Here is a 72,089-nt window from a genome sequence, read left to right on the forward strand (position 1 = left end):
CCCCCAGATCTTCTCCTCGCCCTCCAAGCAATGTCGTCATCGTCCTCCCACAAGATCGCCGCGGCAGCCTCACCGTGAAGGAGGCATGGGTGCTGTACCACGCGGGATATCCCGTCCCGCGGACATGCGCCTGCCAAACAGCGACCGTTGGAAGATGGCAGTGAACGGCATTGGCGTCCCGCCGCCGCCGACGCCGGGCACGGAGCGCTGGAAGGATGCCATTAGGGCACGGCGGGCTGAACTCGACGCCGAGGACCTGACCGATCCGACCTGGGCGGCCAAGAACAACGACGACTGGTGGGGCACGTACTTCAATGCCTAGTACGACATGGAGATGCGCAGCACCACCGGCCTCATCGGCAGGCCGAACAGCTGGAACAGGGACGGGCGCGCCCTGTTCTGGGGCATTCCTAGGCGCACCCTGGAGAGCGTCATCCACGGCATCCGCAACGGCGCTCCAAGGTTGGAGGCACCGTCCTCACCGCCACCGTCTCCCGCAGCGCAATGGCAGCCGAGGAGGACCACGTACTCGTCCTCCTCGACCTCTTCTTCCTCAGGACCGGCCAGATCGATGTCGTCCTCCTCGTACCGCTCGGCGCCCTACACCGTCCCCAATGACGTGAAGGAGGAGCCAGCGACGCCCGTCAATCCGAGGCGCGGCGGCGCCCTCCTCATCCAGAAGCCGGAGGTGAAGGAGGAGCCGAAGGAAGCGTCGAAGACGGCGCAGCGAGGAGCTGCAGCGGCGACAGGCTCACGCGAATGAGCGGAAGGGCAGGGCGTGGCAACCGGCTCGCGCAGAATAGCGGCAACAGCTGGCTCGCGCAGATGTACGGCTGTGTAGAAAGGGATGCAACTCACAACGTATTGATTGGGTGCATATGGCGTTACATATATAGGCCACGTCCTCGACTATACAAGGAAGGAGACGGGCCCAATAATAAATACAAAGATATGTATCGCTATACATAACTACGAGAAGATACACATCCGGATATGCAAGGATATGTATCTCAACACCCCCCGCGATCGAAGCGTCGCCGGTCGAACGCATAGGCTGGGCCGGAAGTCCTCAAATGATGCCGTAGGAAGGCCCTTGGTCATGATATCCGCAAATTGTTGGGAGGTGGGCACATGAAGCACTCGAATGTGTCCAAGGGCCACCTGTTCCCGAACAAAGTGGATGTCCAGCTCAATATGCTTGGTGCGGCGATGGTGGACTGGGTTGGCAGAGAGGTAGACGGCAGAGACATTGTCGCAATAGACCACGGTGGCTTTGGCAACAGGACATGAGAGCTCAACGAGGAGTTCCCGCAGCCAAGAGACCTCGGCAACCGCGTTAGCAACAGCCCGGTACTCCGCTTCGGCGCTGGAGCGAGACACCGTGGGTTGTCGCTTAGACGACCAGGAGATGAGCGAAGGTCCGAAGTAGACGCGAGTAGCCGGACGTGGAGCGACGCGTGTCGGGGCAGCCTGCCCAATCGGCGTCCGAGTAGGCGACGATGTCTGTGGCGGTGGAGGCATGGAGGGAGAGGCCGAAGTCCATGGTGCCATGAATGTAGCGGAGGATCCGCTTGACCGCAGCCCAATGAGGATCCCGCGGAGCATGCATGTGAAGGCACACCTGCTGGACAGCGTACTGCAGCTCGGGGCGGGTCAAGGTGAGGTACTGCAGGGCACCGACGATGGAGCGATAAAATGACGCGTATGTGGCCAGCGAACCATCCGTGGCGGAGAGCTTGGACTTCGTGTCGACAGGCGTGGCCGCGGGTTTGCAATTAAGCATACCGGCGCGGTCCAGGAGCTCGTGGGCGTACTTGCGCTGATGAAGGAAGAAGCCGTCGAACGACCTCGATGCCGAGGAAGTAGTGCAGGAGCCCCAAGTCCTTGAGGGCAAACTCAGCGCGAAGATGCTCAGTGATCTGTCGCAGGAGGTCCGTCGAGCTAGCCGTCAAGATGATGTCGTCGACGTAGAGCAGCAGGTACGCGGTGGTGGTGCCATTGTTGTACACAAACAGCGAGGCATCGGAGCGGCTGGAGCGGAAGCCGAGTTGGTGAAGAAACGGCTGCGATGCGCCGGTACCGGGCGCGTGGGGCCTGCTTGAGCCCGTATAACGAGCGCGAGAGCAGGCACACATGGTCGGGGTGGGCGGCCGTCGATGAAACCCGTGGGCTGCTAGCGAGAAGACCTGCTCCTCGAGATGGCCGTGAAGGAAGGCGTTGGAGACGTCCATCTGGTGCACGGGCCACGCACGGGAGACCGCGAGCTGAAGGACGGTGCGGATCGTCCCGGGCTTGACAACCGGGGCGAAGGTGCCGGTGAAGTCGACGCCGGCACGCTGGCGAAAGCCGCGAACCACCCACCGCGCCTTGTGACGGTCGAGAGTACCGTCCGGATGGAACTTGTGCTTGAAGACCCACTTCCCGGTGATGATGTTGGCGTGAGGGGGCCGGGGAACAAGCGTCCATGTCTGGTTCCGCTGCAGGGCGTCGAACTCGTCCCCGCATGGCCGCAAGCCACTTGCGGGTCGCAGGAGCAGCCCGGCGCGAGGCGGGCAGGGGCGATGGCGTGGATGGTGAAGGCGCGGAAGTCGACGCGGTGCAAACGTACTCGTCCGAGGGGTACCGCGTGCTCGGGACGCGAATCCCTGCACGGGCGCGCGTGAGGGCCCCCGTGGCCGGCGGCGGAGGAGGTGGAGCCGGAGGCGAGGCGTCGCCTGGCGAAGACGGCGCGACGCCCGAGCTGAGGCTCGAGGGCGACGCAAGCGGCGTCGAGGCAGATGAACCCGACGAAGGGGCGTCGCCCGGCGAAGACGGCGCGGCGCCCGAGCTGAGGCTCGAGGGCGACGCAGGCGGCGTCGAGGCGGGCATCGACGCAGGTGTCGACGCGGGTGTCGGCATGGGGTCACCCGAGACATGGCTCGAGGGTGACCTAGATGGTGGTGAGGCAGTGCCAGAGCCAGAGCTGAAGGGCGCGGCGGAGAACGACGAGGCAGTGCCCGAGTCCGAGCTCGAGGGCACTGCAGCCGGCGGACCTGCAGGGGGCCGACGCCGGGGACCATCAGTAGTCGAAGGAGGAGTGGCGACCACCTGTCTCTGTGCAAAAGGAAAGCAATGCTCATCAAAGTACACGTGCCGTGAGGTGATGACACGGTGAGAAATCGGATCATAGCAGCGGTAGCCTTTGGTGTTAGGCGGGTAACCGAGGAAAACACACGGGACGGAATGAGGGGCGAGTTTATGAGGAGTGGTGGCGGCGATACTAGGATAACAACGACAACCGAAAATCCGAAGACCGTCGTAGGATGGAGGGGAACCGTAAAGGAGGTGATGAGGTGCATAGTTCCAGCGGGGACGACACGGACGAAGGTTGACAAGGAGGGTGGCGGTGGCTAAGGCGTTAGGCCAAAAGGTGGGGGGAACATGGCTGTGGAATAGGAGTGTGCGGATGCAGTCGTTGAGGGTGCGGAGGATACGCTCGGCGCGGCCGTTTTGTTGGGACGTGTATGGACAGGTTAGACGGAAAATAGTGCCGTGAGAGGAGAGTAGGGTGCGGACGGCGACATTGTCAAACTCTTTTCCGTTGTCAGTTTGTAGGGCGTGGATGGTGCAACCGAACTGGGTGGAAACATAGGCGTAGAAGGCTGTGAGAGTGGTGGCGACATCGGACTTTTTACGGAGGGGAAACGTCCACACAAAATGAGAAAAATCATCAAGAATAACTAGGTAATAAAGAAGACCAGAATTACTCGGGATTGGAGAGGTCCATACATCACTATGAATTAACTCAAAAGGAAAAGACGCAACGGTGGAAGACTGATTAAAAGGAAGACGGACGTGTTTACCAAGACGACATGCTTCGCAACTATGTGAAGATTGTTTAGTAGATGAAAACGAAAAACCCCTCATTATTTGGTGAAGCGTGTTGGCATTGGGATGTCCAAGACGAGCATGCCAAAGATCAACGCCTGCGGAGAGAGCAAGAGGTGCGGCGCCAGGGGTGGAAGGCGACATCACCAGATACAAATCGTCGGGGCTCTCACATCGATGGAGGACCATCCGGGTGCGGGCGTCCTTAACAGAAAACCCAAACGCGTCAAATTCAACAGTCACAGTGTTGTCACGAGAAAGAGTTTTAACAGAGACTAAATTCTGAATAAGCTGGGGAGACACAAGGACATTATTAAGAGACAGTGGTTTAGAAGTAGAGGGAAAATTAGCAGAACCAATGTGAGAAATAGGAAGACCGGCGTCGTTACCGACAATGATGCGAGACTCGGTGGAAGTGGGAAAAGAATGGAAAAGGTTATCCGGGTGAGCGGCCATGTGAGACGAGGCGCCCGTGTCCATAAACCAGTTGCCGCCACCGGCGTAAGAGCCAGGTGCGGGCGCGGCGTGGTAGGCCGGGGCGTAGGACGGCGGCGTGGCGGTGAAGGCCGAGGCGTAGGGCGTTGTCGCGGTGAAGTGCGCCTGGTGAGTCGGCGGGCGCGGCACCGGCATGCTGTAGGCGTAGATGACCCCCGTCCATGGGTTGTAGGCGAAGGGGTTGCTGCCGTTGGAGACCGACGACATGACGACGCGCGCGCAGGGGACGGCGACGGCGCGGGGTTGGGGAGGGAGGCGCGGCGGCGGCTGCAGGTGCGGCGGCGGCGCGGCGTGAGGAGGAGCACACACAGCGGCGGCACAAGGGCGGCGGCGCTAGGGTTGGATGGTGGGGCGGCGCGCGCGGGGAGAGAGGGGCGCGGCGGCTAGGTTAGGAACGGTAGGTGTCTGATACCATGTAGAAAGGGATGTAACTCACAACGTATTGATTGGGTGCATACCCTGGCCACGTCCTCGACTATACAAGGAAGGAGACGGGTTCAATAATAAATACAAAGATATGTATCGCTATACATAAATACAGAAGATACACATCCGGATATGCAAGGATATGTATCTCAACAGGCTGCAACGACGGCAGCCGGTGACGGGTCGGCAGCCGGTGCAGCCGGATGAATTCAGCGGAAACGCGTGTGAAGAGAGATGACAGGAGGAGGACGACCCATGAAGTTGAACCGGCTGATGTAACCCATGCAGTTGAACCGGCTGATGACAAGAAGACTTTTCCTTGTGTATTGTATGTTGGGGCTGCATCTGGCAGCTCCCTTTCTTCTACCTCTTAACTCTCACAATTTGTATTATCTCTCTCTCACGCAAGAGCACACACGCACACACTCAGCCAAGGAGGAAGATGCAACTTTGCCATGAAACTTCCTTGGTGATCAGAATGGCTACATTGTGTTGCTGGTGACTCACGGCTGCCATTTCACTTCTGTTTATTCCTCATATATATACGATGAGTACATAGTCTGATGTAGTGGCTCACACACACAGCTAAAGCGCCACATTCGCCACTAATCTCATGCACACCACCACTCTGGCCACTAACTCAACTAACCTAAACACGCACGCACTAAGCCTAACAGCTGACCTGATCAGCTCCTAGAATCACTTCAGGAACCAGGCATGCAGCTAACAATCAATGGACGTGGACAACAGCTTCTCGCCATCGTCGGCATGTCACCAGTGCGCCGCCTCGCATGGCCGCAACAGCATCTCGCCTTGCATCTCTGCTGGAACCGAGCCACATTACATGCATAACTACTATATTATTTGGGAACAAACATCTTTTTTGTAAGAATTTTGAGCCCCATTTGTGAGTTACTGTTGTGCTGACACGTATGGCTATTGTTGTGGTTAGTTCCCGCTGTCTTTTCCCGTGTGCAGTTCTGGTGCGGCGTAGCTGTTTTGGTGGTAGACAAAAGTTTGATTTCTTGCCAACGCGTGGCTCTTTGGGTGGTTCGGTGGTGTGGCTATATCTTTAGCTCCCGTGGCAGTGGCACCGCTTTGACTTAGCTTTTTTTTGCTACAGCTGTGTGGTATTTCTCTAAGAGTTCTCTTCGTCTTTCTCTCCTGAGATTTCTGGATTTCTCCCGCACATCATTCCCCTTCTCCAAACCTTCAGGCAATCTCGACCGGTGACGCCCTGCTCCAGCTCGTCCTTGCCCCTAGCCACCACTAGCAATCTCTCGGCGGGGGGTTGGCGGTTGCATCCGGTGGGCTTGTGCGGCGGAGTCCGGCGGGCTGGCGGCGGGGAGTCGGCGGATCGTGGTGGGGATCGTGGTGCACCCAAGAACGGAGAAGGAGCAGCTCCGCGGCGCAGGATGCAGCGGTGGAAGTGTCCGTGGAGCGGAGGGGATGGCTAGGGTGGAAGTGTCCGTGGAGCGGAGCGGAGAAGTATCCGCACGTCTGCCCCGCCGAGACGCTCCTCCTGCGTTTAGCAGCGGCGGTTTATGGGCGCGTGGTGGTGCCGCCTCAAGGGCACGAGTGGGCTCGAGCAGATGCGACGGGGGTTCACGGCGCGTGATGGCGGCGTACGCGACATCGGCGTGTAGGAAGGTGAATCCATCTACCTTATCTCATCTTGCCTCTCTCTCAAACGACTCATGGTGGCGTGGTGTGACTACAAGCCCGAGTTGCTGGTCGCGGCGGTAACGACTAGGGAGCTGGCGACCGTGGAGTCGGCGGCAAAGGATGCAGAGCACTACAACGGTGCCTATAGGGGACGCGGCATCGGTGGCTTTAGGGAGCGCAGGGATTGCTGTTTGAGGACTTGCCTCCTCTGATCCTCTCTTTTTCCTGTGCAACTGAACAACTTCAGGTTCACACGAAATTCACGATATCACCTTTCCTGAGTTTGATTTTCATCCCTTGCATTTTTTATGAAGTGTTCATAGTTCACAATCATGCACCGATCGAGCCACAATTTTTTTATGAGCCACTTGGTTCTGTTTTGATTAGAATGTGTAATTGGGCAGTTTTGTGGTCTGCTTGAGATTTACATGAACCATATCGTCTCCACTGAGAGATTCGCCAAGGAAATAACACCCAGTTATTTCTTATGCAGGATCAAGAGCAGAACGATGGAACGATCTCTTTTGAAAGATGTATCCCACATGTCTTAATTTGTGCGGCTGGCTAGGATATGGGAATTCAGGAGCACTGATGCTTGCGCATTATGTGAGCTTGATTTTGTTGTGGTCAATCCATCAGGTAAACAATGTATTGCTGTCATATAAATTGTCACTTTCAGTTTCACCACATTACAGGACAAGTGATATAAAAAGAACCCTGCAAGTAGCTAGCCTATTTCTCCGTTATGATCCTACAAGTGGCTATCCTATTTATCCATTACGATCAGCTCATAGTGCCACAATCAGGTTCTATCTATTTTTCCCCGTAGGCAACATGGTTTGCTGGCAAGAGGAATTGGCTCTAATAATTGTTAGTTATATCTTTCACTCATGCTGTTTTCCTTACTTCCCTAATATTCAGTTCGTGTATCACCTTTCGGCTTCTTCATTTCGAGTTGTTCAGCACACATTTGTCTGGTTCAACTACAAACTACGTGTTTGAATCATTCTACAAAACCTGTGAAGAAAATGCATGGAATTTTAGCTTCCATATGGCTTTTCTCTTCCTTTTGTTTGATTAGTTCAACCTTTTGGTATAGCTATGAATATGAACAGAAATGTCTAGCATTTTGATCCATATATGGCACTCCCTTCCGGCTGTCTGAGTGGTAGATTTTCTCCCACTAAACAACGTGTGAACTTTTTCTTGGAACCAAGATGCATTTTGTTATGCTGCAACAAATTACGGTTACTTTTAGATTAGCCATAATTTCCTGCAAGGAAAATAACCATCCTTTAGGGTTTAGGGTACCAGGGAACCAAGGGGATATGTCAAGAGATCGGCTAAAAGAGGGTCAGCGTATACAAATTGAACATTCAACCAATATGACGGAAAAAGACATGCAGATCAACTGACCACCCGCGCTGAGAATTTGCTTTACCCAAAGAACAATGGTAAAATAAAATTTACCCCAAGCACATTCAAATGTTTGCCTACAATGAATTTCCTTTTCAGTGCGACAAGAACGCATAGATCCGAGCACTGGTTAGAAACTGCATCATTGACTTAAATATACCCTCATGGCCATGTATGGAAAAATAAAAGGTTGTTATCTGGAATTACAGATGTCGTTTGCGGGTGGTTACTGTAAGTATATTAAATACAATCTACTGCAAACTCTGTTATCTACTGTTCTTCGCAAACAAACATCATTTTCCACACCATACGTTTAATCCTTTGTTTACAACAAGCCGGTGAGATTGACAACCTCACTGTTAAGTTGGGGCAAAGTATTGTGATTGTGTTGTGCAGGTTCCACGTTGGCTCCGGAATCCCTGGTGTTGCGCCGCACTACACTCCGTCACCAACAACCTTCACGTGGCCCTTGACTCCTACTGGTTCGATAACCTTGGTTTCTTACTGAGGGAAAACTTGCTGTTGTACGCATCACACCTTACTCTTGGGGTTCCCAACAGACGTGTGTCTCACGCGCCATCACGGACACGGATTTCTCTCTAAAGACGAAGACTCTAAAGTGGGCAAACACTCGACCCAGCGGGAGAACATGCCGGCTCCGGCTCCACGCACCTGCTGACATCTTTCGAAGCACTTTCACGTGTGAACCGAAGTAAGCAAAATGTTTGTCATTCCTATTAATTGGTCAATAGGATCACCTTTACAGAGATGGTTAGAGTTAGCCTACAACCACGACGGTCATACCTACTCATCGACGTGCGGCCTACTACAACCAGGTTTACTCGGCAGTCGCGCGGCCTACTACCGGCCGCCGGCGTGACATGAGGGGCTAGCACCGTCGTCGGAGCGAATGCAGGCTTGGTCAGCCACGCGCCGCTCCCTTCGAAGGCGGTTCTACTCCCGGAAGGAGGCAACGTCTTCCCGGCGCCGTAGTTCGATGGCCTCCGCCAGAGAGGATTCCCAACAGGCTCGCTACGCATCCACCTTGTCCACCGTGATGCGCGCCAGGTCCGCGCGGTAGTGGCCCTATCCCTTGCCGCAGTCGCCACCACTTGCTCCATCGCCGTGATAGCATCTTGCAGCTCGCGGTTCTCCCAGTCGATCCGCGCGTGGTCCGACCCTACCCACGCCACCGCCACCACCACTAGGTTGGAGCGCACGAAAGCCTGCCTCATGGCCATTGCATCGCCGCGAGCTTGCGCCTCCACCGCAAGAACCCGACGGCGATCAGCGTCCTCAGGAAGGCTCTCAGACAACGCGAGCAGCGCCCCCTGATCGGCACGCACAAACACGCCCTCTTTGTCACCATAGGGGAGGAAGTCAACGGCGTGCTCGTCCTCGTCGTCCATATCGTCGATGATGGCGTTCGCCATGGTCGCCGCCTGCCGCGCCGGCGGCCCCTAGAGCTCTGCCACCAGGTGCTCCCTGGCATACGCGGTCGCCGCCGCGAGCTCTGCCATGGCCTTCGCGAGCTGCGCCTGGAGGTCGGCCATGGTCGCCGCCTGCATCGCCGTGGCCTCCACCGCCTCCACCGCCGCCTCTGCCACCTCCGCCTCCGCCGCCGCCGTCTCCGCCTCCAGCTACTTGGCCGCGTACGAGGCGGTCTGCTCCGCGTCGAACGCCTGCGTCGCGTGGACAGATGCGAGGTCAGGATCATCGGGGAAGAAGCACGGGCCATGTGAACAATGCGAGCCCATGTGCGGTCGTGCTCGGCCATGGATGATTTCTACGGTTGTGTCGGGATGTGCCCTCCTCGAACTCCGGCATGCACCATATATAGCCAAGGCAAGGCGGGAAACGCCGACCGCGCGCAATCCGTTTCCCGCGCGTGCGAAGCGGCGGCGAAACAGGGCAATGTATTGGCAGCGCGCGGGAAGCACCACCTTTGCGAGTGGACCGCTAATCGCAGGCGATAGGCCTCGATGGGACATTAACCACCATTACCGACCTTGACGCTGCCAGCCAAAAAAATATGTGTCAGCCCGCTGGAGATATCCCCGACGGAAACGGTCACCATAGCTCCGTACAACCATTTTGTTGTCCGCGGGCCGACGACAACGGATGCGCACGACCGTTTTGGGCGTCCGATATGTGTCGGCCCGTTGGAGATGCCCTTATGCAAGGAAAGAGAGGAGAACATGTTCAAGGCCTCAAACTCATCATATATAATTACGGTCGGTAATATTTCCCTTTCAACTTAGAGATGTCTGAAAATATGAACTGCCCATCTCATCTCAGGCTCCACGCTTTGGCCGATGCTATCCCAATGGAGGAGTGCTGATCACAGAGTGTTGCAGCACTCTCGATGCTGTTAGCCAGCTGTTGACCGTACCTTCAAGGTCAAGTTCAGGGATCAGCAGCATTGATCGAAGGCAGTCAGGGGGCGTCGAAAGAAGGCAGTCGGGAGGCAGCGAGAGAAAGCAGTTGGGAGGCATCGAGAGGGGGAAGTCTGAGAATGGACATTTAACTGACAGCCCTGAGCCACAGGTGACCAGCAATGCCGGAACCGATGCCGCATCAGCTGGGGCTGACACAGAACCACCATCACGTCCCTGTAGCCGCCGCCTCTTGAGAAAAGCCCTAGCCGTCCCTACTCAGCCTCCTCCATAGATCGGTTCCCCCTCCTCCGGCCGGCTTCGCCGGCGTCGGGAGGAGTGGGGAACCCGATCTATGAGTGGAGTTTTCAATAAAAGTAGTCTTTTCAGTAGTCTATGTTAGGTTTTTGGTCGCCGTTTTCTTGTTGGTTTCCCCGCAATGGAGATGGCATCGTCTGCAATAAGTGATCTTCGGCCTTTCGTTCGACGACGAGATCTCCTTCCCGACGTCAATGGTGGTGCTGAAAGATTACAATTATCTAAGTATGGGTGTTCAGATCTTACTTCGCCAGATCGATCTTGGATCTTTTCTCATGGTTGCCGCGAGGAGGATTATCCTCGCAGTTCTTGTCCCGGTTGCTACGTCCTCGACAATGGTGATTCGTATTCTCGGCTCTCCATCAACGTCGACAAGGCAGATCGGTTTTTATTCCACGACATACGGTGTTGGTACTCTTGCCGATGTTGATTGACTACTTTAATGGTTGCGCGCGTGCACGCAGCCTTGGCATTGCGGCTCAAATTAAAATTATGGGAGAACCTTCGTTGGTATTTACAGGTTTATGGTTTGTTATCTATCTTTGGCTGCCTTCAGAAAAGTACAAGATTATGTCTTGGAAGAAGAAAGAGTTTGAAGACCTCGAAGATTTGCTAGTATCTTTTAGACTTTATTTTGTAATCGCTGGAGACAGCTCGTGTATCTCTACCATGTACTATTTGTTATTATGAATATATGTGGTATTGATTGTCAAAAAAAAAAAAAGCCAGCTATAGCCGATAGCCGCGAATTTTTTTGAAGCTATGAAAGACTATAGCGGGCTATGGCCATATAGCGGATTTGCTAAATAATGAAAAAAATTGGATATCATATAGTCATATATATATCAATAATTCACAAATTAATAACATAATAACATCTTCACATAGGAGATACACATAATAGTTCACACATAGTTAAATACATAGTTTTGTCCAAATATTACAACATCATTACGTAGTTTAGGACATAGTTATGCCCACAATTACATAACTAGAGCTTGGTGGCTATTTCGCCAAGCAAATGGGCCGGTCGACTAAAATTTTGGGTCCAAAATTTTGGATCCATTGAGCGGGAAGTTAGCGGCTATGAGGCTAAATTAAGACCAAATAGCCTTAGCCGGGCTATTAGCGGCTATTTCTGTTTTAGCCTCTAAAGCCTCTAGCTATAGCCGCAGGCCTCGCGAAAGGATATAGCCGGGCTATAGGCTATAGCCGGGCTAGCCGGCTATTTTAAACAAAGATCCACCCACAAACACATAGCAGCTTGGAACCTCGTTCATGGAGTCTGTCGAAGTTCTGATTATTTTCGGGCAGAAAGGAGCCGTTGCTGCAAGATTATGCTCATCGATAGTTTGGTTTTTATGTTTGCCCGTGGTTTTACAGTGTACACAAGAATCTCATCTCAGAGTGTTTGGTGTTGATCTGTACAATACACCATTGAAATTTTAGCTGTCCATGTCTAGCCCATACCTAGGTGTTGTAGATGGAAGATTGTTTCAAACCGACGACAATAAATTTATAGTATCAAGCGAGTGCCTTACATTGTTGACCGCACATCAGGTAATTAAGGTCCTTTGGTACGTATCTGCGCCGGCTTGACCGACTTCTTGCCAACCCCTTGGAACAAAGAAATCTTGCAGGGACAATTCATTCTACTGTATGTAAAGGTTTGGGAGAAATATTGGCTTGTTTCTTTGTTGTCTTTATTTTCTTCAAAATAAAAAAAATGCCTGTCAAGTTTTGTAAACCTTTAAGATCATCATGAGGGGAGGAGGTTCAAGAGTGCAAGCAAATGGATCTCATCTCATGGATGGATGAATAAAGAACAGAAGCGGGTAGAGGAGGAAGAAGGGCAATTGCAAGTTGCATGACAAATAAAAAGGAAGAAGATCGGTCTTCGCCTTAAACCTTTCAACAAAACCATCAGCGTGGTGCTTAACTTGAAGATCCAGCTGTTTACTTGCATGTTCTCCTCACATTAATGAATTCTTGTTCTTGACTTACCAGACCACTCACAAAATGTTCATGGGTCAGATGTTCAGAGAGAGAAATATGTTGATTATTTGAAGTCCATTGACACCACACATGACACATTGACACATCATACATGCAATCTATGATGCATTCACCACAAAACCAGACCACGTGCATATACTTTTGTAGTATATCTTGAAGCAAAATAAAACACAAGCACACAACAAGGATGAACACTCGCACAAACTCCACATACACTCATGAATCATGATCACCACTTTATTTTTCTCCCAGACTCCACCACCAAAAGAAGCAAAACACCAAGCTCCGAGGAAACACCGTCATCTTTCTCTTCTTGGCTGAATCAGGCGTACTCGGTAGGGTTGGCAACGAGGTAGGTCTCAACTATCTTCATCAGGGCGAGGTAGCCCCCGATGAGCTCCGCCTGTTCCTCCGCGCTCAGTGCCCCACCACCGTCAAGCCTCTCATACTCCACCTTGAATTTGGCCACGCATGCGCCATCCCCGGCCGCCTCAAACTTCACCTCGGTGACCTGCGACTTGAGCTGGCCGCTCACCTTGCTGCCCTCCAACACCTCATTCCTTAGCACCAGCGCCCTGTCGTCGCGCACCAACACGCGGCTCCTGACCACGCTGCCGCCCGCACCTGGGGCCGCCGCTGCCGCTGCGCCGAGAGTCAGGGTGGTGACGCTGCCGGGGCCACCGTCGCCCTCCACGTCCACGGCGTCGAAGATGCCCGCGCTGGCCTTAACCAAGGCATCGCCGGAGCAGGACACCTTCCACATCCGGTCTGCGGACACCGCCAGGGCACAATCCTCAGTGATCACGCAGCCAGCCACCATATTGTCGGTCCGTCAGTGCACACTAAGTCACTAATCGATGTTGGTAAGTTCTTGCAGACTTGTGATGGCTGATGAGTGTGTGTTTTTCAAAGAAGGGATTATGTACATTTATTTATAGGTGCAAGAGGACTGATGAAACCAAGCCTTAACATGTGAAGCCTGGTCTAACATGTGTGTGTGTGGTTGAACATTCCGGGTTCTAGACTTCTAGCATTTCCGGCGGAAGCTGTTCAATTTTCTCCCATGTGGGCTGAACCAGTGACTTCTTTTGCTGACTGTACTTCTATTCTTTTTTAGCAGTACTGGCTATAGTAAGGGAGCTTCATTCTAGAAGGGTTGAAATTCGCATAAGAGGGGAAAATTCTTCTCAATATATTTTGATGTAGACAAGGGCTGGTCCGCAAATAATTACTTTTACATACTAAAAACAATATACATGTGTTTTTATAGAGCCATACCTAAAATTTATGATAATGATTTAATAAAAAATTAGTAGATATGAAGGTGTCTAATCCGACATGGGACTTCTACGTTTAATCAGCCGATAGAATGAATGGGACTGTTGAAAGGGAGTTCTGTTGCACGAATGCACATACCCGATCAAGTAGGGAGTGATGTTGATTGTTAGACACCTCTAGGGTTTTAGACAAATCTAAACAGTCGGTTGCCCTAATCCTTTCTTGTAACAATTTTTTTAAACATGTCTACATATCAATCAATGACAAACCATCGAGGTGTGCACATTGCGGCCCGTCATATTCTGTTACATGGTATCAGATTGACCTCCGGTCCTTAGCCTCCTCTGCTCCTAAAACCTAGACGCCACCTCCACCATGACTGCCGACGAGCTCCAAAAGGAGGAACACGAGATCCGTGCCCGCGCCGAAGGTCTCGACAAACGAGAGGCCGAGTTCTCCCGCCAAGCCGATGACAAAGGCAATGACACCACCGTCCCTACCCCCACCCCTAGCCCCTCCACCTATGCCACCTCCATCAAGATACATGCACCCATCACCCTAGACCTCAATGCCTCCAACTACACAAACTAGCGCGAGCTCTTCCTCGTTGCCCTTGGCCGGTAAGGCCTCACCTCCCATGTTCTCGCCGATGACGACACATGCCCCTCCGACACTTCACTCACCTCTGATTGGGGCCGCGTCGACTACACGGTTTTCCCTTGGATCTACGGCTCCATCTCCGCTGATCTCCTCGGCATCATCATGCATCCCGGATCCTCGGCGCACACGAGCTGGGATGATAGTGAGAATATCTTTCGCGACAACAAGAAACACCGAGCAATTCAGCTGGAGCCGGAGTTCAAGAACACTCCGCAAGGCGACATGACGATCAACGACTACTGCGCCATGCTAAAGGCCCTTGACGACACACTGGTGAACGTCGATCAATAGATCAGCAACGAAACCCTCATCCTCACCCTCCTCCGCGGCCTCAAAAACTCCTATGCAAAATTTGTTCCGTTTTAGGTGCCCTTCCCGACGTTCCTGCGGACTCTCCCGGCCTTGATCTTGGAAGAGAACCAGAAGAAAATCGATGCCAAGAACGCTGCCTCCAAGGCGCTCTGGGCATGCGACGGTGCCCCTCCCTCTGGCCACGGGGGTGCGTCTGACGATCAAGCCCCCCTCCTGTCTACGGGGTCGACCACAGTTAGCTCTCCATCAACCCTGGCTTCAACACCAACAACAACCACGGTGGTGGCCGTGGCCCCGACGGCGGTTGCGTCAGACGTGGACGTGGTCGCGGCGATAGTCCGTGACAGTTCAATCCATGGACTGGCGCCCCACCTAGGCCAATCTTCAGCAGCAGCCGTAGAACCCTTGCCACCTCGTCCGTGGCTGGCACCTGCATCGGGCCTGCTTTCCCCCGTCGACCTGCGTCTCCCCATGCATATCCGGCCTACGACACCGTCAACCAGGCTCCCACCATGCCACCGTCCACTACTTCAACAACGATGCACTAGTAGAAACAAGGGCTTTGGTTTTTTGCCCCAGATGGCTTTTGCACCGGATTTGGCACGAACCGGTGCTAAAAGGGGTCATTAGCACCGGTTCGTGGGGCGCAGCCGGCCGAGGGACCTTTTGCACCGGTTTGTATTACGAACCGGTGCAAATGAGCTATCTTTTGCACCGGTTCGTAACACAAACCGGTGCAAAAGGTCTCGTCGCCGAGCACGTGTCAGCCGAGGGACCTTTAGCACCGGTTCGTGTTACGAACCGGTGCAAAGATAGCTCATTTGCACCGGTTCGTAACACGAACCGGTGCTAAAGGTCCCCAGCCCTATTTCAGCTCTACCCAGCCAACACACACACCACTCACTTCATTTTTGCTAGGAGAAGGTGTGTGTGTTGAGTGCTAACTTGCTTCTCTTTGGCATGCACATAAGGTGCTCGATGAAATGTCTGAGAGAGTGATGCCACTTGATTTTTACACACAACAAAAATGAGATGAGGTGCCGGAGACACTTAAGCTTTCTCCTCTTTTTTTCCTCCTCGATCAAGGTTAAGCAACAACTTTACCCTTTCATTTGTACGGTGCTAATTTCCACTATTTATAAATATATTATGATGTTTTGTAATAGTTTATTGATAAACTTAATTAATTATTTGATGTAGATGAACCGGCGGCAATGGATGTACGTTGACCGACGTCTACCCGAGTTCAGATCGGGCCTGGAAGAATTTATCCGTGTGGCTCAGGAAAACCCACGGGCGGATGGTTTTATGTGTTGTCCATGTGTTGATTGCCATAACTTGAAGCAATACCCTGAATGGCAAGTCATTCACTCCCACCTGCTTTGGAAAGGTTTCATGCCCAGCTATAATTGTTGGACCAAGCATGGAGAAAGAGGGGTTATGATGGAAGACGACGAAGAAGAAGAAGAGGATGATGATATGTACCCTAACTACGGTGATACTGCAACGGGGCATGATGAAGATGAAGATGCAGGGAGGAGGTGATCAAGATGAAGAGGCATCGGATGAGCCCGTTGATGATGATCTTCGTCGGGCAATCGCCGATGCACACAGAGATGCGAAACGAGAAAACGAGAAGCGAAAGTTAAAGGGCATGTTAGATGATCGCAAAAAGAAGTTATACCCAAATTGCGAAGATGGCAACACAAAGCTCGGTGCCACCACGGAGTTGCCGCAATGGAAGGCGAGAGGCTGGTATATGTGACAAGCCATTTGAGAAGTTACTGAAAATAATGAAGAGGAGGTTTCCAAAGAATAACGAATTGCTCGACAGAGTACGTACGAAGCAAAGAAGGTTCTCTCGCCCTCTAGGATTAGAGGTGCTGAAGATACATGCATGCATTAATGATCTGCATCCTCTACCGCGCTGAGTATGAAAATTTGGAAAAGTGTCCGGTATGCACTGCACTTCGGTATAAGATCAGGCGAGATGACCCTGGTGATGTTGAGGGCGAGCCCCCTAGGAAGAGGGTTCCTGCGAAGGTTATGTGGTATGCTCCTATAATACCACGGTTGAAACGCCTGTTCAGAAATAAAGAGCATGCCGGAGTTGTTGCGATGGCACAAAGAAGACCGTAAGAAAGACGAGATGCTTGAGACACCCCGCTGATGGGTCGCGGTGGAGGACAATCGATAGAGAGTTCCCGGATTTTGCAGATGACGCGAGGAACTTAAGGTTTGGCCTAAGTACGGATGGAATGAATCCTTTTGGGGAGCAGAGCTGCGGTCATTGCACTTGGCCTGTAACTCTATGTATCTATAACCTTCCGCCTTGGTTGTGCATGAAGCGGAAGTTCATTATGATGCCGGTGCTCATCCAAGGCCCAAAGCAACCCGGCAACGACATTGATGTGTACCTACAGCCATTATTTGAAGAACTCTTACAGTTGTGGAGCAAACCAGGTGTACATGCATGGGATGAGTACAAACAGGAGTCATTTAACCTACGAGCGTTGCTTTTCGTGACCATCAATGATTGGCCTGCTCTTAGTAACCTTTCAGGGACAAACAAACAAGGGATACAATGCATGCACGCACTTGTTTAGATGAGACCGAAGGTGCCTATTTGCATAAATGTAAGAAGGTTGTGTACCTGGGGCATCGTCGATTTCTTCCAAAGAGGCACCCCGTCAGAAAGAAAGGCAATCATTTCGGAGGTGAGGCAGATCGCCGGGTGAAGCCTGAACTCCGTACCGGTGATGCTTTACTTGATATGGTCAAGGACATAAAAGTAATCTTTGGAAAGGGTCCTGGCGGTCAATCTGTTCCGAATGACGTCGTTACCGGACACGCACCCATGTGGAAAAAGAAATCTATATTTTGGGATCTACCCTATTGGAAAGTCCTAGAGGTCCGCTCTTCAATCGACGTGATGCACGTGACGAAGAATCTTTGCGTGAACCTGCTAGGCTTCTTAGGCGTGTATGGGAAGACAAAAGATACACCAGAAGCACGGGAGGACCAGTATCGTATGAAAGTCCCAAAAGACAAGCAAGAACAGAATTACAAGGATACGAGGAGTCGCTTAAGTCCTGCCAGCTACGCTCTTACCAAATCATAGAAGGATATCTTTTTTGAAGTCCTTTACAGTATCAAGGTGCCGTCTGGATTCTCATCAAATATAAAGGGAATTATAAATATGGCGGAGAAAAAATTCCAAAACCTGAAGTCGCATGACTGCCACATTATTATGACGCAGTTGCTTCCGGTTGCACTGAGGGGGCTTCTGCCGGAAAATGTTCGAATACCCATTGTAAAGCTATGCGCATTCCTTAATGCGATATCTCAGAAGGTAATCGATCCAGCTAGTCTTCCAAGGTTACAGAAGGATGTGGTGCAATGTCTTGTTAGCTTTGAGTTGGTGTTTCCACCATCTTTCTTCAATATTATGACACATCTCCTGGTTCACCTTGTCGAAGAGATTGCCATCCTCGGTCCTGTCTTTCTACACAATATGTTCCCCTTCGAGAGGTTCATGGGGGTCTTGAAGAAATATGTTCATAACCGTGCTAGGCCAGAAGGAAGCATCTCCAAGGGCTATGGAACGAGAGGAGGTCATCGAGTTCCGTGTTGACTTTATTCCCGACCTTAAGTCGATTGGTGTTCCTCGAATCGCGACATGAGGGGCGACTAAGTGGAAAAGGCACGCTAGGAAGGAAATCAATGATATGTAGGGACGGCATTTCTTTCACTCAAGCACACTACACAGTTCTACAAAGTTCCACCTTGGTGGCCCCGTATATCACCGATCACAAGAATATTGTACGCTCCGAACATCCAGGGCGGTCCGAAGACTCGGATTACGCATAAACATATGCATACATTCGGCGGTTGGCTCCGAGAACATCTCATTAATAACAACGATATTGTAGATCAGTTGTACATGTTGGCCGGGTCACCATCTTCGACTATAGTGACTTTCCAGGTGTACGAGATAAATGCAAATACCTTCTAACGTTCGCCCAAGATAAAAAGAGCACCAACCAAAACAGTGGTGTCCGCATTGATGCAACAAACACTAGCAGTGGGAAAAAGGACATATATTATGGTTACATAGAGGAGATATGGGAACTTGACTATGGACCTTCTTTTAAGGTCCCTTTATTTCGGTGCAAATGGTTCAAGTCTGGATGGAAAAGGAGTAAAGGTAGACCAGCTGTACGGAATGACAACTGTGGATCTCAACAATCTTGGTTACAGAGACGAACCATTCGTCCTAGCCAATGATGTGGCTCAGGTTTTCTATGTGAAGGACATGTCCTCTAGACCGAAGAAAAGAAAAAATAAGGAAACGAGGTCATCCGATGAGCCAAAGCGTCACATAGTTCTTTCAGGGAAAAGAACCATCGTGGGAGTCGAGGACAAGACAGACATGTCAGAAGATTATAATAAGTTTGCTGAAATTCCGCCCTTCACGGTGAACATTGATCCAACCATCGCGTTAAATGCTGAAGATACTCCATGGTTACGGTCGAAGCGATCATAATGTATTAATTATTATCCCGTACCTTGAGCTCATATTGTGAAGCGTTTGTTGTGATATGTATCGGTAACATTGGTCGTTTGAACTAAATGCAATTATCCAAGTTTATTATTTTTCTAGATACACATGTTTGGAAATTATCCTCAGCTACTCGGTTGTTGGGTGTATACTAGCAGCTTCCGAGCGGGACTTGCGGGAAGAGTTACTCGGGCAAAGCTTCCGAAGATGTCTAAGACGGCCGGCCATCTAAGACATCTTCGAGAAGCTTCGCCGGAGAGGCTCTTTCCTTCGAGAATTAAGCTCCCGGCCGGAAGCCCTCTTTACCCTGAGCTACTGGTTGTTGGGTGTATATACTAGCAGCTTCCGAGCGAGACTTGCGGGAAGAGTTACTCGGGCAAAGCTTCCGAAGATGTCTAAGACGGCCGGTCATCTAAGACATCTTCGAGAAGCTTCGCCGGAGAGGCTCTTTCCTTCGAGAATTAATAAGCTCCCGGCCGGAAGCCCTCTTTACCCTGAGCTACTGGTTGTTGGGTGTATATATTAGAAGCTTCCGAGCGGGACTTGCAGAAAGAGTTACTCGGGCGAAGCTTCCGAAGATGTCTAAGACGGCCAACCATCTAAGACATCTTCGAGAAACTTCGCCGGAGAGGCTCTTTCCTTCTTGGTCGTTGCCTCTCAGGCTGCTCTCTCTACTCTCCCCGGAGGGGGCTATATATAGCAATGTGCCTCCAGATAATCCCCGCCAGATGAGGCCACACTAGATAAGGCGAACACCAGATAAGCCTCCCCCAGATTTAGCCCCCCATCTTTAGCACCGGTTCCAGCCAGGAACCGGGATAAAAGGGGTATATAATCTAATCCACCATCTTTAGCACCGGTTCAAGCCAGGAACCGGGATAAAAGGGGAAAAAGATTTAATGCACCATCTGCAACACCGATTCAAGCCAGGAACCGGGATAAAAGGGGTATATAATCTAATCCACCATCTATAGCACCGGTTCAAGCCAGGAACCGGGATAAAAGGGGTATATAATCTAATCCACCATCTACAACACCGATTCAAGCCAGGAACCGGGATAAAAGGGGTATATAATCTAATCCACCATCTTTAGCACCGGTTCAAGCCGAGAACCGGGATACGAGGGTATATAAAATAAAGACAACGACTTTATTGAAATTTAACAAAGATACGTCAACTAAACTTAAACTAAAACAACGACAACAACTTTATTGAAATTTAACATTAACTAAATTTAAACTAAAATAACAACTTCTACTAGTTCTTCCGCGCATCCGCTGCTGCCCTCCTGGCTGCCGCCTCCTGCCGCAGCTCCACCTCACGACGACGCTTATACATCTCCTCACTATCCGGATCCGCCACACGCGGCCGCTTATGCAGCTCCCGGAGACTCTCGCCTCTCAAATGCTTCTATGGTAGCCGCTAGCGCCGCCTCCTCCCACTCCTCTATCTCTCGCAAGCTGCGGGTCCACCTCATCCTCTGCTGCCCTTCTTGCTCGCCGCCTCCGCCGCTGCAGCTCCTCCCACTCCTCTATCTCCGCGAGCTGCGGGTCCACCTCCACCGGCGGCGGGTGCGGCTTTGGGGGCATTGTGCAATGGGCTAGGGTTTGGTGATGAGTGAAATGGGAGAGACGGGGGCGTACTATTTATAAAGGGCGTGTAGGCGGGAAATCTCTGCGCTGCGCGTCGTGGCGGGAAATCTCCGCGCTGCGCGTCGTGGCGGGAAAATATCCCACGCGGCACGTCGTGGCGGGAAAATATCCCGCGCGGCGTCGTGGCGGGAAAATATCCCGCGCTGCGCGTCGTGGCGGGAACATATCCCGCGCGGCGTCGTGGCGGGAACCGCTCGGCGTCGTGGCGGAAACCGCGCAGCGTCGTGGCGAAAACAGCGAAAAAAGGCGGGAAGAAGCAAAAAAGACAGCGAAAAATTTGACCTTTTGCACCGGTTCGTGGCTGGAACCGGTGCAAAAGACTCTTTTGCACCGGTTCCAGCCACGAACCGGTGCAAAAGGCCCCTCCTATTTATTCCCCGCGCGCGCCCCTTCTTCTCCATTCGCGCGAGGAACACAGAATAGGGGAGGTGCTGCCCAAATTTTTGGTGCCGCCGCCGCCGGCCGCCTCTCCTCCGCGCCCGCGCCGCCGCCGACCTCTCCTCCGCGCCCGCGCCGCTTCCTCTCCTCCGCGCTCGCGCCCGCGCCCGCCGGCCTCTCCTCCGCGCGCCCGCGCCACCACGCCCGGCCCGCGCGAGCCCGCGCCGCCCCGCCGGCCCGTGCGCCGCCACCGCCCGTGCCGCCGCCCCGCGGCTGCGCCGCCGCCCTCGCGCTGCGCCGCCGCCCTCGCGCTGCGCCGCCCTCGCGCTGCGCCGCCACCCCCGCCCCCGCGCTGCGCCGCCGCCCTCGCTGCGCCGCTAACCGCCGCCCGCGGCAACAAGCAGGTGGGAGCCCCCGGCCCTTGTCTTTTTTTTGTTTTTTTTTTGTTTTAATTAGTTAGAAAAATTTAGAGTAGTTAGAAAATTTAGAGTTAGTTAGAAAATTTGTAGTTAGAAATTTAGAATTAGTTAGAAAATTTGTAGTTAGAAATTTAGAGTAGTTAGAAAATTTAGAGTTAGTTAGAAAATTTAGAATTAGTTAGAAAATTTGTAGTTAGAAATTTAGAGTAGTTAGAAAATTTAGAGTTAGTTAGAAAATTTAGAATTAGTTAGAAAATTTGTAGTTAGAAATTTAGAGTTAGTTTAGGAAATTAGCAAAAAAATTAGATGGAATATGTCAGTACTATATTAGTATGTGTTAGAAATTTTTTAGCATTAGAATAACTTTTAAGTCATTGCAGAAACTATGGAAAGAGACCTAGAACAAGAATACCTCGTCGAGGAGATTATCCGTGATGATGAAGATATCACCTCTCTTTACCTAAACCAATCCGGCGAGGGAGACGAGCGAACCCGAGGAGACGGCTCCGATGAGGAAGATGAGAAAGACCACCGTGGAGACGACTCCGGTGAGGGAGAAGGTGACGACTGAGAGGGAGAAGCTCACCACGCCGAGGTATATATATTAATTAACCAAGCCTACAGATATGTGCATATACATATATTAACGTTGTTTCTTCTTTTAGACCTCCCAATCAACACACTCTACTGGCAGAACTAAACGAGGCGCGGCCAGAAAGATGGAAGAGCATGAAAGGTGCATCATCACGGAAATCGCTATAGACGGCGAACCGATTTCTCCCAAGGATCACGCAAAAAGTTTGTAAGTCAATGCGGAGTTATTGTTAGGGACACCATCCCGATCACCACTCAAGAATGGAAGAAACCTGCAAAGGCGGACGAAGGAGTTACTTACGTCGATACGAGATCCAAAAATCTGATGTTTAGGAAACTCATGGTAAATTTCACATTTCCGGAGCCGGCTGACTACGATAGTGATAATAAAAGGCCGGACCACGAGGATCCCGAGCTGAATAGCATACAACGAAGAGTCAAGAAGTGGGCTCTTAAGAAGATGGCAACGCAGTTCAACGACTACAAGAAGAAATTGGACAACTCCTTTGTCAAGAAAAAGAAGACTCCAGATTTCAAGGGCCCCTATGAGAAGATAAAAGACCACTTGGGAGGCATTTGTGAAGTACAAGACATCGGAGAGGGAAAAGACAAGGTCGAGACACCAACAAGAAAAATGTTGCTAATAAGATGTACTTCCATACCATGGGGCGAGGAGGCTACAAGGGCTGGCAGACCTAAGTGGGAGAAATGGGAGAATGACCTAATTAAGAACGGGATCCGGCCAAAGGTACGAAAATGGAACCGGCGGTCAAGGGATTGGTTTTACGCGCATGGGGGCACGTTGGACGCACAAGGGTTCTCGCATATATACACAAAGACATCGGGAAAACCCACTTCCCATCGAAGCCTTTAGAAATGCTGCAAAGGAAGTTGAAGAGGGGAAGTTCCGTCCGAAAGAGAGAAGGACCAGCTCACACGCGCCCTTGGGAATCCCGAACACCCGGGACGAACACGAACCATACCAGGTGGCAAGCCGTGGTGTATTGGGTTTCTGCAGAAACGAAGAAATATCCCGATAGAAGCCGTCGAGAGGAAAAAGGATGTGGTTCAAGAACGCGTTGCTAAGCTAGAGGAGCAAGTGAGGATGATAATGTCGAGCTCGGTCCACGGTCACCCAACCTCAACCTAATCCGCGGATAGAAGAAGTTGCATTCGATGCTACCGGCCGGGGATCTCGGCGGAAGAGCAGCGTGGCTTCCACGGAGTTGCACCGGTGATGATGCGGATGTGGATCCGCGAGATGGCTCCTCCCTCCCCTGTGGATCCGCGGATGCCTTCGATCTCTACCCTGTGGACTTTATCACGGAGTCGACACCTTGTGAGCTACATTTCCAAACGATGGGCTACTTAACGCTCAAGGCGGCGATCGGCTATGTCTTACCGCCGGTACCCGATCAAAGATATCACTTCAAGCCGGTTCCACCTGGATACGCTATTGCCGGGGTGGATCAAGTTATGGATGGGTATGGGCCGGCGAGGCTTGACCACCACTGCCGGTGAAGGGGATTTGCTAGAGCTGGGAGAGGCCAAGAACACTACGGTTCTATGGCGAAAGGAATTCATTGTGATTCCGGGTTGGAAGGCGCCAACAAGGTCTCCACCGAGCCAGCATTCTCCACCGATGCAGCCGTCTCCAGTGCGTGAGCCTTCCCCGCCGGCGCGTGAGCCTTCCCCGCCGGCGCGTGAGCCATCTCCGCCGCCGCGTGAGCCTTCCCCGCCGGCGCGTGAGCCATCTCCGCCGCCGCATGAGCCTTCCCCGCCGGCGCGTGAGCCATCTCCGCCGCCGCGTGAGCCTTCTCCGCCGCCCAAGTATAAGAGGAAAATTAGCCGGACCGCTACGACAAAGCTGAGTCGTAACAAATCACCGAGACGCAAACAAGAGCCCCTCCCAAGAGTGCCTAAGGTTGCTCCCAAGAGACCTTATGACTATACAGTTGAGGAAAATGCCAAGATCGTAGCTGAACAGCACAAGCAACAAATGTTGAAACTTAAAAACCCCAGCTTGAGCCGGAGCCAGCTATATCTATGGAAAAGAAGTTGAAACTGCTGAAGAACCTTCATCAACCTGAGCCAAGTCTTTCATCGAACTATGACCGGTCTATTCGCAAGTCAAATGTGTTAGCAAGAGAGCGGTGGGAAAAAAGTAAGGTAGATGGGAAACCGGTTCCCCAGCTTGGAGCCCGGAAAAACTCGTGCCCCCGCTCCAAGTGTATCCCGATGTCCTAGCGTGCCTTGATCCAACGATGGTAAAACTATACAAAGATGAGGCAGATGCGGCCGGTATGAGTATTCCTGAGTACTTAAGCCGCATCGAATTCATGGACACGGACGATGTCCAATTAGCATACCATTACACATACGGGGAAACACTTGTCAGAGCTGCGGAGTTGCCTAATCTATCAACACAGCTGCAAAGACTACATAATTGGTACTTGGATGCATGTAAGGACAGCGAGAACTGGATCATGGTGGCAATAAGAGATGAGCACTACGGGCGAACTGACGTGATGAACATCGAATTTTGTGAATTATTTCAATTATTCAACCAAGACGCCCTCGACAAATCTCTGCTGAGTGCATACTGTCTGTAAATATTATTTATGTAATTAAGTCTCTACCGTGGCTCGTCCATTATTGCATGCATATAACCATACTCTCACTGTATTATGCAGAATGAAGATTCGTGAATGCCGCAAGGGGCAAATCTATGATCTTGGGTTCGTTGACCCATATACCGTGAATGGGTATACTGTCGACAACTCTCCCAAGGACACGGAGAATAACTTGGTACATGTCTTAAGGAAAAACTCATACAAAAGGGCAATACTATTTCCTTACAACTTCGCGTGAGTGTTACTCTCTTCACACATTAAATCTTTTTCGCTTACTCCATGTGTTAAGTGTAATTGATGAGTTATGCATATATATATATATATATATATATATATATATATATATATATATATATATATGTGTGTGTGTGTGTGTGTGTCCGCGAGGTTTCACTATATCCTGCTAGTCATTGAACCCGACACCGGGATAGTAGAAGTCATGGACTCGAAGAGTAAACCCCTTGAGGCGTGGGGGGACATGGCTGATATCCTCCACAAGGCTTGTAAACGGTTCACCAACAAAGCTCCGGGTTTAAAGAATAAAGAACTTCGAATAAAACATGTACCGGTAAGTACTAATGGCTAGGCCGCGCATCTCTTTGATTCTAGTTTCAATACAATTATTATCATCCTTGATTATATATATATTATTTTGATTGAACTTTGTTCTCGTAAAGTGCTTGAGGCAAGAGGACGGGAATAATTTATGCGGGTTCTACGTTTGCGAGTTCATCCGCCAGAATACCCATCATGTGAGGGACATTTTGGAACAACGGGATGTAAGTAATTAAACAACATTCATGGCTTTATTTTATCACCTTGTGTTTCATTCACATACACACACATATATATATTGACCACCGTAGCTTCTTCAAATTATTAGATCCAACGGTTGCGGGACGGTCTTCTAGCAACAGAGCGTGTACGAGCAATTCAAGAAGAACTGGCGGGGTTCTTACTTGAGCAAGTCATAGCTCCAGATGGAGAACACTATGTGGACAACCGCCAATATCAAAGTTGATGTAGACATATATATATATATATGCATGAACGTGTGTCACTTTGATCGATATATGTAATACAATGGTTTCCTATATATATATTTGAATTGTTTGCATTAATATTATACCGTGTTTCGAATGGACGCGAGTCCGCCGCGGCAGCGTTTTAGTGAAAATTCCTGCCGCGGCGAGTACTGCCGCGGCAGGCGTTTAGTGCAATTCTCGCCGCAGCAGAGTCAACCGCGGCAGGGAATGGCACCAAAACCCTGCCGCGGCACAACCCTTTGCACCGGTTCGTATTACGAACCGGTGCAAAAGTCCCCGCCGGACTCTCCACAGACGGCCACGTGGTGCCCCCTTTAGCACCGGTTTTTAACCGAACCGGTGCAAAAGGGGGGGGGGGGCCTTTTGCACCGGATGGTTTGCACCGGTTGGCCATCCGGTGCATATGGGCCTTTTGAACCGGTGCAAAAGAGCAGTTTTCCACTAGTGATGCTCGACCCGACTCTCATAGTAGCTCCCTGGCACACATGAGTGGAACTTGGACTCTGACGCTATCTCCCACATGTCATCTGTTCATGATAACTTCAATTCTCTCTCTCTCTCTCCTTCAATTCAATGTGCAACTCTCCCCGTCACACACATCGGTTCCTTTGCTATTTCTACCGCATATCTTCCTTTATACTTATTCATCATTCTCATTGTTCCACAAATTATCAAAAATCTACTGCCCATCTAATCTCAGGTCGCATATCCTTATTGCGTTGCATGCTTTGGATGATGCTATCTGATGGCGTGTATTTCACACTGATGGCGTGTATTTCACACGTTCGTTGGGCAACCCCAAGAGGAAGGTATGATGCGCACAGCAGCAAGTTTTCCCTCAGAAAGAAACCAAGGTTTATCGAACCAGGAGGAGCCAAGAAGCACGTTGAAGGTTGATGGCGGCGGGATGTAGTGCGGCGCAACACCGGGGATTCCGGCGCCAACGTGGAACCTGCACAACACAACCAAAGTACTTTGCCCCAACGAAACGGTGAGGTTGTCAATCTCACCGGCTTGCTGTAACAAAGGATTAACCGTATTGTGTGGAAGATGATTGTTTGCGAGAGAAAACAGTAAAAACAAGTATTGCAGCAGATTTGTATTTCGGTATTAAAAGAATGGACCGGGGTCCACGGTTCACTAGAGGTGTCTCTCCCATAAGATAAAAGCATGTTGGGTGAACAAATTACGGTCGGGCAATTGACAAATAGAGAGGGCATAACAATGCACATACATGACATGATAAGTATAGTGAGATTTAATTGGGCATTACGACAAAGTACATAGACCGCCATCCAACTGCATCTATGCCTAAAAAGTCCACCTTCGAGGTTATCATCCGAACCCCCTCCGAGTATTAAGTTGCTAACAACGAGACAATTGCATTAAGTATGGTGCGTAATGTAATCAACAACTACATCCTCGGACATAGCGCCAATGTTTTATCCCTAGTGGCAACGGCACAACACAACCTTAGAACTTTACGTCACTTGTCCCGAGTGTCAATGCGGGCATGAACCCACTATCGAGCATAAGTACTCCCTCTTGGAGTTAAAAGTAAAAACTTGGCCGAGCCTCTACTAGAAACGGAGAGCATGCAAGATCATAAACAACACATATGTAATAACTTGATAATTAACATGACATAGTATTCTCTATCCATCGGATCCCGACAAACACAACATATAGAATTACGGATAGATGATCTTGATCATGTTAGGCAGCTCACAAGATCCAACAATGAAGCACAATGAGGAGAAGACAACCATCTAGCTACTGCTATGGACCCATAGTCCAGGGGTGAACTACTCACTCATCACTCCGGAGGCGACCATGGCGGTGTAGAGTCCTCCGGGAGATGATTCCCCTCTCCGGCGAGGGTGCCGGAGGCGATCTCCGGATCCCCGAGATGGGATCGGCGGCGGCGGCGTCTCGGTAAGGTTTTCCGTATCGTGGCTCTCGGTGCGGGGGTTTCGTCACGGAGACTTTTTATAGGCGGAAGGGCAGGTCAAGAGGCGGCACGGGGGCCCCACACCACGGGGCCGCGCGGCCAAGGGGGGCCGCGCCGCCCTATAGTGTGGCCCCTCCGTGGCCCCTCTTCGTCTCTCCTTCGGACTTCGGAAGCTTCGTGAGAAAATAGGCCCCTGGGCTTTAATTTCGTCCAATTCGAGAATATTTCGTTACTAGGATTTACGAAACCAAAAACAGCAGAAAACGACAAGCGGCACTTCGGCTTCTTGTTAATAGGTTAGTTCCGGAAAATGCACGAATATGACATAAAGTGTGCATAAAACATGTAGGTATCATCAATAATATGGCATAGAACATAAGAAATTATCGATACGTCGGAGACGTATCAAGCATCCCCAAGCTTAGTTCACGCTCGTCCCGAGCGAGGTAAAACGATAACAAAGATAATTTACTGAAGTGATATGCCATCATAACCTTGATCATACTATTTGTAAACATATGTAGTGGATGCAGCGATCAAAACAATGGTGATGACATGAGTAAACAGGTGAATCATAAAGCAAAGACTTTTCATGAATAGTACTTCAAGACAAGCATTAATAAGTCTTGCATAAGAGTTAACTCATAAAGCAATAAATCAAAGTAAAGGTATTGAAGCAACACAAAGGAAGATTAAGTTTCAGCGGTTGCTTTCAACTTGTAACATGTATATCTCATGGATAATAGTCAACATAGAGTAATATAACAAGTACAATATGCAAGTATGTAGGAATCAATGCACGGTTCACACAAGTGTTTGCTTCTTGAGGTGGAGAGAGATAGGTGAAGCTGACTCAACATAAAAGTAAAGAGAATGGTCCTTCAAAGAGGAAAGCATCGATTGCTATATTTGTGCTAGAGCTTTTATTTTGAAAACATGAAACAATTTTGTCAACGGTAGTAATAAAGCATATGAGTTATGAAAGTTATATCTTACAAGTTGCAAGTCTCATGCATAGTATGCTAATAGTGCCCGCACCTTGTCCTAATTAACTTGGACTACCGGATCTTTGCAATGCACATGTTTTGACCAAGTGTCACAATGGGGTACCTCCATGCCGCTCGTACAAAGGTCTAAGGAGAAAGCTCGCATTTTGGATTTCTCGCTTTTGATTATTCTCAACTTAGACATCCATACCGGGACAACATGGACAACAGATAATGGACTCCTCTTTAATGCATAAGCATGTGGCAACAATTATTATTCTCATATGAGATTGAGGATATATGTCCAAGACTGAAACTTCCACCATGAACCATGGCTTTAGTTAGCGGCCCAAAGTTCTTCTCTAACAATATGCATGCTCCAACCATGAAGGTGGTAGATCTCTCTTGCTTCGAGACAAGACGGACATGCATAGCAACTCACATGATATTCAACAAAGAATAGTTGATGGCGTCCCCGAAACATGGTTATCGCTCAACAAGCAACTTAATAAGAGATAAAGTGCATAAGTACATATTCAATACCACAATAGTTTTTAAGCTATTTGTCCCATGAGCTATATATTGCAAAGGTGAATGATGGAATTTTAAAGGTAGCACTCAAGCAATTTACTTTGGAATGGCGGATAAATACCATGTAGTAGGTAGGTATGGTGGACACAAATGGCATAGTGATTGGCTCAAGTATTTTGGATGCATGAGAAGTATTCCCTCTCGATACAAGGTTTAGGCTAGCAAGGTTATTTGAAACAAACACAAGGATGAACGGTACATCAAAACTCACATAAAAGACATATGGTAAACATTATAAGACTCCATACCAGTCTTCCTTGTTGTTCAAAACTCAATACTAGATGTTATCTAGACTCTAGAGAAACCAAATATGCAAACCAAATTAGCAAGCTCTAAGTATTTCTTCATTAATGGGTGCAAAGTATATGATGCAAGAGCTTAAACATGAGCACAACAATTGCCAAGTATCAAATTATCCAAGACATTTTAGAGTTACTACATGTAGCATTTTCCAATTCCAACCATATAACAATTTAACGAAGAAGAAACTTCGCCATGAATACTATGAGTAGAGAGACATATTTGTCCATATGCAACAGCGGAGCGTGTCTCTCTCCCATAAAGTGAATGCTAGGATCCATTTTATTCAAACAAAACAAAAAACAAAAACAAACCGACGCTCCAAGCAAAGTACATAAGATGTGGCCGAATAAAAATATAGTTTCGGGGGAGGAACCTGATAATGTTGTCGATGAAGAAGGGGATGCCTTGGGCATCCCCAAGCTTAGACGCTTGAGTCTTCTTAATATATGCAGGGGTGAACCACCGGGGCATCCCCAAGCTTAGAGCTTTCACTCTCCTTGATCATATTGCATCATACTCCTCTCTTGATCCTTGAAAACTTCCTCCACACCAAACTCGAAACAACTCATTAGAGGGTTAGTGCATAATAAAAATTCACATGTTCAGAGGTGACACAAACATTCTTAACACTTCTGGACATTGCATAAAGCTACTTGGACATTAGTGGATCAAAGAAATTCATCCAACATAGCAAAAGAGGCAATGCGAAATAAAAGACAGAATCTGTCAAAACAGAACAGTCCGTAAAGATGGATTTTATTAGGCCACCAGACTTGCTCAAACGAAAATGCTCAAATTGAATGAAAGTTGCGTACATATCTTAGGATCATGCTCGTAAATTGGCGTAATTTTCTGAGCTACCTACGGGGAGATAGACCCAGATTCGTGACAGACAAAGAAATTCTGGAACTGCGTGATAATCCAAATCTAGTACTTACTTTTCTATCAAAGACTTTACTTGGCACAACAAAACATAAAACTAAGATAAGGAGAGGTTGCTACAGTAGTAAACAACTTCCAAGACACAAATATAAAACAAAGATACTGTAGTAAAAACATGGGTTGTCTCCCATAAGCGCTTTTCTTTAACGCCTTTCGGCTAGGCGCGGAAAGTGTATATCAAGTAACATCAAGAGACGAAGCATCAACATCATAATTTGTTCTAATGATAGAATCATAAGGTACCTTCATTCTCTTTCTAGGGAAGTGTTCCATACCTTTCTTGAGAGGAAATTGATATTTAATATTACCTTCCTTCATATCAATAGTAGCACCAACGGTTCGAAGAAAAGGTCTTCCCAATATAATGGGGCAAGATGCATTGCATTCAATATCCAAGACAACAAAATCAACGGGGACAAGGTTATTGTTAACCATAATATGAACATTATTAACTTTCCCCAAAGGTTTCTTTTTAGCATTATCGGCGAGATTAACATCCAAATAACAATTCTTCAATGGTGGCAAGTCAAGCATATCATAGACTTTTTTAGGCATAACGAAATACTTGCACCAAGATCACATAAGGCATTACAATCAAAATCTTTGATTCTCATTTTAATGATGGGCTCCCAACCATCCTCTAGCTTTCTAGGAATAGAAGTTTCAAGTTTTAGTTTCTCTTCTCTAGCTTTTATGAGAGCTTTTGTAATATGTTTTGTGAAAGCCAAATTTATAGCGCTAGCATTGGGACTTTTAGCAAGTTTTTGTAAGAACTTTATAACTTCAGAGATGTGGCAATCATCAAAATCTAAATCATTACAATCTAAAGCAATGGGATTATCATCCCCAAGGTTGGAAAAAATTTCAGCGAGTTTTATCACAAGCGGTTTCGAGCGGTTTTAGCGGTTTCGAGGTAATTTTGCGCGCTTTGCACTAGGAGTAGAAGCATTGCCAACACCAATTATTTTACCATTGATAGTAGGAGGTGCAGCAACATATGAATCATTAGCATTGCTAGTGGTGGTAATAGTCCAAACTTTAGCTACATTTTATTTTTTAGCTAGTTTTTCATTTTCTTCTCTATCCCACCTAGCACGCAGTTCAGCCATTAATCTTATATTCTCATTAATTCTGACTTGGATGGCATTTGCTGTAGTAACAATTTTATTTTCAATATCATCAGGTTTAGCAGCCATTTTATTAATTAAAGAAGATTGTGACGCAGACATGTATGAGATTCGGTCTTCGAGCATTTGCAAGTTTAGTTTGCAACCCGAAATCTCCATATTCAAATTTTCAAGTTGATTTCCTATTTTCTTCAACAAGGTAGACTGCTCATTCATAGTTTTAGTAAACAATTTATTTTGCTCATCTTGTGATTGCATAAAGCTCTTGGTGGACCTTTCAATTTCTAACATCTTTTCCTCATTAGGTGAAACATATCTACCATAAGAATTACCATTAGCGAGGATGTGGTCTAGAATTTTGAGCAACCAATGAAGCTAACGGAACATTATTAGGATCAACATTAGTCCTACCATTAACAAGCATAGACATAATAGCATCCATCTTATCACTCAAGGAAGAGGTTTCTTCAACAGAATTTACCTTCTTACCTTGTGGAGCTCTTTCCGTGTGCCATTCAGAGTAATTAACCATCATATTATCAAGAAGCTTTGTTGCTTCACCAAGAGTGATGGACATAAAGGTACCTCCAGCAGCTGAATCCAATAAATTCCGCGAAGAAAAATTTAGTCCTGCATAGAAGGTTTGGATGATCATCCAAGTAGTCGGTCCATGGGTTGGGCAATTTTTAACCGAGAGATTTCATTCTTTCCCAAGCTTGAGCAACATGTTCATTATCCAATTGTTTAAAATTCATTATGCTACTCCTCAAAGATATAATTTTAGCGAGGGGATAATATCTACCAATAAAAGCATCCTTGCATTTAGTCCATGAATCAATACTATTCTTAGGCGGAGATAGCAACCAATCTTTAGCTCTTCCTCTTAATGAGAAAGGGAACAATTTTAATTTTATAATGTCACCATCTACATCTTTATATTTTTGCATTTCACATAGTTCAACAAAATTATTGAGATGGGCAGCGGCATCATCGGAACTAACACCGAGAAAATTGCTCTCGCATAACAAGATTTAGTAAAGCGAGGTTTAATTTCAAAGAATTCTGCTTGTAGTAGCAGGTGGAGCAATATGTGTGCATAAGAAATCATTATTATTTGTGCTAGTGAAGTCACACAACTTAGTATTTTCAGGGTTGGCCATTTTAGCAATAGTAAATAAAGCAAACTAGATAAAGTAAATGCAAGTAAACTAATTTTTTTGTGTTTTTGATATAGCAAACAAGACGAGTAAATAAAGTAAAACTAGCAACTAATTTTTTTGTGTTTTGATATAATGCAGCACACAAAGTAGTAAATAAAATAAAGCAAGACAAAAACAAAGTAAAGAGATTGAGAAGTGGAGACTCCCCTTGCAGCGTGTCTTGATCTCCCCGGCAACGGCGCCAGAAAAAGAGCTTGATGGCGTGTATTTCACACGTTCGTTGGGCAACCCCAAGAGGAAGGTATGATGCGCACGGCGGCAAGTTTTCCCTCGGAAAGAAACCAAGGTTTATCGAACCGGGAGGAGCCAAGAAGCACGTTGAAGGTTGATGGCGGCGGGATGTAGTGCGGCGCAACACCGGAGATTCCGGCGCCAACGTGGAACCTGCACAACACAATCAAAGTACTTTGCCCCAACGAAACGAGTGAGGTTGTCAATCTCACCGGCTTGCTGTAACAAAGGATTAACCGTATTGTGTGGAAGATGATTGTTTGCGAGAGAAAATAGTAAAACCAAGTATTGCGGCAGATTTGTATTTCGAGTATTAAAGAATGGACCGGGGTCCACAGTTCACTAGAGGTGTCTCTCCCATAAGATAAAAGCATGTTGGGTGAACAAATTACAGTCGGGCAATTGACAAATAGAGAGGGCATAACAATGCACATACATGACATGATAAGTATAGTGAGATTTAATTGGGCATTACGACAAAGTACATAGACCGCCATCCAAGCTGCATCTATGCCTAAAAAGTCCACCTTCGAGGTTATCATCCGAACCCCTCCGGTATTAAGTTGCTAACAACGAGACAATTGCATTAAGTATGGTGCGTAATGTAATCAACAACTACATCCTCGGACATAGCGCCAATGTTTTATCCCTAGTGGCAACAGCACAACACAACCTTAGAACTTTACGTCACTTGTCCCGGTGTCAATGCGGGCATGAACCCACTATCGAGCATAAGTACTCCCTCTTGGAGTTAAAAGTAAAAACTTGGCCAGAGCCTCTACTAGAAACGGAGAGCATGCAAGATCATAAACAACACATATGTAATAACTTGATAATTAACATGACATAGTATTCTCTATCCATCGGATCCCGACAAACACAACATATAGAATTACGGATAGATGATCTTGATCATGTTAGGCAGCTCACAAGATCCAACAATGAAGCACAATGAGGAGAAGACAACCATCTAGCTACTGCTATGGACCCATAGTCCGGGGGTGAACTACTCACTCATCACTCCGGAGGCGACCATGGCGGTGTAGAGTCCTCCGGGAGATGATTCCCCTCTCCGGCAGGGGTGCCGGAGGCGATCTCCTGGATCCCCCGAGATGGGATCGGCGGCGGCGGCGTCTCGGTAAGGTTTTCCGTATCGTGGCTCTCGCATGCGGGGGTTTCGTCACGGAGACTTTTTATAGGCGGAAGGGCGAGGTCAAGAGGCGGCACGGGGGCCCCACACCACAGGGCCACGCGGCCAAGGGGGGCCGCGCCGCCCTATAGTGTGGCCCCTCCGTGGCCCCTCTTCGTCTCTCCTTCGGACTTCCGGAAGCTTCGTGAGAAAATAGGCCCCCGGGCTTTAATTTCGTCCAATTCCGAGAATATTTCGTTACTAGGATTTCTGAAACCAAAAACAGCGAGAAAACAGCAAGCGGCACTTCGGCATCTTGTTAATAGGTTAGTTCCAGAAAATGCACGAATATGACATAAAGTGTGCATAAAACATGTAGGTATCATCAATAATATGGCATAGAACATAAGAAATTATCGATACGTCGGAGACGTATCACACACGTTCGTTGGGCAACCCCAAGAGGAAGGTATGATGCGCACAGCAGCAAGTTTTCCCTCAGAAAGAAACCAAGGTTTATCGAACCAGGAGGAGCCAAGAAGCACGTTGAAGGTTGATGGCGGCGGGATGTAGTGCGGCGCAACACCGGAGATTCCGGCGCCAACGTGGAACCTGCACAACACAACCAAAGTACTTTGCCCCAACGAAACGAGTGAGGTTGTCAATCTCACCGGCTTGCTGTAACAAAGGATTAACCGTATTGTGTGGAAGATGATTGTTTGCGAGAGAAAATAGTAAAACCAAGTATTGCAGCAGATTTGTATTTCGAGTATTAAAGAATGGACCGGGGTCCACGAGTTCACTAGAGGTGTCTCTCCCATAAGATAAAAGCATGTTGGGTGAACAAATTACAGTCGGGCAATTGACAAATAGAGAGGGCATAACAATGCACATACATGACATGATAAGTATAGTGAGATTTAATTGGGCATTACGACAAAGTACATAGACCGCCATCCAACTGCATCTATCCCTAAAAAGTCCACCTTCAGGTTATCATCCGAACCCCCTCCAGTATTAAGTTGCTAACAACAGACAATTGCATTAACTATGGTGCGTAACGTAATCAACAACTACATCCTCGGACATAGCGCCAACGTTTTATCCCTAGTGGCAACGAGCACAACACAACCTTAGAACTTTACGTCACTGTCCCAGGTGTCAATGCAGGCATGAACCCACTATCGAGCATAAATACTCCCTCCTGGAGTTAAGAGCAAAAACTTGGCCAGAGCCTCTACTAGTAACGGAGAGCATGCAAGATCATAAACAACACACATGTAATAACTTGATAATTAACATAACATGGTATTCTCTATCCATCGGATCCCGACAAACACAACATAGAGTATTACAGATAGATGATCTTGATCATGTTAGGCAGCTCACAAGATCCAACAATGAAGCACAATGAGGAGAAGACAACCATCTAGCTACTGCTATGGACCCATAGTCCGGGGGTGAACTACTCACTCATCACTCCGGAGGCGACCATGGCGGTGTAGAGTCCTCCGGGAGATGAATCCCCTCTCCGGCAGGGTGCCGGAGGAGATCTCCAGAATCCCCCGAGATGGGATCGGCGGCGGCGGCGTCTCTGGAAGGTTTTCCGTATCGTGGTTTTTCGCCTCAGGGGTTTCGCGACGGAGGCTTTAAGTAGGCGGAAGGGCAGAGTCGGGGGCCAGACGAGGGGGCCACACCATAGGGCGGCGCGGCCCCCTAGGCCGCGCCGCCTTGTGGTGTCGCCACCTCGTGGCCCCACTTCGTATGTTCTCCGGTCTTCCGGAAGCTCCGTGGAAAAATAGGCCCCGGGTCTTCGTTTCGTCCAATTCCGAGAATATTTCGTTACTAGGATTTACGAAACCAAAAACATCGGAAAACGAGAACCGGCACTTCGGCATCTCGTTAATAGGTTAGTTCCGAGAAAATGCACGAATATGACATAAAGTGTGCATAAAACATGTAGGTATCATCAATAATATGGCATAGAACATAAGAAATTATCGATACGTCGGAGACGTATCAAGCATCCCCAAGCTTAGTTTTGCTCGTCCCGAGCGGGTAAAACGATAACAAAGATAATTTCTGAAGTGATATGCCATCATAACCTTGATCATACTATTTGTAAACATATGTAGTGAATGCAGCGATCAAAACAATGGTAATGACATGAGTAAACAAGTGAATCATAAAGCAAAGACTTTTCATGAATAGTACTTCAAGACAAGTATTAATAAGTCTTGCATAAGAGTTAACTCATAAAGCAATAAATCAAAGTAAAGGTATTGAAGCAACACAAAAGAAGATTAAGTTTCAGCGGTTGCTTTCAACTTGTAACATGTATATCTCATGGATAATAGTCAACATAGAGTAATATAACAAGTACAATATGCAAGTATGTAGGAATCAATGCACAGTTCACACAAGTGTTTGCTTCTTGAGGTGGAGAGAGATAGGTGAACTGACTCAACATAAAAGTAAAAAGAATGGTCCTTCAAAAAGGAAAGCATCGATTGCTATATTTGTGCTAGAGCTTTTATTTTGAAAACATGAAACAATTTTGTCAACGGTAGTAATAAAGCATATGAGTTATGTACATTATATCTTACAAGTTGCAAGTCTCATGCATAGTATACTAATAGTGCCCGCACCTTGTCCTAATTAACTTGGACTACCGGATCTTTGCAATGCACATGTTTTGACCAAGTGTCACAATGGGGTACCTCCATGCCGCCTGTACAAAGGTCTAAGGAGAAAGCTCGCATTTTGGATTTCTCGCTTTTGATTATTCTCAACTTAGACATCCATACCGGGACAACATGGACAACGAGATAATGGACTCCTCTTTAATGCATAAGCATGTGGCAACAATTATTATTCTCATATGAGATTGAGGATATATGTCCAAACTGAAACTTCCACCATGAATCATGGCTTTAGTTAGCGGCCCAAAGTTCTTCTCTAACAATATGCATGCTCTAACCATGAAGGTGGTAGATCTCTCTTACTTCAGACAAGACGGACATGCATAGCAACTCACATGATATCCAACAAAGAATAGTTGATGGCGTCCCCGAAACATGGTTATCGCACAACAAGCAACTTAATAAAAGATAAAGTGCATAAGTACATATTCAATACCACAATAGTTTTTAAGCTATTTGTCCCATGAGCTATATATTGCAAAGGTGAATGATGGAATTTTAAAGGTAGCACTCAAGCAATTTACTTTGGAATGGCGGATAAATACCATGTAGTAGGTAGGTATGGTGGACACCAATGGCATAGTGGTTGGCTCAAGGATTTTGGATGCATGAGAAGTATTCCCTCTCGATACAAGGTTTAGGCTAGCAAGGTTATTTGAAACAAACACAAGGATGAACAGTACAGCAAAACTCACATAAAAGACATATGGTAAACATTATAAGACTCCATACCGTCTTCCTTGTTGTTCAAAACTCAATACTAGATGTTATCTAGACTCTAGAGAAACCAAATATGCAAACCAAATTAACAAGCTCTAAGTATTTCTTCATTAATGGGTGCAAAGTATATGATGCAAGAGCTTAAACATGAGCACAACAATTGCCAAGTATCAAATTATCCAAGACATTTTAGAGTTACTACATGTAGCATTTTCCAATTCCAACCATATAACAATTTAACGAAGAAGAAACTTCGCCATGAATACTATGAGTAGAGCCTAAGGACATATTTGTCCATATGCTACAGCGGAGCGTGTCTCTCTCCCATAAAGTGAATGCTAGGATCCATTTTATTCAAACAAAACAAAAAACAAAAACAAACCGACGCTCCAAGCAAAGTGCATAAGATGTGACGGAATAAAAATATAGTTTCAGGGGAGGAACTCGATAATGTTGTCGATGAAGAAGGGGATGCCTTGGGCATCCCAAAGCTTAGACGCTTGAGTCTTCTTAAAATATGCAGGGGTGAACCACCGGGGCATCCCCAAGCTTAGAGCTTTCACTCTCCTTGATCATATTGCATCATACTCCTCTCTTGATCCTTGAAAACTTCCTCCACACCAAATTCGAAACAACTCATTAGAGGGTTAGTGCATAATAAAAATTCACATGTTCAGAGGTGACACAATCATTCTTAACACTTCTGGACATTGCATAAAGCTACTGGACATTAGTGGATCAAAGAAATTCATCCAACATAGCAAAAGAGGCAATGCGAAATAAAAGACAGAATCTGTCAAAACAGAACAGTCCGTAAAGATGGATTTTATTAGGCCACCAAACTTGCTCAAACGAAAATGCTCAAATTGAATGAAAGTTGCGTACATATCTGAGGATCATGCTCGTAAATTGGCTTAATTTTCTGAGCTACCTACAGGGAGATAGACCCAGATTCGTGACAGCAAAGAAATCTGGAACTGCGCGATAATCCAAATCTAGTACTTACTTTTCTATCAAAGACTTTACTTGGCACAACAAAACATAAAACTAAGATAAGGAGAGGTTGCTACAGTAGTAAACAACTTCCAAGACACAAATATAAAACAAAAATACTGGAGTAAAAACATGGGTTGTCTCCCATAAGCGCTTTTCTTTAACGCCTTTCAGCTAGGCGCAGAAAGTGTATCTCAAGTAACATCGAAGGATGGTGCACCTACAGCGGGGTTTGGAGTTTTCTCAACCATGCATAGTATATTGGATACATAAGTTTCAGCGTCTCCCTTTTCATTAGTCTTGGGCTTGCTACTCTCATCGAACAAATTTTCAGGAACAAGCCAAGCATAGTTATTTTCTAGTGCATCATTCATAGCTAGGAGTTTACATGGTATTGGTGCTTTGATCTCCCCACCATCATTAGCATTATTAGTGTACCTTATCCTATCCATATCCATTTTTTCAAGGAGACCAACAAAATTAGTATGAGAACCAAGCATATTAAATTTAGCGAAGACCTTTCTAGCTTCTCTTGCTAGACCACCAAATTCTCTAAGAAGGGTTTCTAAAACAAAATCTTTCTTTTCCCCTTCTTCCAAATCACCAAGTGTAAGAAACATGTGTTGGATTATAGGATTAAGATTAACAAATTTAGTTTCCAACGAGGCGAACTAAAGCGACAGCAGCAATTTCATAAGTAGGAGCAAGTTCTACCAAGTGTCTATCTTCAAAATCATCAACGGTACTAACATGGGTGAAAAATTCTTCTATATTGTTCCTCCCAATTATAGACCCTTGTCCTACCGGTATGTTCTTTGTGGTAAAATTAAAAGGAAACATGATGAGTAAAGTAAATGCAAGTAAACTAATTTTTTTTGTGTTTTTGATATAGAGTGCAAGACAGCAAATAAAGTAAAACTAGCAACTAATTTTTTTGTGTTTTGATATAATGCAACAAACAAAGTAGTAAATAAAATAAAGCAAGACAAAAACAAAGTAAAGAGATTGAGAAGTGGAGACTCCCCTTGCAGCGTGTCTTGATCTCCCCGGCAACGGCGCCGAAAAATATGCTTGATGGCGTGTATTTCACACGTTCGTTGGGCAACCCCAAGAGGAAGGTATGATGCGCACAGCAGCAAGTTTTCCCTCGAAAAGAAACCAAGGTTTATCGAACCGGGAGGAGCCAAGAAGCACGTTGAAGGTTGATGGCGGCGGGATGTAGTGCGGCGCAACACCGGAGATTCCGGCGCCAACGTGGAACCTGCACAACACAACCAAAGTACTTTGCCCCAACGAAACGAGTGAGGTTGTCAATCTCACCGGCTTGTCTGTAACAAAGGATTAACCGTATTGTGTGGAAGATGATTGTTTGCGAGAGAAAATAGTAAAAACAAGTATTGCAGCAGATTTGTATTTCAGTATTAAAGAATGGACCGGGGTCCACGGTTCACTAGAGGTGTCTCTCCCATAAGATAAAAGCATGTTGGGTGAACAAATTACGGTCGAGCAATTGACAAATAGAGAGGGCATAACAATGCACATACATGACATGATAAGTATAGTGAGATTTAATTGGGCATTACGACAAAGTACATAGACCGCCATCCAACTGCATCTATGCCTAAAAAGTCCACCTTCAGGTTATCATCCGAACCCCCTCTAGTATTAAGTTGCTAACAACAGACAATTGCATTAAGTATGGTGCGTAATGTAATCAACAACTACATCCTCGGACATAGCGCCAATGTTTTATCCCTAGTGGCAACAACACAACACAACCTTAGAACTTTCACGTCACTCGTCCCGAGTGTCAATGCGGGCATGAACCCACTATCGAGCATAAATACTCCCTCCTGGAGTTAAGAGCAAAAACTTGGCCGGAGCCTCTACTAGTAACGGAGAGCATGCAAGATCATAAACAACACACATGTAATAACTTGATAATTAACATAACATGGTATTCTCTATCCATCGGATCCCGACAAACACAACATAGAGTATTACAGATAGATGATCTTGATCATGTTAGGCAGCTCACAAGATCCAACAATGAAGCACAATGAGGAGAAGACAACCATCTAGCTACTGCTATGGACCCATAGTCCAGGGGTGAACTACTCACTCATCACTCCGGAGGCGACCATGGCGGTGTAGAGTCCTCCGGGGAGATGAATCCCCTCTCCGGCGAGGGTGCCGGAGGAGATCTCCGAGAATCCCCCGAGATGGGATCGGCGGCGGCGGCGTCTGCGGAAGGTTTTCCGTATCGTGGTTTTTTCGCCTCGGGGGTTTCGCGACGGAGGCTTTAAGTAGGCGGAAGGGCGAGTCGGGGGCCAGACGAGGGGGCCACACCATAGGGCGGCGCGGGCCCCCCTAGGCCGCGCCGCCTTGTGGTGTCGCCACCTCGTGGCCCCACTTCGTATGTTCTCCGGTCTTCTGGAAGCTCCGTGGAAAAATAGGCCCCTGGGTCTTCGTTTCGTCCAATTCCGAGAATATTTCGTTACTAGGATTTCGAAACCAAAAACAGCAGAAAACAGGAAGCGGCACTTCGGCATCTCGTTAATAGGTTAGTTCCAGAAAATGCACGAATATGACATAAAGTGTGCATAAAACATGTAGGTATCATCAATAATATGGCATAGAACATAAGAAATTATCGATACGTCGGAGACGTATCACTATCCCAATGGAGGAGTGCTGATCACAGAGTGCCACAACACTTCCGATGCCGTCAGCTAGCAGCTGACGGTACCTTCAAAGTCAAGTTCGGGGATCAGCAGGATTGATCGAAGGCAGTCAGGTGGCATCGAAAGAAGGCAGTCGGGAGGCAACGAGAGAAATCAGTATGGAGGCATCGAGGGAAGGCAGTTGGGAGGCATCGAAAGAGGGCAGTCGATCGGGAGTGTTGGGACCGTGGCCTCCAAGAATGGACATTTAACTGACAGCCCTGAGCCAGAGGTGACCAGCGATGCCGAAACCGATGCCGCATCAGCTGGGGCTAACACGCAAATCAATCCACCCATAAACACATCGCAGCTTGATAGGGAAAAGGTGTCAACACCCGAATTTTTAAGTCCAGATGCCTATCATATCATACATCGCAATCACAGGAAGATTCTTTTTGCGAGACATAATAGTAAGTAGCATAGAGTCATCATTTATTACAACACATACTTGTCTTACAACCATGGATCACATGATCGAATATTACACAAATAGATTGTTCAACAACACAAATAAGTAGCGGAAGCGAAGTAGTAGTGGACTATCTATTCCACAGGCAACACTTAACGTTAGAAGATGATCCTAGTTATCGTAGACGTCCTGCTGTCCGTCGTCCTGATACTGTGGCTCCTCTTCATAGTCTGGCATTTGAATAGCCAGGGACACAACCATGAGTACTTTAAAGTACTCGCAAACTAATACTAATGTAAATGCTTAACAACTTTAATAAAGGGTGCTAAGCTCTAGGTTTATTTGCGTAAAGTCAAATTTAGTTCATAAATATTTAGTAAAGACTCCTCATTTTAGCTAACTAACTCAAGTGGGAACATTACTGTCATTCCCACATGTAACATCCCAAAATTTTCCAAATTTTGGAATGTAAAAGTAAATAGATTTAGTTAATTGAATTGTTTAGCTTTGTTGAAATTTCACAAGGATTTAAAACTTTTAAGTTTTATTTAAAAGCACTTTCCAAAATAAGTTTTCATAAAGATTTGTTTTCAAAAAAAATTCCAAACCAAACCTATTTCTATGTTATGGTTTTGAAATCATATAAGAATTTATTTTGAGACAAAAAGGCCAAACCTTATTTTGAAATATCAATGCCCATGTAGCCATATAAAGTGTTACATGCATAATAATAATTTGTAATTTGGATTTGACCAATATTAGTTTTATAAAGTTATTTGAGTCGTTTCGACTTCAGTATCAAAATCCATGTTGAAATAAAACCTGTGAAAGGTTTAAGTTTTGAAAAATATTTTAATCGCTTGATTTCAATAAATTTTTAGTTTTCCTAAATAGCATAATAGGCAAGTGTGTAAAAATATACTCTTGTATTTTTATTCTAAACTGATAGAGTAATTCTTAGTGTCCGAAAATCATACTGGACGGATTACAAAATTTACAAAGTTGTTTGAATCAATTTAGTGACCTAAAGCGATTTAGTAAATAAAAAAAGGAAAGAAAATAGAAGAAAAACTGACCGGCCAGGGCAGCCTAGCCAGCCACGCACGCAACACATGTACATGCCCGCTCGTGCAAGCAACACAGCAGCGCAGCGACGGGTCGCACGCCCGCGTTTCCTTTTTTTTCTCTGACCGGTGGGCCCACTCGCCAGGTCGTCCCCTAGCTCCAGCGCAGGCCACGAACTGTACGAGTTTGTCTCCAAAACTGACCACCAAAATCTCCGGTTCTAGTTCGGTTTTGATCCGTTTCGCATGAAATAAAATCCCTATAAATACCCACATATCTTCTCTGTTTGTGCCCCTCCGAAACCCTAATTTTGGTGCCGCCAGGCCGCTCAATTTCGCCGCCGGAGCCCCGCCTACCGCCACAGTATTTTGTGGATTCCGATGAAAATTCGTAAGCCCCGCCGCCCAATCTTGATCCAACCTTGTTCTTGTGAACTCGCGCATCATCTGAGCCTCCTGGTTTGTTTTATTGCGCAGCAAAACGACGAATTCGTCAACAACACTGATATCACCGTCGTCGTATGAACCTGGCCGTATCCACTGCATCTCCGGCGAAACAATCGATCGCGCCACCATCGCCATCATCTTCGCCTGCATTCTGTCGACCACCCCGCCCTCTCCAGGAACCCCTACATCACCATCGTCGGCAACCACTGGGGCGCTGCCGTCCTCGGCTTGGAACACTCGGTAATGGCTTCGTACCTGTAAACATACAGTTTGGATTCCTTAACCGTTAGATCTAAATCTAAGCATCTTTGTTAGCCCAAATAACTGAACCGGTTGAACCATAGGCCTCCGATCGATCAAGTGCAGTGAAGATTGTGCTAGCTAATTCACGTACACAAAGTTTAAAATTTCATAACAATAGATTTATAGCTCTGTTTTAGATGTTTTCTCAGACGTTGAGTTTGTAATTAAATTCTCTATAACTTTCGTGTAGAAAGTTTTCCTATCGAAGCAACTTTTTCGGACAACTTTTTGGACAAATTTATTAAAAGATCGCGAAACATTTAATCTTGTACAGATTATAGAAAAATAATTACACGCCCAAAATTTGAAAATGATATACCCCTGAACTCATAAAAATGTTTAGAATACAAATGTCAAGTAAAAATTGACTTTCAAGTAATTTTTAAATATTCAAATTTGAACATGTGAATTTGAGTATTTTACATAACTCAAATTCTATAAAGCCAAATCAAGTGATTCTTTTTGCAAATGGAATTTATTGATGTCCCATGTCCAATAACATCAATTCCTAAAACTTTTAGAACTATTTGCAAGTATTCAAGTCTAAATATGAGGATTTGAGTAATTTTGGCATATCTTAAATTCTATAAATCTTTTTAAGATCATTCCTTTTGCAACTCAATCACATTGGAACTCTCCATCCAGTAGCACACATGTTTAGTTTTTTTTGATTATATTCACTTCACATGGTTTTAGATTTGAAGTAATATCCTTCTATGTCATATCAGACAATCCATAACCCCTTTGATACATATCTTTTTCCTATGGTTTTATATTAATCATGATTATCTATAGAAAACCCACCAATGTTTTAACGCGCACAATTGGTTTCAAGCCTAAATTCATAAATTCCATTTTGCCAAAGTGAATCATATTATCATACTCATCTGCCAAAATCATTTAGATATTTTCATCATGTCCAAGATCATATCTATCCCAATTATATTGTCTAGTTCATATTATTCAAATAACAATTGAGTTATTTGAGTAAAGTGTGACATGTCCTACTTTAGATTTTTTACCTTGCTTTAGTAGGGTCGAGATACTCTATCCCATATCATATGTGATGAACCTTTGTTATCCATTAGGCTCCGCGAACCAAATCCCGATATCATTCATGCCATTCAATCCTTCCACTTAGTTCGAAATATTCGAATTTCAAATGAGTCATTTGAATAGTTCACTATATCGTTAGTTCATATCAATTCCTATGTGTGACTTTGTGCTACTCTGATAAGTGTTGTCACACTATGTCAATTGCATAAGTCTTGTTTTGCCGTACTCCATCCAATAGCACCACCATCCAAAATAATTGAATCACTTTGCAAATATTCAAATTCAAATATGAGAATTTGAGTATATATCCATTATAGATTTCTATAATCATTTCTCAACATGATTCCTCTGTGAAGGTGAAACTTATGATCACATCCACACACCAATACCACTAGACACTCTATCTTGAATCAATATCGTGTCTATCTAAATTGTTTTTCATTTACTCCTTTAACTAATTTAAAACTATTCAACTTACAAATGAGTAAATTGAGTAATTCTATATATCACTTGTTTATACCCAAGTCTATGTGTACTTCATACTATTTTGAGTAATTGTTGTCACACTTATTCAATAGTATTGTTGTTGCACTATTTTATCACTTACGTGATTCAATTCATATAACCGTTCCGAATTCTTTTCATGCTTTTGTAAAGCATAAAGCTTCTTCAATTATATCTTTGATGGTCCCTTACTTTCTAATCATGTGAATTGCCATCCAAACTCTCACAGCCATATCCTGCAAGCCAAACCTCATGCCACACCTTGGTACCATAGAGCGATTTCCGATTGTTGTCTTGCTTTATTTTGTTGTTGTTGTTGAATGGTGTGTTTATGTTGTGTTATATTTTATGTTATAGTTTGTACGGAGAGGCACGTATTTCGATTAAGGGAAGTGAACGCGCTTCGACTACCAAAAAGGCAAGTGACATTCAAATCCTACCTATCTTATATATGCATTAGTGTTTTTCAAACTAGTATGCATGGTAGGAATTAGTTTTCGAAAGTTATGCTATGCTTATCAATCCCAGTAGTGTGTAGCCACCATGAACCCTTGCTAGCATTCTTAGTTGCCTAGCAATAACAAAATGCCACTGCTGTTTGATCATTCTGGATTGTGAGTATTGGGAACTAAATTAACAACCTTAAATGAAACACCTGGGTGGATTGGTAATTGCTTGGTGGGCGGCTACTCAGGGCCACGGTGTGGTTGTCGTCGCCTGAGGGTACGTGGCTACTCAGGGCCACTCTGTGGTTGTCGTCGCCTGAGGGTACGTGGCTACTCAGGGCCATATTGTGGTTGTCGTCGCCTGAGGGTACGCATAGGTTGAGTGGCTACTCAGGGCCACTTTGTGGTTGTCGTCGCCTGAGAGTGCACTTGTGGTTGGCCACTCAGGATTAAAGAGATTATTATGTCGTCCATGTTTAGATAGCTTCCAGTGCAGCCTTATGGTATTATGGGCTCTGCCGGGATTAAGTAAGTTGTGAGGTCCAACTTGTTTGCTAGACATGATGATGTGGCTGCAGCCAAACGGGGACGGGTCTAGCTAGTATGGTTGAAACCTTCTTCTGAAAGATCTTGTCTCATCTTCTCTTGGGAAGGGTGGGTCGTAAGGTGAAAGTGCACAACCTCTCGAGAGTTAAACCTAAGATCTTAGCCGTGTCCTCGGTTATGCACAATTTGAGCTTTCTAGGCAGGGAATGTACGAAAGAATCTCATCACCTTTTCTGAATGAGTTAAAATTTGAGTAGCAACTGTCGGATAGTACATGGGAGATGTAACCATGGTACTGTTTATGACATCATTATGAGTTTTGTAAATGTTTTGTTTTGAAATAAAATGTAGGATAAAATTGGCTTTATGCAAATTTGCCTAAACTCCACTTGCCAAATATCATGTAGATAGTCATGTCCAAAACTGCCACCATATAAGTGTCATTTGCCAGTACATCATTGTACTGACCTCCATTCGTGGGGCTGCATATTCAAACGTGCAGGATTTTCTGAGGAGAAGTACGTGGTAGGATCTCGAGTCTACATTTCAACATGACTGCCTGTGGCACATGAAGATGATGAAGGCTCATTGATGATTACATTTCCGCTGTGTTTATTCTGAACAATTTAGTTGAGCTAGTCCATGTGACTATGCAATTTGTAAGGTTTTATTGTACCCTCTGGATCAACGATGTAGTAATTTGAGACTATTGCAATGATTACTATATTTTGTAATGTATGTGCTATCAGTGATCCCGGGAATAGCACTATACACAGGTATCTTGCCTTTATTAAAAGGTAGGGTGCTACACCACAAATCAATGGTGATTCAAGTCAAATAACCTTTCAATTCACCATTCCTTTTTAAGACAAAAGTTCTGACAACGGAACAATATGGCCTTTCCAATCGTCCGTAACCGTGGACACGGCTATTCGAATAGGTTTAAAACTCTGCACAGGTTGTACTCTTGTGCCACAACTTTTGATTCATCCGTCGAGGATAACCCCGAATCATCGTAACTCAGTACGCGGATCATCAACCTTAACCTTTCACTTATATACCCTAGTATAGGCACCTCTCCCCATGAGCTTGGCCTCCCGGTGAAAACCAACTGTCAACCCGGGAACTGCACAGGGCTTGGGTCGTACATTCACCTCATATTCACATCATTTTACTTTTAACGGAGGCAGCCTCGGCATAACCCCTATGATGCTTGTTAGAGGGAACCCATACTAAGACACACAAATTTCCAGTTAAGCCCTACCCATAATCAGGTATTGTGGGGGTACTTGTATAATTGGAAAGGTATCGCATTCAAACCCAATCATCAGTTTTCATCAAAATTCACCAAGTCATTCATGTCACCTTCATCTTCAAAACCTTTCAAAGTCATTTCACATGTTCCCATCTAGAGTAGTCAATTTTATTTAGTTAGCACTAGCCACTAATCATGAGGGGTGCTATCTAGCTTTGATTTGCTCTAAGCTAAACTTTAATGCTCTTATTCTACTCTAGACCAAGTGAATCATGAATCAAAAATAAGCTTTAAGATACAATAAGCAAAAATAATTGCAAGGTAAAAACATAGGATAGGTTGCTTCAACATAAAGTAAAGAGTGATGGTGCCTTGCTCTTTGTAGAGCTTTGCACATGGTGCTTTGCAAGAGTGTTAGCTTGCCTTGAGCAGGGTAGTGGTCAAAGTTTTCCTCCTCCTCCTGGGAGTAGCCTTCCTCCTCTTGGTATTCCTCGTTACTAGCGTCTATATACGAATACGAGGTACACAATCACCAAACCAAACTTATATGCTAGACTAAACACACCAAAGATGCACACAAACTAATTCTAGCATCACATCATTCATGGCATGGTGATTTACTTGGTTTTTCTTAATTAAGAGAAAAATAATTTCCTCTCATTATACTTATGGATTTGGTTTGCTATTTAGGTTTTTAGAGAAAATAATTTCCTCTCATTAAATCCTATTAAGATTTAATCTCCACCAATAATATTAAGGTATGAAATATAGGTTGACCAAGGTCAAGATTTCATATCTATTATGTGGGAGTATAAATTTAAATGAGGTGCTACACCTCATGCATTTTATGAATAACATAGTAATGATTTAAAATCACTAAGGAATCAAATAAGAGGTTCATTAGCCTAGGCCATTACCTCTTATTGAATCACCTAGGATCAAGATTTAAATGAGAGTGGAGCTCTCATATCATTTAAAGAATTTGAAATATAAGATTTAAATGCACTAGAAATGGCTCCATAGTCATTATTTTGATCTAGTCCATGATCATACAAACCACTTGGTTATCTTTTTGCATAAACAATTAGAGGACAACATTTGTGATTTATGAGAGTTGGAATCAACTCAAAATCAATTATGGTTGAATTTTAATTAAAGTTTCAATTTGTAAAAGTCCCTGACTTGTCATTTTTATCATTTGAAAAATACTATGCAAATGGAGGTGAGACCAGTGGCATTGGTTAGATAATTTCATGGGCTTTCCAGAGATATAAAGTTTGCTAGATTTGGTGCAGTAGTTTTGAAGTTAATCAAATTTAAATTTGACATCAGTATTGAAATTGAGCTGAAACGAATTAACACGAAATTTCAATAGTTGGGCCACGCGGGAAAAGCCTACGGGCCCAAAACGGTTCAAACACACAAGTCCAGCCCAGCAACGCATCTCGTGCGAGTGGGCCGTCTGACGAGGTGGGGCCCGCTGTCAGTGGCTCTTAAAACAGCGAAGCGGTACAAGTGAGGAGGAGCGTCGGATTAGAACAGAGATCAACGGCTCACGATCACCGTCTTCCCCGGCGAGAAGCCGAAGCTCTGGCGGCGAGCCTAGGGGGTGGGAGAGCCTACCAGCGTTCCCGCGGTCGACGGCGAGGTGCGCGGCGACATTGGCGAGGACGATGATGCTCCTGGTACAAGCGGCGAGGCGTGGGGAGGCTCCAGTCGATGGCGAGGATCTCCGGGCTCCGGCGGCCTTCGGCTTCAAATTGGAGCTACTCCGGCGACGATTGAGTGAACTAACGGTGCGAGGAGAATCAGAGATGGGAGGAGAATGAGGTGCTGTGAAGAGTTTGAGTGCGGGGCTGCTCTATTTATAGAATGGAGGTGGTGCCGCGGGTGCTGAGAAGGGTCGAGCATGGCGCGGCGTCTCCGGCGCTCGAAGGGGCAATGCGAGGACGGCAATCGATGGGCGATGGCATGGCGATGCTGAACCATCTTTCGGCGCTGCAAAAGCTGGACGGAATCGCTCAGGAGCATGAATCGAGTGCTACGGTACCCGCGGTGCTTTTCCGACGAGGACGACGGCGACATGGCCTCTGCGCGCGTTGGAGTGTGTCTAGCAGCTAGAGGAGAGGGAGGGGGTGCTCGATGCAGGGGTAGGCTTTGCAGGGGAGGACGAGGGCGATCGGTCGAGCGGCGCTCTGGCGCGTCCAGTACGCGGTGAGCGCGCGTACTGGCGTGCACTGGCATGGTGTTGGGCGTGCCTCGCCTGGCCAATGCCATGCTTGCTCGCGTTCCAGCCGTGCATGTTCATGATCAGCAAGCTCCAGGGATTCTCCAGGACAAGGTTTTGCTGAGAGAGTGAGGCCAGAGAGAAAGTGAGAGAGGGGGGCCGGCATGGTACGGCATGGAGAGAAAGGAGCTCTCTCCTCACTTTAATCAGCACCAGCAAGGACGAGGCTTGATGCAGGGGATGCAGGAGATGCTCATCATCACAAATTAAAAGTGGTTTAGGCCAAAACCCACCGGACAATGAGGTGTAACACAAATCTGGAATGTTGCCTGCCAACTATTCGACACAATGGCCGCATGAGGTTTTTATTTGAATTTTGGAAATCTTTTTGGTGCATCTCATTCATATAATTAAAGAGGTAGAATTATGGTGGTGGTGGTCAATTTGGGGAAAGTTAGCAAGATTTCAAAATGGAGATCATCTTCTCTTTGTTTCAAAGTCTCATCTTGTCAACTCTTTTCTGGTCAACCTGGTCAGATTCAACACTGGTGGTCAACATCAAAGTTGTTCACCTTGACATGGTCTTAGATGAGGTGGCAAGTGTTGACCAAGGTTGGTTTAAGAAAAGTCAAAACCAGGGGTGCAAAGTGGGGAAGATATTATAAAATGGCCAAATGACCATTATCATATGTATATTGGATTTGAAATTTCCTTTGATTTGAATCTGGTTTCTTTGATTCACAAGTGTGTGTTATTGATATATATGTGTTTTACAAACAATGGCACAAGCAATTGAGGCCTTGTTTGATGATTTGCAAAATTGGCTAAATGTGTATGAGAGGGAAAATGAGATTCTTTTCCATTTCTTTTATTTCTCTCAATTTAAGGTTTGATGATCTTGGTTTAGGGTTTAAGCATATTAGAACCACAAACAAACACTCATCATGGCAAATGCATACAAGAAAGCATGATCAATTATGCATAGCACTATATGTGAAGAAAAGTTTTTGTTAACTCCAAAATTTGGGAAATTGGATTTCTTGCCTTTATTGAATTTGAAAACTTGGGATCTTACAAACCCTTCCCCCTTACAAAAGATCTCGTCCCGAGATCTTAAAGAAAACTAGGTACTAAAGAGATCTGGGTACTCAGTCTTCATTAGTCTTCTCTCTCCCAAGTGGCTTCTTCTTCGGTGTGGTTACTCCATTGGATCTTCAGAAACTTGATACTCCTGGCGCGGGTGGTTCTGAAAGCTTCTTCCAATATGCGAATAGGCACTTCATGGTAGGTCAAGTCTGAATTGATATCCACAGCTCGATGATCAATGTTCTTGAAAACCTCGGTCTTCTCAGGCCCTTCCAAACATTTCCGGAGTAACGAGATGTGAAACACATTGTGTACCGCTGACATTTCTTCCGGTAACTCCAGTTGATAAGACACTTCTCCTCGGCGACTTAGGACTTTGAAGGGTCCAACATATCGGGGTGCAAGCTTTCCTCTAAGCTGGAATCTCTGCATTCCTTTAAGGGGGGATACCTTGAGATATACGAAATCTCCGATCTCGAAGGTCATCTCTCAGCGTCTCTTGTCGGCGTAGCTCTTCTGTCTTGATTGGGCTGTCTTGAGGTATTCGCGGATCTTGTGAACCTTCTCTTCAGCTTCTCGGAGAATATCTGGTCCAAACACTTGACTCTCTCCGACTTCCGACCAATTCAGAGGGGTACGACACTTCCTTCCGTATAGTGCTTCAAAGGGGGCCATTTGCAAACTGGCTTGATAACTGTTGTTGTACGAGAATTCTGCGTAAGGTAAGCAGTCTTCCCACTTGGATCCATACTCAAGCACACATGCTCTCAACATATCTTCCGATGATCCGATTGACTCGTTCAGTCCGTCCATCGCTCTACGGGTGATAGGCTCGTGCTGAAATTCGATCGGGTTCCGAGTCCTTCATGTACTTTCTGCCAGAATCTTGAGGTGAATTGGGATCCTCTATCTGACACTATTGACTTCGGTGTTCCGTGCAGGCTGACTATCCTTGAGATATATAACTCTGCAAGTCTTGGTCCTTGATAGGTGGTCTTGACGGGGATGAAGTGTGTTGTGGGTATACTTTATGGGTATATCAACGACGTGGCCTAGATCCGGCAAGCCCGGGTGGCCCATAGTTGGTGATGAGGCATGTGGCCCATCGGGCGGCCCAGTTGCTGTAGATCTTGAAGGATGAAGTCCAGCCCAGGGATAGGAAGCCGGATCTCAACCGACCAACGAAGGAGGCCGGATCCGTGACGGCCCATGAAGTATCCGGATCCAGCACGTACTTAGAGGAAGGCGGATCCTTGACGTACACGGCAAGACATTGTACCGTATTTAGGCAACTTGTATTCCGGCTAGGACTCTCCATGTAAACCCTAGATCCGCGCGCCTTTATAAGCCGGATCCCGGGAGCCCTAGAGGCACAACCACAACTCATTGTAACAACGCGAAAGCACCCAGATAATTCCAGACAAGCAGCAGTAGGCCCTGTCATCGGGCAGGTGTTCCGAAGCTGGGTAAATCGCGTACCACCGTCCCGTGTGCACTCCGCCCTATGGCCCCTACTTCTTCTCCCCCTCGTGAGGATCCCTCCTCCGAGGCACCGTCGATTAGGCAACGACAGTTGGCGCCCACCGTGGGGCCAGCGGCGTCTGGAGGCCGGAACCGGGAGGGTTCCGCCATGGGAAGCTACGACGACACCATCGCCGTGGGGCGCGTCCTTTACGCCAGAAATCTGCCGATCGTTCCTCCGGATGAGTGCTGGATTCCGGCTAAGACCGATCCCGTCAAGCTCTCCATCGTCCCAGTTGGCGGCATACACATCTTCATCGGGGAAACCGTCGATTCCGACGGAAACCCACTGGTAAGTAGCGCCGACGCGACCGCCGGCGAGCAGGACGCGAGTCGCGAGGATCCGATCCGAGACGCGAGGAACTTCCTAGGGAAAATTCCGCCTTAGATCTGAAAAAATCAAAGCCCACCCAATCCGCCCCTGAGCAGGAAGTAAAGGTGGAAGACCAATGCAGATCCGCCTGGGTCTCCCAGGTGTTAGAGAAGCAAAGGTGTCACTTCGTGCACTTCCTGGCCCATACCGCCGGAACCGCCCAAGAAGCCGGAGCTGGTCCCGAGCAGGTCGAGGCACCGAAAAACAACGCTGCTCCGGATCAGCAAGAGGCTGTTAGAGAAAGCGGAAATCCGGTCGAAGAGTCAATCTTGGGTAACCTAAGCCCAATTTCCGGAGACGCCCCCTCCATGGATACTGAAGAGTTCGATCGCAAGGTGAAGGAATACGGATACGGTGAGCAGCCCGAAGTTGAATCCGCCCAGCCTAAATAGGTTCTCGCAACCTTGGCGGCGCTGGATCAACGCGAGTCAGAGGATGACAACACCTATTCCGATCCACATCCATCCCGTGCAGGATCTCCGCTCTCACGGGAGCGTCCGCACAAGGAAGTGCTGTCCCCAGAAGAGCTGGTTGAACAAGCAGGCATGGAGGCAATCGCACACTCGGATATTCTCAACAAACCCATAACCCCTGACGATGCCGCAGATCCGGAGGCTCTAGAAGCTAAAAGATAGGAGATGCTGGCAACAGCCCAGAAGTTTGCCAGAACCGCAGCGGCAATGCTGGATGAAAGGAAAGAAGCTGCGCACTTCGTGGAAAATTTCCACCAGCGAGAGCTTGAGGTTGACGAACAACTGGTAAAAGTCAAGGAACTCCAGCAACACTGGAAGGACAAGGTCACCGAGCTTCAGCGGGAGGCCGATAAAATCAGGCGGGATGCTATACCTCCCCGCAAGATCACCTTCGCGACCCCCACTCGCAACTCCAAAGGATAACATGAAGAAGGCTGCGGAGATCTTGAAGAAAAAGACCGAGGAAATTGACACCGAGTACGTTCGCACGCTCGTTGCCTCAGCAATGAAGCGACGAGGCAAGGCGAGACACTTCGCGCAGGTTGGAATCCAACCCGGAGCATTGTGTCTCTACTGCGCAGAAGGACGCCTACGACAATCGCCATCACGATGACGAATCGCGAACTGGATCCTCGGAACGCAGAAGGAAAACCAGAGAACACCCAAATCCAATCCCCGTACCATCAAAGACACCCCCGTCAGATCCGAGAAAGGGAAAGGATGCGATGTACACTGGTAGGAACAAGTACCGGAATCCCTCTCCTCCACCCAGTGGGTACCCGCGTCCTCCACTCCCTCGCCGCCGTAGTCCAGTCGGAAACACCAGGCCTCACGGTCCAGGTGGAATCAACATCCGCGACAAAGTGCATCCTCCGAGACACAGAGAGCGTACGCCGGAACCCCGCCGGAGCCGGAACAACGATCGAGAACCCGTGCCTAGGAGGAGTCGGAACGAAGAGCGTGACCTGGAGCCTCGTAGAAGCCGGAACGACGAAGGCAACCAGCACCATGGTGAAGGCAGCCATCGAAGCCGGAGTCAACATCGCGAAGGACGGGGAGATTCGGACGGCGGAAGCAAGAGGTCACATCGGCCCCCTCGCAGGTCTCCCTCACCACCTCCCAGCGGTGGAGGCGGAGGAGGAGGCGGAGGCGGTGGCCGGAGATCTCGCTCTCGTTCAAAATCCCCCCACCACGGTTCGCGTGACGCGCGGGAACGTCTCAACGAATACAGAACTGATTACATAGGCCCAAAGTGCTTCGGCAGGATGATTCGAGAGGAACCAACGCCAAGGATGAACCTCAAGCTACCCGGAAACCTGAAGACTTATGATGGCACCGAAAGGCCGGATACCTGGATCGAGGATTACTATAATGCGAGTAACTTTTGCCGGAGGAACCCCTAATATCGCCTGCCGCATGCTTCGATTGTACCTTGTAGGTCCAGGCCCGGATCCGGCTCGGCGACCTCGAGAAGAATTCCATCTTTTGCTGGTTCGACACGAAGACCGCCTTCGAAAAGCACTTCGGGGGCACCTACAAAAGACCTGCCACAACAAGCGACTTACGGGCGTGTATCCGGAAGAAGGGTGAAACGTCAAGGAACTTCCTCACCCGATGGTTGGCATGCGAGAACGAGTGCGAGAATGTCGACAACCGCACAGCAATGCACGCCTTCATTGGTGGCCTGCAGCGAGGAGGAATGCTGCGACACAAGCTAACCTGCTTGGTCAATGCAAACAAACTGACGTTGGATGACATGATCACCATCGCCAGCGATCATACTGCCGCGATGACGACGCAGGCGGAGATCTAGCAGCTACGACAATTCCCCTGCATCGGCAAAGAAGAATCGTGACAACGGTAACACCAGCGGCACTAAGCGGAAAACCCACCTGATGACCAGAAGAGTGGCGGATCCGAGATGGTCGCCATGGCTTTTCAGCACGGAGGTCCAGGAGGCGGAAGAGGCCGCGGTCGCGGAGGCGGAGCCGACAGGGGCCAACAGCGAAGTGATGAGGTCACCGCAGCCGGATCCCGCGCCCCCCAAACATACGAGGAGTACAGAGACATGCCCTGCCTGGCCCACCTAGATCTGGCTACAGGGAAGTCCACTCACACTAACCGCAACTGCAAGTGGGTCAACGATCTGAAAAACGACCCGGAAGCAGGATACAAGCGAGCCCGGAAGCACCGCCCACGCGGCAAAGGAGGAAAAGGCAAGAACAAGGACAAGGAGGAGGACAGTTCTGAGGCGATGGGCGAGGATGATAACTCGCCAGATCCCAAAGCAGGACCCGCAGGTAAATCCAACCCCTTCGAGAAAAAGAGTGTGGGCGCGTACCACACCTTCCTCGGAACCCCAACAGTCCGCGCCACCAAGTCAGCTTTCCGGATCCTGAACGCCACAGTTCCGGCTATGCCGCAGTATGTCAGGTGGTCGGAAGTCCCGTGCACATTTGATAGGCAGGATCACCCTACTATTGTGCCAAAAGAATGCTACGCCTTGGTTGTAAGTCCCCGCATCGATGGGTATGATTTCTCCAAGTGCCTCATGGATGGCGGAGCCAGCTTGAACATCATGTACCTAGAGACTCTGGAGCGGATGAACCTTACCAAGGAACAGCTTAAGCACAGCACCACTGAATTTCATGGTGTAGTTCCGGGTAAAAAGGCAAATTCCCTTGGCAGCATCAGACTTCCCGTGGCCTTCGGCGACATCAATAACTTTCGCGAAGAAATGATCACGTTTGAGGTCGTGCCCTTCAAGAGTTCCTACCACGTCATCTTCGGCAGGCCCACCTACCACAAGTTCCACGCAAGAGCGTGCTACATCTACAACAAGCTCAAGATTCCTGGTCCAAAAGGTATGATTACCATATCCGGAGACTACAAGAAGGCTCATGAATGCGAGTTATGCGAAGCCGCCTTCGCAGAGTCTGTGATATCTGGAGAGGAGCTGCAAGGCTACAGAGCCGCGGTGGATCCGACTGAGATGCAGCCCACCAAGAAGCAGATCTCCGAACAGAAAAACTCATTCAAAGCCGCGATAGAGACCAAGAAAGTCAACTTCAAGGAAGATGACGCTACCAAGCAGGTCTCAATCGGAGCCAACATGGACCCCAAATAGGAAGACGCGCTCGTCGAGTTCCTCCGCGCTAACATGGATATCTTCGCATGGCAACCTTCTGACATGTCCGGAGTACCAAGGGAACTCGCCGAGCACTACCTCAACATAAACCCGGGGGCTAAACCGGTGAAGCAAGCTATGCGACGCTTTGGAGATAAGAAGCGCCGCGCCATAGGAATGGAATTAGTAAAGTTACTAGATGTAGGTTTTGTAATAGAAGTTATCCACACTGATTGGGTCGCAAATCCCGTCCTTGTACCCAAAAAGAATTCTGAAATACTAAGAATGTGCATCGATTACTCCGGCTTGAACAAGCATTGTCCGAAGGATCCGTTTCCCCTGCCGCGCATTGACCAAGTCATTGATTCGACGGTAGGGGCGGAACTTCTGTGTTTTCTTGACGCATATTCCGGGTATCACCAGATCCGGATGAAGAAGTCCGACCAAAAGGCGACCTCGTTCATCACCCCATTTGGCACTTACTGCTATGTTACTATGCCCTTTGGCTTGAAAAATGCAGGTGCCACCTACCAACGTACGATGCAGCGGTGCCTGAAGGACCAAATTGGCCGGAACGTACACGCCTATGTCGACGACATCGCGGTCATGACCCGGAAAGGATCCAACTTGATCAGCGACCTTACAGAAACCTTTGAGAATCTCCGACGGTACAAGATGATGTTAAATCCGCTGAAGTGCGTCTTTGGCGTTCCAGCCGGAAAACTCCTTGGCTTCATTGTCTCTAATAGAGGTATTGAAGTTAACCCGGAGAAAATCAAGGCAATCTTGTGCATCAAGAGCCCAACTTGTCTCAAAGATGTGCAACGACTAACTGGTTGTGTTGCCGCAATCAGTAGGTTTGTTAGCCGTCTTGGCGAGAAAGCACTACCCCTGTACAAGATATTGAAGAAGACAGACAAATTTTTTTTTGGGATGAGGCAGCAGATGCAGCGCTTCAAGGGTTGAAGGAAATACTCACCTCCCCACCCATCCTGGCAGCACCAGAAGAGTCAGAGCCTATGCTCCTTTACCTGGCGGCTACCAACAGAGTCATCAGCCTCGTCATCGTGGTGGAGCGACAGGAAGAAGGACACGAGTATGGAGTTGTTGGGGGGATGACCCCCGGTATGCCAAAGGCATGCCAAAACCGGATGGTTTAGACCATCAAGATACCGGTTTAATGTTTATACCGGAGCACGAAGTTAAGAGTTTGGCTAAGTGAAGCTAAGCCGGTATCCCCAGGAGGGGTATACCGGAACCGGATAGAGAAGACACCGGGCTACCGGTAAGAAGTGCACTGTAGCACGTCGGCACGACTGGTCAAAGATTCTCTCCAGAGCTAGAAGACAAAGATGAGCTAAGCAAAGTAGCTTTAAACGATAAAGAAGAGCATGACGCTGAAAGAAGCCGGAGGACGTCAGCCTCCCTGATTAAAGAAGACCCCGGTGTCATCTATGATTAAGTAACTTTGTAAAGTAGTTTGTCTAGTCAAAGATGCCATTAGGGTTTCTTCCTCTGTAAGCCACCCTCTCCCCTATATAAGGAGAGGGGGCACACCCGTATTCGGGACGATCAACTTAGAGAGAAATCCTGTAAACACAAACTTGTACCATGTTGAGATCAATGAAGAGAGAGATCTAGAGCGAGTTCTTCCTTGTGTCTTTCTTCTTCTACCTCTAGCCTTGGCTAAGTTCTTGAGGAAAGCATCTGGAAGTTCGTCCCATCTAATCACAAACCCTCCCCCGAATCCTCTCACTACAAGGAAAAGCCTTATTGCCGGCGCACCAAAAACGGCTATTGCCGGCGCACCAGAGCCCGCCGGTGCGAACAGGCCGGTGGTAACAAGTTACCACCGGCGCACCAGCTGGTGCGCCAGCAGCAACATGAATTATCCCCGGCGAACCAGGCCTGGTGCGCCGGCGGTACGTTTTTTCGAAATTAAAAAAAAAAGCCCGATCCAGATCTAGATCTAGATCTAGCTCGGGTTCATCTAGCTCGGGTCCTCGAAAATAGTGGCCGTGCGTCGCCTTGTCGTCGTTGCCGCGCCGGAGGAGAATGAGGCCGGAGGTGGTGGTGGTTTAGGAGGAGGAGGATGAGGCCGGAGGTGGTGGTTGTGGTTTAGGAGAGGAGGAGGAGGAGGAGGAGGAGAAGATGGCCGGAGGTGGAGGTGGTGGAAGAGGAGGAGAAGGAGAAGGCCGGAGATGGAGGTAGAGCCCCGAGGTGGAGGAGATTACCGGAGGAGGAGGAGGAGGTCATCGGAGCCGGAGTAGTAGGAGGTCACCGGAGTAGTAGGAGGAGGAGGCCGTCGGTGAGTATTGCAAGGAGAAGAGGAGGAGGGAAAGAGAAGAAGGGGGAGAAGTGAGGAAAGAGAAGAGGGAGGAGGGCCGGCATGAATATATAGTACAGCTTACCGCCGGCGCACCTAGTATGGTGGTGCGCCGGGGGTAAATTTTTTATTTTTTTCACCTAAATCTTAAACCTGAAAAAAGTCCTGTTTCTGTTTTCCAACTGACGAATCCATTTTTTGTCCAAACGGCCGTAGGCGGTTGAATTCGAATAGGAAATTTCGCGTAGATAGATTTTGATATAAAAAAGTTTTTCATCGGAGGTCGTATGCAACCAGAAATCCAGTTTTACCGAAAGATGACGCCATTTTGCATAATATATCGAAATTCATTTTTTCAATTTTTTTATTAAAGGTAGATTACATAATACATGGGCAGTTCAAAGGATTTTATTTTTTGAATTTTCTATAATTTTCTTTTATTTTTTTCAAAATTGAAAAGGCGGTCCACGGGGGGGGGGGGGGGTGGGAGGGAAAATCATGGCAGCCGGCGCACTAACATGGTGATGCGCCGGCGGTAAGGGCTCGATTTTCTTTGATCTGGTCTGGTCCCCTTCGAACTTTATCGCCGGCGCGTCTTTTTTGCTTGTGCGCCGGCAGTAAGACACCATCGCCGGCGCGGCGACATGTAGGTGCGCCGACATTATTTGCCACCGGCGCATGGATTTGCTGGTGCGCCGGTACTGCTATTTCCATCTATAGGCCTTTTCCTAGTAGTGTCTAGCGTCCATTCGGCCCCAACTTAAGCCATCCTATGGCATCTGTCTGTTCGCCACGACGACAGTTGGCGCCCACCGTGGGGCATGAAGTGGCGCTTGCTGGAGTTCATATTCGGGCGGGCATCCTCGACGTCGCCGGCCAGGCGGACCGTGTCCGCGGCTGGTGCAGCGCATCTACTCCATGGACTTCATCAACGACAACGCGGCATGCTTCGCCAACGGCGGCATCTTCCCCAAGAACGGCCGCATCATCGAGTTCGGCAGCCACCGCGTCTACTTCGGCACTGTCCCTGTGCGCCAGCGCCTCTCGCCGGTGCTAGTGGCGCCGGATCCGCCAAGGTGGCTCTGTGCTGGCCGCGCCGCCGGCAGCGTCGAGGTAATGATGGCTGGCGCGGTTGACGCAGGCAAGGAGGCTGTGGAAGAAGGTGCCGGTCGCGCGGCATCGACCCGTGCGACCAAGCCACCGCTGGAGCGCGACGCAGGCGCTGCGGGAGCATCTTCCGCACCGCCGGAAACACCACTCCAAGCAGCGATGAACGTGCTGGCGACGCCCATCGCGCAGAACATCGACCCGACAGCGGCTCAGGCGGAGCTGGAGGCACAACATCAGAAGCTGCTCGCGAACGGCGCCGACATCGTCCGGGCGCAGCGCGAGCTGAACCTAACCCTACGTGAGTACAACGCTGCCATGGCTTTGCTTCTGTTAGCGGTCATGCTGCTAGGATACCGGAGAACCGGCTTCAGGCTCGCAATCTAGATCAGGATTTGCGTAAGGAAATTCTTGCCGGCAGGAGTACTTCTGCATCTGTGAGCATCGTAGAGAAACCTAAGTACAGTAGCCCGGATAAAACCATAAAAGCTGCTAAGGCTGCAGTAGAGCTGTGTGATTCGCTTTCCGGAGACGCTTTGGCAAAACAGCAAGAGCGTGTAAGAGAGTTGCTTGAAACCATCGAGCAGCAGAATGCTGAGCAGCTCGCTAGGCTGAACAAGGCTGCGGCCTCGAAATCCGCGCATTCAATAAAGAATGCCGGAAGCAAGTCCCATGGGCAGGCATCGTCCCCCCATCCGGACAGAAGAAGAGAAAAAGAGATGAATGCGCAGCAGATGACTGTGTACGACCCGGTTCTTGCCGGAAAGCAACAAGCCGGGCAACACGATGCCGGTAGAAAAAGCCAAGGGGCAGATCGAGGTTACGCCAGAGGAGGCTATGCCGGAAACAATCATGCCGGTAGACACGAAACCGGGAAAAATTCTCGAGCTGCAAGGGCAGCGTACGAACAGGAAACACTTCCACCAAGTTACCGGCAGGCAAGAGCCGCGGTACCGGAACCTTACGATGAAGTTGATTCGACAAGACTCACTGCATACCGGAACCCGTTGGGGGAACGCTTGGGAGAATGGCACCTGCCGGAACGGGATGCGAGGCACCGTCTGGATAGAGTGTACTTGTCTGAAATGATCGAGGCAGAAGGTCCTCCGGGTCCAAAATGCTTTGGTCCAAGGATCATGAAAGAGGAACCACCAGTTCGCAACTTCCAGCTGCCCCGTGACACGAAAACATATGATGGTACCACAAAGCCGGAAGACTGGCTCGCGGATTACGTGACCGCGGTATACGTCGCTGGTGGCGGAGGAAGCGTAGCCGGAGGAGGAAACCGACGTTGGGCCGTGAGAATTGTACCATCGTTCTTGGTAGGACCGGCAAGAATCTCGCTAAACAACTTGCCGGCAGGAAGCATAAATGGTTGGTTGGACTTTTAGGAAGCTTTTGTGAGTAATTTCACCAGCACATACCGGAGACCCAACAGGCCTCAGCAGCTCGCTTTGTGCGTGCAGTGCCCGCAAGAAACAGACCGGGACTACCTTGCTCGGTGGAACTCCACAAGAAACTCCTGTGAAGGGGTGATAGAGGCACAAGCCATTGCTTGGTTTTGCAATGGGTGCCGCAGAGGTTCGCCGTTGTGGCAAAAGCTTCAGCGGAACATGCCGGTAACTTTGGCGGAGATGATACGTGTGGCGGATAACTATGCATTGGGAGACCCAATGCAACCGGTGGTACAAGCTGAGCCGGAACAATCAAACCCACCTCAGCAGCGCCAAGAGCAACACCGGGATAACCGGAACAACAAAAGAAGGGAAGATTTCCCGGATCGAAGGTACGGTCCGCAGACAAGTTCGTCGTTGTGCAAGATAACTCCGAGGCCGCGCGCGGTCGAGGCAGAGAACCGGATCGCAGCCATGGGCGGGTCCTAAAAAACAATGGGTCGAAAAGAAACCCTGGGGCCAGAAAAAGAATTGGCAGGAATCTGGGAGATACACCATGGAAGCCGCCATGGATCAACCATGCCGGTGGCACACTCCGAATCCGGCTCACCCGTCACATCATTTGACGAAGGACTGTTCTTGGACCAAGTACTTGATGCTCAAGGGAGCAGTAAAAGATGCGCAAGCACAAGGGTGCTCCACGATGCTACCACTATCTCAAGATATGCTGCATCAACACCAACCACCACCACCACCACCACTCACCGGAGCAAATGCTTTACCGGTACAGCCTCGCACCAAACAGGCAGCAGTACCAGCAAGTCAATCAGGTAGGAGAGGGCCACGGCCAACCACCTCCACCGGAACCTTTGGGCCGGAATGTTTATGAGGATCCGGATGTGTGCTGTGTTGTGTTCGTCACTGAGCCAACCGACAGGCAGAGCCTACGGCGCCGCTCCATGGAAGTAAACGCTGTGATGCCGGCAGTACCAAAGTACATGCTGTGGTCAGATCAAGAGATCTCCTGGTCGTTCAAGGATCACCCTAAGATAATGCCTAATCCGGGTGGTTATGCTCTTGTGGTAGACCCAATCATGCATGGGCCAACTACTCGAGTCAAGTTCAGCAAGGTGCTGATAGACAATGGGAGCAACATAAATATAATGTACCGGCACACCATGAACACGCTGGGCATAACAGAAAACATGCTACAGCCAACGCGTACAACTTTCCACAGAATCGTTCCCTGTTTGTCCTGCGCGCCGGTAGGAAAGGTCCGGGTGGATGTGTCGTTTGGAGGACGTGACAACTGCCGGGTTGAAAACATTGAGTTCGAGGTGGTGGACCTAGATAGTCCTTACCATGCACTGCTGGGGAGACCGGCATTGGCAGCTTTCATGGCCTCGACTCACACAGCCTATCTCAAGATGAAAATGCCGGCACCTCGTGGACCCTTGACTGTGGTGGGAAACTACAAGATCTCGCTGCAAACTGCTTCCGCCGGATCGAATCTGGCAGAGTCGCTGGTGATTGCAGAGGAAAAAAGGAGGATGCAAACCGCAGTAGCGCTGGCTCAGTCTTCACAGTTGAGCTTAGCGGCAGCGAGTGCAAGCTTGAGTGCACCAGCATTCAAGCCGACAAAAGAAACAAAGGACATTGTGCTGGATCCGGCTTACCCTGAGCGCACCGTTCGCATCGGTGCCGGCCTCAGTGAGGCATAGGAAAGCGCGCTCGTCAGCTTCCTCCGTGAGAATCGGAATATTTTTGCCTGGTCTACAGAGGACTTGGTAGGTGTTCCGAGGGAGCTGGCTGAGCACTCTTTGAATGTCCGGAAGGATGCAAAGCCGGTGCGACAACCTTTACGCCGGTTTGCTGAGGATAGGAGGAAAATCATTGGAGAAGAAGTGACAAAGTTGTTGGTTGCCCGTTTCATCGTGGAAGTAACGCATACTGAGTGGCTAGCCAATCCGGTGCTGGTTGAAAAGAAGAAAGAGGAGAACCTCGAAGCAAAGGCTCCAAAGGTGTGGCGCATGTGCATCGACTACACCAACCTGAACAAGGATTGCCCAAAAGATCCTTTCCCCTTACCCCGGATCGATCAGGTGATTGATTCTACTGCTGGGTGCGAGTTGTTGTCTTTCCTAGATGCTTACTCCGGTTTCCATCAAATCCCCCTGAAAAAGGAAGATCAAATAAAAACTGCGTTCATTACCCCGCACGGGGCTTATTGCTATGTCACTATGCCTTTTGGTTTGCGCAACGCTGGTGCAACGTACCAGCGCTGTATGCAAAAATGCTTGTTTGATCAAATTGGAAAAAATGTGTAAGTCTATGTGGATGATGTCGTGATAAAAACGAAGGTAAAAGACACCTTAATCGACGATATCCGGCAAACATTCGATAACTTAAGAAGGTTCCGGATGAAAATTAATCCGGCAAAATGCACTTTCGGTGTCCCTGCCGGTAAGTTGCTTGGTTTCCTTGTATCAAGTCGGGGCATTGAGGTGAATCCGGTAAAAATCCGGGCAATAGAAAGAATGACCATACCGCACGATCTCAAGGACGTGCAAAAGTTTACCGGAAGCTTGGCATCGCTAAGCCGGTTCATAAGCAGATTGGGAGAAAAAGCTCTGCCCCTCTATGCTCTCATGAGAAAATCCGATACGTTCGTCTGGACCCCTCAGGCAGACGCGGCATTTAAGGAGCTAAAAACAATGCCAGCCACAGCACCAATACTGGCTTCGCCTTTGGAAAGAGAGCCCATGTTGTTGTACATAGCAGCAACTAACCGGGTCGTAAGTGTTGTTGTGGTAGTAGAAAGAGAGGAGGAAGGAAAAACCGTCCAGAGGCCGGTATACTACCTGAGCGAGGTGCTCTCCCTCTCGAAGCAAAACTACCCGCAGTTCCAGAAAATGACCTATGGCTTGTTCATTGGCGCCACAAAGCTTAAGCACTACTTTGAGGAGCACCCCATGAAGGTGGTGAGTGAGGCACCCATCTCCGATATCATGTGCAACAAGGATGCAAGCGGTAGGATTGCAAAATGGGCGATCCAGATATCACCATATGTACCGGTGTACGAAAGAAGAGATGCCATAAAATCACAAGCTTTAGCTGATTTCTTGGTTGATTGGGCGGAAATGCAATACAAGCCCCCAGATCAAAGAATAGAGTACTGGAAGATGCACTTTGACGGATCCAAACTCAAAGAGGGCCTAGGTGCCGGTGTGGTACTGACCTCACCCAAGGGAGATCATCTCCGGTATGTTTTGCAAGTGCACTTCAGGGCATCAAACAATGTCGCTGAGTACGAGGCTTTGATCCATGGGCTTAAGGTCGCAAAAGAAATCGGTGCACACCGGATCATTTGCTACGGAGATTCAGACCTTGTGGTGCAACAATGTTCCGGAGATTGGGACGCAAAAGATGCCAACAAGGCCTCGTACCGGTTTCACGTGCAAAAGATTGCCGGCTTCTTCGAAGGATGTGAGTTTCACCATGTGCCGCGCGCGGAAAATGAAGCCGCGGATGCTTTGTCCAAGCTGGGCTCATCTAGGCAAGAAATTCCTCCCGGAATAGCCTTGGCACACTTAAGAGTACCATCGATCAAACCGAGTCCGGAGTCGGAATCAATTTTCGTACCGGAATCACATGTTGTACCAATGGATATCGATGAAGGAATCCCGGGGACTGTTCCGGTAAGCTCGGGGACTGCTGCGTCAATACCGGAAGAAACAATGATGGTGGATAACATGGACATAGACGTACCGATCTTCCTAGTTCGGGAGGCACCATCTTGGGTTAAACCTATTAAGGAATTCCTGATCAACGGCACCTTGCCGGTTGACGAAAATGAATCTAGAAGAATCCAGAGGAGGTCCAAGGCGTACACCATCATCAATGGCGAGGTGTACAAGAGAAGTGTTACCGGTGTCCTTCAAAGATGTGTGGAACCGGAAGAAGGAAAAGAAATGCTTGAGGAGATTCACCAAGGAGAGTGTGGGCACCACGCTTCGTCAAGGGCGCTGGTGGAAGAAGTGTTCCTTCATGGATTCTATTGGCCCACCGCCTTGGAATATGCTGAGGATTTGGTAAGAAAATGCAACGGGTGCCAGAGGTACGCCAAGCAAAATCATACCCCAGCATCCGGTTTGAAAACCATACCGCTAACTTGGCCATTTGCTGTTTGGTGCCTTGACATGGTTGGCCCGTTTAAAACCGCAAGGAGCAAGCATGACCCACATTCTAGTAATGGTGGATAAATTCACTAAGTGGCTTGAGGTGAAACCTATCGCAAAGTGTGATGGGCATACGGCTGTGAAGTTCCTGAAAGATGTCATCTTGCGGTATGGCTACCCGCATAGCATTATCTGGCACAAACTTTGCTCAAGGTGAGTTCAAAAGATTTTGTGAGGACAACAATATCCGGTTGGATTTGTGCTCAGTGGCACACCCACAGGGCAATGGCCAAGTTGAAAGAACAAATGCTTTGGTACTTTCCGGTATCAAACCAAGACTCATCGATGCGGTGGAAAAGTCGCCGGGGTGTTGGCTCGATGAGCTACCATCAGTGTTGTGGATCATAAGAACAACTCCAAACTGGTCTACCGGATACACTCCATTCTTTATGGTTTCCGGAGCAGAAGCGGTCATACCAACCGACATTCTCCATGATTCACCAAGGGTGCAGCTCTATACCGAAGAAGAGGTAAAAGAGGCCCGAGAAAACGATGTGGACTTGCTAGAAGAAGCAAGAGAGCTGGCCTTGGCAAGAACAGCCATTTACCAGCAAAACCTCAGACGCTATCACAGCCGGAAGGTTAACCCGAGGGTGTTCCGGGAAGGAGATCTGGTCCTACGCCTAGTGCAGCGCACTGAAGGCAGGCATAAGCTTTCACCCCCATGGGAAGGACCCTTCATTGTGAGCAAAGCTCTCCACAATGATGCCTATTACCTAATCGATGCACAGGAATGGAAGAAAGGAAAGGCAGACAGATCCGGAGACGAGACCAAGCGTCCATGGAACGTAGCACTGTTGCGTCCTTTCTACTCTTGAAGTTGTGGTGTAAGAAGTTCCTTTTTGTACCTTATTTGCTATGAATAAAAGATGTCGGAACCTCGAACGAGTCTCGGGGACTACCCCTACTAAAGTTGCATGTAAGATGTTTATTTTTTCAGTTTACCGGTTGCTTATTGAACGTTTTTCCTCTCCGGTTTAGTAGTGTGCTAAAACCTACCGGAGTCTTCGACTCTGCTGCTGTCCGCAACCCGGCTTCATGGCAAGCAAGATAAACCGGTAGGGACTAAGCACATGAACTGCGAAGAGAGAGAGCGGGAAAGAACAATCCGGAAAAATTTAACTAACCCCGGTTGTACCGGTTTTTTGCAAAAATTTCGAGTTATTTCTAAGTTCAAGAAAGTGCTTCCTTGGTAAAAGAACTTTGTGCTCATACGCCAAAACGCCCAGAGAAGGTAGGCAGAGCCAAAGCAAAAGAGCCAAGTGTGCATCGGATTGGATGTGGAAACAATTTCGGAATCTTTGCAGTGCAGGATAAAAACCAAATGATAAGCAAAATGCTAAGACATTAGAACAAACACAACTTAATAAGCTACCGGTATAGCATACCGGCAGATAACGTTGTCGCATAGCCAAAAGAGCAGCTAAGTTTTATATTACATCATAAACCCCGGCATACCGGGGTAGAATTTAACAGGCATTGTTTTAAGACAAACAGGAACAGGCAAACATGTCGCAGAGGGTATCACTTAGGCAGAAGGAGCTTCGGGAGGCACAACACCAGCTTCTGGAGCTTCCGGAGGCTGCTCACCGGCACCGGCATCTTCCTCTCCCTCGTCCTCTTCTTCCTCTTCATCACTGAGGTAGTCGCGGACGTCAGGAGGAGGGGGATGAAGGTGCGGACCTGGCGTACTTAGCAATCCGGTAGGCCCGATCCTGCCGCTTCGCGGTGAGGACCGGATCCATATCAGTTGGAGCGTGTTCGCGCATGCCAAGGAGCGCATCCAGATCCAGGTCTTCGTACCAGGAGCAGGCGACGCGCAGCGCCGTATCCGCTCCGGCACGAGCCGCAGAGCATTGCCACTCCCGGATTCGCCGGCCGGCATTCTTCAGGCACTCCGAGGTAAGCGTGAGGTTCGCCGGCACCTCCTCTCCAGGCCAGAGCACCTTGAAGAGGTGGATCGCCACATCGGGCAGATCCGCAAGGTTCCGGTCAACCGCACGCATGTGGGAGACCCGCGCAGAAAGGGCAACCAGGTGATCATAAGCATCCCATGGCGCTTCCAAGTTCTGGTACTTCTGCTGGATCCGGCGCTCGGCCACCTTTTTCTGCGCAAAGAGCTGCGAGTCCGGGAAAAGCCCTGCAAGACAAAGAGAAAAGGGTAAGGACATGAAACCGGAAAACGTAAGCTTATAAGCAGAAACCGGAGGAAAAATAAAATAAGAAAAACTTACGAAGGGCAAGTGCGTCAGTTTGCATGACCAATTGGTCATACTCCTTTTGCTCTCCCTCCAAGCGCGCGGCTTGATCCTCGGCTGCTTTTCGCGCCTTGGCTCCCTCCTCAAGCTCAGCTCGCAGCACAACTGTGGAGTTGTTGGCGTCCTCCAGGGCTTCGTTGAGCTTAGCCTCAGCAGCAGTTTGGGCGGCCTTCATAGCCTCATTATGCTTGAGCCCAAGCTAGATCAGCTGCTCCTTCAGCCCCTTGGAGTAAACCTCCTGGGCGTCCAAAGCCTTGCGGGGCTCCTGGATGAGCTGCTCCTTTTCACCTAGAGCCCGGAAAAGAACGTGTTAACAAAAAGCAGGCGGTAAAGTGAGAAAGAAGCAAGCTAACCGGAAAAGAAAGGGTGGTACCTTGGAGTGCGGCGATCTGGGCCTTGAGAGCTTCAATGGTAGCTTCCGGGATAGCTGTTGAACAAAAAGATTCATAAGTACTAAGGAAGAAAAGCTTCCGGTAAGAAGGTGCCGGAGAAAAAGAGACTCACCCTGGCACTTGCTGTGCGCCTCTGCAAGGTCCCAATGCTCCCAGAGAAGCTCCTCAAAGAGGTGCCTCCGGGCCTCGGCCGTGCTCTATTCAAGAAAAAGGGTTAGAAAAAGAAGCCGGTTTCTTCATGCTTCTACCTAAGTTTCGCGCTAAGACCTGCGCTCTTAACCCGAAACTTGGGGACTGGCTATGCCGGTTTTTTGAGTTTTGACCTAAGTTTCGCGCTAAGACCTGCGCTCTTAACCCGAAACTCGGGGACTAGCTATGCCGGTTTTTTGAGTTTTCACCTAAGCTTCGCGCTAAGACCTATGATCTTAACCCGAAGCTCGGGGACTCAGCGATGCAAGTTTTTGAAGCTCTCTACTTAAGTTTCGTGCTAAGAGCTATGCTCTCAACACAAAACTCGGGGACTGGGAAGATAGACAAGATCCGGAAAGAAAGAAACCGGCAAAAATTGGAAAGTTGCAAAAAGCTTGGTGGAACTTACCACCATGTTGTTGGTGGCATCGAGCCAGGCGTTGTCCAGCTCCCTCACCGAGCGCTTCAGCCGCATGAAATGCTCCTCCGTGCTCCGAGGGCCAGCGGGGTCCGGCGCCGGAACCCGGTCCTTCCCTAGGCCGCGTGTAGCTGCGGACACGTCCGCAGCATTCCACTTCTTGGCGTAGTCAAGAAGGTGCCCAAGCTCGCAGCCTTCGCGCTTGAGCTCAGTGATCCGGCCTAGGAGGCCGGTGGGTTTCTCTCCAACCGCGGCAGCGGCGCGGCCGACGTGCAGCACCAAGGACTGCTGGCCGACGGATGGAGTGCTGGAGGCCGTGGCCTTCCCCTTGAAAGGTTCAGACACGCGGACCCTGCTGCCTTCTGGCGGCGGCGTCGGCTTGGCCGCAGAGGGCCCTTGGCTTAGCGGCTGAGTTGGGGTGGCCCCAGTTGGCTCAAGGATAGGAGCTTCTGGCGGTGGTGTAGAGGAAGCCGGCGCGGAAGCATCCGGCGCGGCCTTGGAGGGGGAAGAGTTGGAGTTCTTCTTTTTCTTTTTCTTCGGGGCGAGAGGAACCAGAGGTTCCGCCCGCCCGGCAGCTTCTTCATCGGCGCCGGTGTTGCTGGCGCCGGCATCTTGCTTCTCTGGAGGGGAGATGAGGTCCTCCTCCGCGCGGTGATCAGGAGGTGTAGGGGCCGCGCGCCCCGCACTTGTGGTGCCTCCCAGAGGGGAGGCAGAAGGGTTGCCGGTACCAGAGGGTACCGGGCTTGACTGAGGAGGAGGAGTTGAGGCCTCAGGCTTCGAACCGCTGGCGCTCTTGGAGAGCTTGAGCGCAGGGCTGAACAAGAGAGAGAGAGAAAAGATCAAAAAGAGCAAGAGAAAAGAAAAGTCTGTGAAACGAAGCAAATAGAGAAACAAGAATCTTACCCAGAAGCGACCGACATCTGCTTGTGCTTGTAGCGCCTCTTGCCAGTCTCTTTTCCCCCAAGGACTTCCGTCCGGAAGCGTTTGGCGGGGGGAGCTTGGCTGGAGCCGGCGTCAGGTGCAGGGGCCTTGTTCTTCTTGCTCTGAGGGATGAGTTTCTCCAAGAACTCCTGGCCGACCTCGGCCTGCAAGGGAGCCACGTGCTCGTGGACCTGTGGTTCGGGGCCAGCTGAGGGAGCGTCTACAGAATGGAAATAGCAACAATACATAAGAGACTGGAACAGGAAACTACCTCAAGTATGGTGAGCTCATCGCTGGAACCGGAAGCCGCAGAAGAAAAGTTACCAGGGCGGAGAGCGGGGATGCGGCCCATCTTCAGATTGGTCCAATGGACGTAGGGATCTGGGTCAACCTTGTCCAAGGGGCGCTTCCGGCAAGGGCCTCGCCGATCCGACTCGATGCGAGGGAAGCGGTCCTTGACCTGGAAACAAAGAGAAAATCAGTTAGCCGCAGCATAAAAGTTACCGGTAGAGCAGCCCGAGTGGCACAATCTCTTACTTCCTTGGTTGGAGGGTTGGTGGAGCTGAGAGGCAGGAAGCCCCACTCCCAGTCATCCGGCATGTCCATTTGGTAGATTTGCTTAGCCTTGAGGACTACATCTGCTTTGCTTAAAGGAAGGCCGGTGATCTTGGTGGGATCGCCAGGGCCGTACATCTCGCTTATCTTATGAGCCCGACGCTTAAGGGGAAGCACCCGGCGGCAGATGAAGGTGCGGATGATATCATCGGAGCAGATGTTGGTCTCCTTCATCAGCTTCTCCATGAAGCGTACGACCCGGTTCGTCTCAATGTGATTCGTACCAGGGAAGTAGCCCCAGTTGACCTTCGTGGGCGGCGCCGGGTTGAAAGCCGGCAGATTGATGAGATCCGCGGCGCCGTTGTTCTTCACGTAGAAGAACGTCGTCTGCCACAACCGGTAGGACTCGAGGCCGGTGAATTTAAAAAAGGGGCCGCCACGTGGCGCGAGAATACACGCGCGGAAAGTAACATGCCACAGGAAGGCCACACGGATCCGGAACAGCCGCAGGGATCTGATGCGGCGCCATAAATGCTGGCGCAGAAGCCGAAGGGAAGTGACCCCTGACACTGGCGCGTCAGACACAGTGCGCATGTCACTGAATGGCACTGTACCCGAGAAATTCTAGACTTCGCCGAGGAGAGAGTTAATGTCAAAGATACCGGGGAATAAGATACCGGAAGACACTTTGTAAAGAGAAAAAAGATGTGAGTTCGGCAAAGATGCCAGAAGATCTAAACTAACCACCGGAAAGATTAAACCGGTACCTTGAGCTATGAGAACCTGGCATGGTCCGTCGGATAGGATCCACCGGACTATACCAGCTTCGGGGATTAATGTTGGGGGATTGATACGTCTCCGACGTATCGATAATTTCTTATGTTCTATGCCATATTATTGATGATACCTACATGTTTTATGCACACTTTATGTCATATTCGTGCATTTTCTGGAACTAACCTATTAACAAGATGCCGAAGTGCCAGTTGCTGTTTTCTGCTGTTTTTGGTTTCAGAAATCCTAGTAACGAAATATTATCGGAATTGGACGAAATCAAGACCCAGGGTCCTATTTTGCCACGAACCTTCCAGAAGACCGAAAGGGATACGAAGTGGGGCCACGAGGGGCTGCCACCATAGGGCGGCGCGGCCCAGCCCTTGGCCGCGCCGACCTGTGGTGTGGGGCCCCCGTGTGGCCCCCCACGCTGCCCTTCCGCCTACTTAAAGCCTCCGTCGCGAAACCCCTGATGCGAAAAACCACGATACGGAAAACCTTCCAGAGACGCCGCCGCCAATCCCATCTCGGGGGATTCTGGAGATCTCCTCCGGCACCCGCCGGAGAGGGGATTCATCTCCCGGAGGACTCTTCACCGCCATGGTCGCCTCCGGAGTGATGAGTGAGTAGTTCACCCCTGGACTATGGGTCCATCGCAGTAGCTAGATGGTTGTCTTCTCCTCATTGTGCTTCATTGTTGGATCTTGTGAGCTGCCTAACATGATCAAGATCATCTATCTGTAATACTCTATGTTGTGTTTGTCGGGATCCGATGGATAGAGAATACCATGTTATGTTAATTATCAAGTTATTGCATATGTGTTGTTTATGATCTTGCATGCTCTCCGTTATTAGTAGAGGCTCTGGCCAAGTTGATGCTAGTAACTCCAAGAGGGAGTATTTATGCTCGATAGTGGGTTCATGCCTGCATTGACACCAGGACGAGTGAT

General features: G+C 48.4%; 1 protein-coding gene and 1 long non-coding RNA gene across 2 annotated transcripts; one reads left to right on the plus strand and one right to left on the minus strand.

The window, feature by feature from the left end:
• Window positions 1-6,298: 6,298 nt before the first annotated feature.
• Window positions 6,299-7,590, plus strand: LOC124708580. Its single transcript, XR_007005205.1, has 2 exons — window positions 6,299-6,438; window positions 6,947-7,590. It is a non-coding gene; the product is annotated as an uncharacterized LOC124708580 (long non-coding RNA).
• Window positions 7,591-12,759: 5,169 nt separating this feature from the next.
• Window positions 12,760-13,398, minus strand: LOC124705979 (pathogenesis-related protein STH-21-like). The gene has a single exon (XM_047237659.1). The coding sequence runs from the start codon at window positions 13,396-13,398 to the stop codon at window positions 12,901-12,903; it is 498 nt and encodes a 165-aa protein (XP_047093615.1). The 3' UTR covers window positions 12,760-12,900.
• Window positions 13,399-72,089: the final 58,691 nt, after the last annotated feature.

The sequence above is a fragment of the Lolium rigidum genome, chromosome 4, assembly GCF_022539505.1.
Source record: "Lolium rigidum isolate FL_2022 chromosome 4, APGP_CSIRO_Lrig_0.1, whole genome shotgun sequence".
Lineage (NCBI taxonomy): Eukaryota > Viridiplantae > Streptophyta > Magnoliopsida > Poales > Poaceae > Lolium > Lolium rigidum.

Coding starts and splice junctions, on each gene's coding strand:
- LOC124705979 (XM_047237659.1), bottom strand. CDS start 13,398: ATGGTGGCTGGCTGCGTGATCACTGAGGATTGTGCCCTGGCGGTGTCC.